This window comes from Camelus ferus, chromosome 6 (genome assembly GCF_009834535.1).
Source record: "Camelus ferus isolate YT-003-E chromosome 6, BCGSAC_Cfer_1.0, whole genome shotgun sequence".
Classification (NCBI taxonomy): Eukaryota; Metazoa; Chordata; class Mammalia; order Artiodactyla; family Camelidae; genus Camelus; species Camelus ferus.
The window spans coordinates 67,018,229-67,090,317 of record NC_045701.1 but is presented as its reverse complement, the minus strand read 5'-3'; the positions used below and the strand labels follow the sequence as shown (position 1 = coordinate 67,090,317).

The following is a 72,089-nucleotide window of genomic DNA, read 5'->3' as shown; positions in this document are numbered from 1 at the left end:
CTTAAGTAGCTTAGATAGAAATGAGCATTAGGCAAAGGGAGAGAAAGGGGAAAGGAAAAATCCAGAACACAAGAAACCTGAGCTCTCAACTATTTACAATAGCCAAGACATGGAAACAGCCTAAATGTCCATCAACAGGTGACTGGATAAAGAAGATGTGGTATATTTATACAATGGAATACTACTCAGCCATAAAAACTGACAACATAACGCCATTTGCAGCAACATGGATGCTCCTGGAGAATGTCATTCTAAGTGAAGTGAGCCAGAAAGAGAAAGAAAAATACCATATGAGATCGCTCATATGTGGAATCTAAAAAAAAAAAAAAACCAAAAACAACAAAAACAAAGCATACAAAGAGAAAAAAATGTGACAATGAATAAATATATGTTCATGTATAACTGAAAAATTGTGCTCTACACTGGAATTTGACACAACATTGTAAAATGATTATAAATCAATAAAAAAAAAAAAAGAAACCTGAGCCCTCAATCACCCAGTGCTCAGGAAAACTGAGTTGTAAATCAAACAATCGATCAGTCAACCAACCAATCAATCAATCACAAGGCCTAGGGGTGGAGGCGCACCCCATGTCATGTCTCTGAGATGGGATGCCCCTCCACCCCTAGGCCTGGGGGTGGAGGCCCAGTGCACTTCTGTCATGTGTCTATGTAGCTGGATGCCTTTCCAACCCCAGGCCTAGGTGTGGCGGCCCCATGTACCTTTATCATGTGTCCATGAGCCGAGATGCCTCTCCACACACATGCCTGGAGGTGAAATTCACCCGTATCATGTGTATTAAACTGGTGTACATCCATACACAGGCCTGGGAATGGATGTGCCCTTGTTTCACATGTCTGTTATACAAGGGTATACCATTACACAGGTCTGTGTATGAATACATATATATATAATATGTGCAGTATGCGTTATATATATACATATAGACTATAATACATATACATATGTAATATGTATATATGTGTATATCCATACACATCAGTATATGAATATATATAGTATATTTATTATATATACTTGTGTCTGTGTATGGACATGTATATATAATATGTATATTGTATCTGTATATATTCACATATAATATATACATATATAGTGGTGTATATCCATACGCATGTCATTGTATGATATATATAACATATATATTATATATACACGTATCTGTACATGATTTGTATATATTTAATATGTGTATCATATAATATATATGTGTATATACATTTAACCTACATAGATATATAATATGTATATTATATATTTGTATTTCCATACACATGTCAGTGTATGGATATATATAAAATATACATATTATATATACACATGTCTGTGTATGGTTATGTATGTATATAATATGTACATCATATACTATATGCATGTATATATAGTATAAAATATATGCACACATAATACATACATATATAATATGATATATATCCATATAAAGTATGGATATTGTATTGGTGTACATCCACCCCCAGGTCTGACTCACTGAGACCTCAGCTTATATAATCATCTTTTTTGTTTGTTTGTTTCAGTATAGGTAGAGTTACTTAGAGATCCATCAAGAGGCAAGAGAAAGGCCTCGAGGTGTGGGGGTTAGGTGCTCAGAGTTGAGTAAAAGTAGGTACACAATCCATAGACAGTGCGGGCCGTGTCCGAAGAGGGAGAGAGAGGAGGCTGCGGCCTTTGGAACGGTCTTGGCGCCTGTGGGCATGTTGTTCACCATGCTAATATGTTATAATGGTTGTATAATGGAGGTCAAGGTCTACTAGAAGTCAAATCTCCCACCATCTTGAGCCTCAAGGTCTCCTGGGGGTTGACTCTCTCGCCATTCTGGTGTTAATTGCTGTGTTATGCCTTGAGTGGCTGTGCCCTGCCCCCTGCCTCTCTCATTCCCCTCTCAGAGATTTTACTTCCATAGTCTTCTTACAGGGATGTAGAGGGATGATGGTCCTGTCTTCTGAAACCACTTCCAGGCTGAGGAGGGGCATTGACCCTGCCTGTCAGGGAGTAAAAAACCTCTGAATGCTTAATCTAGGGGCCCCAGGAGCAGGACAGCCTTTTGTTTTTGTGTCCAGAGTGCTGAGGGCAGGGGCCATCATTTGATGTGGGACTATTATAATCCACTGTTTCCACTGACTTCTGATGAATTTTTTTAAAGATGAAGCACTTTTGTAACAACTTGACAATCTGTAACAACAAAAAGGCTTAAAAGGCATGATTAAACATCTGTAATTGATAAGAGATTTGTTTTTAATTACTAGAATTATGATTGATTATATTTAACTTAACATATTAAATAATCCTAGTTAACTTAATATCTGAGATGTCTCAGGTTTTCTTGAAAGCATCTTAAAGTTAGCTTGGGCTACAAAGAACTTTGTTAGATATTTAAAATCTTGATTATGTATGAAACCTTTTTTTTTCCCCATAGTTTTTTTTTATGAAACTCTTACTGAAAACATACATCTTACTTTCCCACTGTATACTGAAATACTACTTTAGGAGCTTTAATTGCATATATTGTCATTTTAACCCTCAAAAACCTTACATCTCTGGCAAAAACCAAGAAGCAAGCAACTGTGAATTGGCTGTCATATCACCGTTTCCTGACTGGAAACTTACGTTTTAGGGTTTTTTGTTTTTGTTTTTTTTTTTCCTCCCTATGGCAAAGGTAGATAAACTTAGATCTGCCCAGCAATTAATGTTTAAGATTTTATAAATGACACAGATAGTCAGTGAACTTTTTAACTTAGGTTTAAGTAGCAAAATTTGGAGAGACAATTTTAGGTAGATACTTTCAAAAGAAAACTATAGAGTTTACCCCAAATCTCTTATTTTATTTACTTTTTGAAAGTTTTTTTACATTGAGTTACTTTTTTTGTTGACAAATTTGTAACATATAATAAAGTTTTGCTTGCCCTCTAGTAAGCCTGGGCACAACCAAAGTATTATACTTAACACTGATGTCTCTAAAGACATGTTTCTATTAATTAAACCAACAAGCTTAAGCTAGCTTCAATACCAATACCAGTGGTGAATCCTTTTTAGATAACGTGAACCTGAAATTTATTTTGGCCAGTTTTCTCTATGTTTGAGTATTTATATAAATACTTAACTTCCTTTCAGCCGATTAAAGAGCTCCTTTACCATTTAATCATGCCAATACCATACATCTATGACATACAAACCAGACACCTTACAGTTTTCATTTTAAAATTTTAGTCATGAATCAGATATAACAAAGTAAAACCAAAAGAGGTTGGATTTAAGCTGGGGTTTTTGGCAGATAGAGCAAATCAAAGTTGCCCATCTAGATGGCTAAGCCTTTTTATTAATATTTACGAAAAAGAGATAAAAATTTTTACCTGTCCTTCGCAAATTAAGTTCCAAATTATTTATAACCCCCCCCCCCCCTTTTTTTTTTTAATTTGCATTTTTCAAAGATGGTGAGATCAGAGTTCCTGGAGAAGACAAGGTAGAATATTTGTATCTCCAAGGCATAGGAAAGCAAGTTTCTTCTAGAAAGACTGTTCTTTAAAGGCCAGAAAAAACTCTCTTTAAATACTTGTCTCATAAGATAAATACATAGGGGAGGTTTGGGAAGTGGTAGAAGGATTGCTGGGCTTTGCCTCCTTTTTGGAGCCACACCTCTGGTCCTGTAAAGGCTAGATTTGTAAAACAAAGACAGCTTAGTTTTGGTTTTCCTCATTTAGCTTGGGGAAGACTTTTCCAAAAAATTTTTATTAGGCTCCGAATATTAGCTACGGTCAGTTTAGTCCAACCGATGGCCTCCCATTTGGCCATCTATTTATGAACACTTTTGAGGAGTCTTCCTGGGTTTGAGAAGTTTTTTGATTAAGGCTCTTGGTTTGGCCTTTGATCTGAAGAGCCTTGCCTGTAGCCTCACGTGGTCCCATTTCTAATGATAAGCTGACAATAGTAGCTCTGTCAGGGACCCCAGTTTCCCAGGCAGCCTGGTTTACTTGAGAATCAATATGGGGTGGAAGGGAGAGCTCTTCTGGCTTGGGACTGAGGCAGGCTCCCAAAGTCAAGAGTAGACATTTTTGGGGGTGCGTGTCTTTCCTATAAGGGTCTTTGAATTGGATTACTTCTTGGGATTTACTGAGCAAGTAGGTCCCTTCCCAATGAGGGGACGGGGCACTCAGCCACCAGCAAAAACTCCTATGTAAAAGTAAATTTTTAGTAAGCACCTTGTTTGGGGCCTTCTATTGATCCCCGTTGTTACACAGGATTGGGAGGACAAGGGTCCAGGGAAATCAGTCAGCACAGAGTAGGTGGCTGCCTTACCTAATAAGAAGACAACTTTTCTACCTACCACGTCAAGGGTTACCCAAGGCTCTGCTGAAGAAATGACCCGGTGTCCTGTGGGAGCCAGGGAGGGTCCCAGGCCCCGTCAGTCTTTAGTCATCTCAGCCGTCATTGGTTTGGGAGCCCCAAGCCCCCTTCAGGACTGGGGGCAGTCCTGCTTCCAGTGGCCTTTTGTTTGCATATGGGGCAGGGTCCTGGTGGACTTTTCCCGTACATGGGGCATTTTTTTTCCAGTGGCCCTCCTGGCTGTACTTAAAACAGGTTCCTTTTTGGCGTGACAGTGGCTCTGATGCAGGCATCCTGGATCCTGTCCTCGTCATGGGTCTTGGTGGAGGATAACTCTGAGGTGGTGCGGAGATGTAGGCTGTCGCTAAGAATTGTGACTTTTGCTGTTGTCCCTGAAGCCTTTTTGCCTCTTTAGCCCTGTCTCTATTGTCCAATACTTTAAACATCAGATCCATGAGCTGATTCATGGGGATCTGGGGTCCCCAGCTGCCCAGAAGGGGCCTTCGGGGTAGATGATTGGGAAGACCTTTCCAGTGGGGTCCTTCCCAACAGGAAGCAATGGAAGAATGAAAAACTCCTAGTAAGATCCCCAGGCTTGGGGCTACCAGATCCCACAAGGTCCTTCCAGTTATATGGTATATGTTCATGAGAGAGGAGGAATAGCCTTGGGGGTCCTCACCCAGTGGCTGGGTCCTACCCAACAGCCTATGGGATACCTCTCCAAGCGGCTAGATCCCACTGCTCAAGGCTGGCCTTCCTGCCTAAGAGTGTTGGGAGCCCTCTCCACTCTCCTGCTTGTATATGCTAACCATCAAGTTTCTGACCTTTTAAAAGGCAAGGGACATTTCTGGCTCTCAGATGCTTGGCTTCTTAAATGGCAGGCATTATTACTGGAAAACCCAGATGTCACTGTCTCCGTTTGTGGGGCACTCTATCCTGCTACACTATGACCATCACCAGACGAGTCTCTTCCCTTTCGCCTATGTCATGAGACCCTATCCATTTCTCTAGGAGCTAGAACAGATCTCACCGACCAACCCCTAGAAAACCCTGATGAGATCTGGTTCACCAATGGGAGCCACATATTCTCGCGAACCTCTTAGCAATTTGCGACTGCTTTCCCAGCAACACTCTGGTGAGACTCTTCCCTCGCCCTAGGGGAACTATGGATCCCTGTTCGACAAACCCCTTTCTTAAATGTCTCCTGGGTCAAATCTTTTCTCTTTTAGAGCTCCCCGCAAACTGTTTTAAGACTAATTTAAAATGTCTCTGACATTAGGGTCCCTCTTTTGACTCCTCCTTTAGTGCACTGGACTAACACTCCAACATGTGCTTTCTAAAACCTAAACCAACAAAAAGCACAGAAATCAGTTATTTTTTAAGACCTTTGTCTGCCCCTTTCATCCTTTGGCTAGGATTAGCTCTATATATTTGACCTCTATCTTTTCAACCTTCTTATGAAAAGTGTTTCTTCTCGTCTAGAGATAAACTTCAAATGATTGTATAACAAGGTAATCAACCAATCAGCCCAGACCACTTCTATACAAGCCCCTCGATAAACACCGACCCTTCACTCACATCCTGCCCAAGGACAGCCAGCTAGTCTGGGACCCCAACGAGCTCCATCATCACCCCAGATCAGCAGGAAGTAGCTAGAGGGGTCCACACTCTCTACATCCCCAAGATTTGGGGTCTCATGACTAAAGGGGGGGAATCTTAGGTAGTTTAGAAAGAAATGAGCATTGGGCAAAGAGAGAGGAAGTGGAAAGGAAGAATTCAGAACACAAGAAACCTGAGCTCTCAATCAACCAGAGCTCAGGGAAACCGAGTTGTCAATCAATCAGTCAGCCAATCAATCAATCAATCAGTCACAAGACCTGAGGGTGGTGGTGCACCCCGTGTCATGTCTCTATGAGACGGGGCGCCCCTCCACACCCAGGCCTGGGGATGGAGGCACACCCCGTGTCTTGCCTGGTCAGAATTATAGCTCACTTAGGATTTTTTGCTTTGAGGTGCAAAAGCTGTAATGCTTAGGAAACAATGAGGTGGGTGAAATGCAAAGTGAGAGCAGTGGGGGCTGAGGGAAGGCTGCATTTCCATCAGGGCACCTTGAGGCCGTAAGGCTTCCCTTGTCCTAAGCTTTGTGCAGAAGTAGCTGATGCATAAGTAGCTCTGGCTATTGAGCTTCTTTTCCCTGCCCTTGATCTTTACGGTGAACTCTTTCTGCCCGTTGTTAATTGCCGAAAGGCCAGTGGATTACCCACGCTATTATATGTCCATCATCAGGGATGCAAGGACACATGGTCTCTGCCCTTGAAGAACTTGTGTCTAATGGGGGACAGAAACATGGAGAGTGATGACCAGATGGTCAACTTCACTGAATAGCTAGAGATGACTTTAAAACAACTCAACCTGGCTGGTCCTAGAATAAGCTAGTTCCTTTCCAGGTCACTGCCCGAACATTCTGTGGATGAGAACCGTTCTTTTGTTTTTCTATGAAGATGCTCTGCTGGTTAAAAGACTTGGGTCAAACACTTACCATACTCATGTCCCACACTTGATGATATAAAAGCTGAGAATTTTCCTTTGAAATATCTGTGCTAGTGCATTCATCTTGCTCTTTGTTCTTTTAAGTAGGCCCTCGCCAGTCAAGTGTCTCTGGTTCTCAACCCAAGAGACAATGGGGAAATGTTTCAGCAGATGAGGAGAAACTATTGGTCTGGACCTTTATTCCTTGGCCCATACATCCTCAGGTTCCCATTCCTCACACTTCTATCTTTCATTCTAGTCGTCTAATGCACTTCTATTCAGAGGTGAAAAGGCATCAACCAATTGTAGAGCTCTCCAGTTACCTGAAATTTACCCTAAAGCTGATTTTTCTGCTGTCTTCTTGCTTGCACTTTTCTGAGAGGAGCAGACACAGGTCCCCATAACTCACAGAAACCAAGGTGTCAGAGAATGAGGGCAAGAAAAATGAGCCACACAAAGAGAGTGGGTGAGAACTGCCAGATCATGGGCTGGGTTGATGTGTGGCCTCCCCAGCAAAGCTCTAGGTTCTGGTTCATTCCTGACAAAGCTCCAGAGGTCAGATGCCAGACTCCAAATGATTACATCACAATTCTAGTAAGAGAAACTGTGCAGAGGCCTGGATAACCAAATGAGCTAGTGGGAGGGTAAAAGAGGCAACTTCAGCTCATCCTGTCATAACAAGTGCCTTGTGGTTGAATGTCAGAGATTTCCCCTTGTTTAAGTGGTACCTGGTGGGATTATTGTTTTTACTTCTAGAAGACTCCATTAAAGGAAAAATCAACCCATGTGGCCAAGAGAGGAGGGAAGATTCTACATATTAAGCATGTTTTTTGGTCCAAGTCTCTTCTCTTAGAGTTGGATAAAAGGCTCAGGAGAGGAGGCCAGGGTTTTTTGCAGGGAGATCTCTCTCTGGTCCCAGTGGATGTAAATGTACCCTTTTCCTCTTCAGTGTTTTGTCAACAAATATTTACTGAGTGACTGCCATATGCAAGAATCGGTCCTCCTGCCTGGAATGCCCTTCCTTCTCCCCCCTCCCTTTCCAGCCTGGACCTAATCAACAGCCATTCATCTTTCAGACCTGAGCTCCTCCAGAATTTTCTCCCTTGATTAAGTGATAAGACAAAGTGCAAACTGCCTTAAAAAACTCATGCATGTGGAGACACATACATGTTTTCAGATCCTTCTCTAAAATCCACCTTTGATGTAGAAAGAAAGGAGGGTAGAAAACAAAGGAAGATAAAGGCTTCTGAAGTGAAAGGGAGGAGGGGGCTGTAAGGTGGTTGGTCCCGTGGAAGGTCAGGAAGGGGAGGCTAGGGAGCTCAGACATCAGTCTGGCCAACTTCTCAAGTGCTGAAGATGCTCAAAGGTTAAGCCAGACTTTTATCCTGGACATTCAGGACCTAATGCAATTTTTTCCACAGGCTCTGGAGAGATGAAAGCAGCCAGAGTGGGTTAGAACCAGATACAATTAGACTGAGAGGAGGAGGTAAGAGCCCTTGATATCCTGGGGAGAACAGATTGCTTACCTTCCCAGGACAGCTTCCCATTTACAGTGGCCAAGAACTTGGACTTTGGAGTCAGATGGTTCACATTTTGATACTTCCACTTATTAGTTGTATGATCTTGGGCAATTTATTTAACCCCTCTGGTTCTCAAGTTCCTCATCAGTAAAAGGGTTGTTATTATAGTTACTATCTCATAAAGTGACATTTACAAACCTGATAGGTCCATAAAACACAATTCTGGCGCACAGAAGTCAACAGATGTTTCCTATTATAGAAGCGAATTATTTCAGAGGGAGGGAAATAGAGAAATAAAGTAGGTTTGGGAGTCTGGATTATAAGGTATGGATCGGGGTGACTGTGCAAAGAAGGACTTAGAGGTTAGCTGAAGTGGTTGGAGGTAGAGATGACGCATGGAGTTCAGATCCTGATTCCCCAGGTGTTTGGAGTGGTGGAAGGCCTGAAAGTCTTAGTGATGCTCTAGAATACAGTTGTTTATTTATAAACAATATGTGGCCAAATAAAGATATGGTTAGAGGAGGATCTGGATATAGGATGGGGAACTAGCTGACTCTGCAGGCTGTCTGCCACTGCTCAGGAGTCAGGCCACTCTCTTCTTTCTCTGCTCAGAGTGTGGCCCATACACCAGCTGCATAGCATCTCCTGGGATCTTGTTAGAAAGGCAGAATCTTGGGCCCCACTCCAGACCTACTGAATCCGAATGTGCATTTAAAAAAAAAAAAATGAGGTATAAGGGGGAGGGTATAGCTTGGTGCTGGAGTGAACACAGCATGCATAAGGTCCTGGGTTCAATCCTCAGTACCTCTATTAAAAATAAATAGATAAATAAACAAGTAAACAAGTCTAATTACCCCCCAAAATAAAAAAATAATAAAAATTGAGGTATAGTTGATTTACAATATTATATAAGTTTCAGGTGTACAACATAGTGATTCAATATTTTTATAAATAATACTCCATTTAAAGTTATTACAAAATAATGGCTTTATTTCCTTGTGCTGTACAATATATCCTTATTTCTTATTTATTTTATACATAGTAGTTTGTGTCTCTTAATTCCATACCCCTATCCTGCCCTTCTCTCCTATATTCTTTCTACTGGTAACCACTAGTTTGTTTTCTATATCTGTCAGTCTGTTTCTGTTTTGTTGTATTCATTTATTTGCTTTATTTTTTAGATTCCACATATAAGTGATAACATGCAGTGTTTGTCTTTCTCTGTCTGACTTATTTTCTAAGCATAATTCTCTTTAGGTCTATCCACATCGTTGCAAATGGCAGAATTTCGTTCTTTTTAATGACTGACTAAGATTTCATTGTGTGTGTATATGTGTGTGTGTGTTGTATACACCAATTTACAATACTACCAACAATGTACTAGGATTCTCTTTTCTCTACATCCTCACCAACATTGTTATTTGTAGACTTTTTGATGATAGCCATTTTGACAAGTATGAGTTGCTATCTTCTTGTGGTTTTGATTTGCATTCCTCTGATGATTAGCAATGTTGAACATTTTTTTCATGTGCCAGTTGGAAAAACGTCTTTGGAAAAACGTCTATTCAGGTCTTCTGGCCATTTTTAAAGTTGGGTTCTTTGGTTTTTTTTGATACTGAGTTGTATAAGCTGTTTATAAACTTTGGATATTAACCCCTTATCAGTCATATCATTTGCAAATATTTTTCTCCCATTCGGTAGGTTGTCTGCATTTTAACAAGATGTTCAGGTGATTCTTGGGCACATTAAAGCTTGAGAAGCACCGCTATTCAAAATTACCCATATAGGTCCCAGGCTTTCCATGGTGCAGATGTATGAGCTGCTAGGATTTTTTAACTCTTTATAGCAGGACATAATGCCATCAGGTGATGCTAAGTACTGGATTACATTCTAAACTGAAATTAACTTTAATGGGCTCATCTTTGAATAAAGTCTTTGTATACAGACCAGTAGTGAGGGGGAAGCACATCACCAGTATGCCTTTCCCATATCAAACATCCCTGGCCTTGGCATATATATGTATATGTGTATAAATATATGTATGTGTGTGTGTGTGTGTATGTGTGTATATTTTAACATCAGCAATATTCAGTACGAGGTTTTTTTTTTTAAATCACCAGACATAATTCCTCTATTAGTGGATTCACTAGACATTTCCTAATGCATAACTTCTATTAATAGTCTTATTCAAAATTCCCCTATTGCCACCTGCCAGGGTGTGCAGGAAAACAATTCAAGCAACCTCCACCAGTCCTGAAGAGAGACTCTGAGGCCTCTGTGCAATGAATCCCCAAAGGACTGAAGACCAGGCTAGCAATGCTCTTGCTGGCACGGTGCTCTGTGCCTCAGTTTCTCAACTGCAAAGGGAGCACCATGATTGACAAAGGGAGTTTTAGCTTATCAAACAGATTCTCTGCTCCCATTCCTCTTCTGTTTTATTCTTCCTTTTTCTGGATCTCAGAACATGCTTCAGCTAAGGTTCTTCAACTTGGGTTCTTTTAACTAGAAGTGGCTGGACAGGTGTTTAGATTAGATGAGGTTAGGACAGCTGATGACTCAAAATGTAGCTGTGGTTGCAAGGAGTAGGAGGATGGAAGAAGGAAAAAAATTTAGCCCTTCTGCAAGTTCAGTGATGGCTCTGCTGGTGCCTAAAAGCCCTAAGTTACCTCATGCTCAAAGGTTTCACATTTCGATTCACTGGGGATGAGGTGTCAGTACTTTGCTTACGCTAAATTATGTGCCCAATGGGGCACGGGCCTGCCTTTTTAATCTCTTCATTTCCTTATCATAGAAGTTTCCATCAAATGTCAGTCTACATTAACTTGTAACCCTACCTGACAGTCAGATAGTCTGTCCCCACTGTCTTTGTCTATCCCTCCATCTTCTCTAAAGCTCTGGGGGAAAAAATACCTTTCCCTACCTTTGACCAATATACATGTTGGTTCATGCCAATAAATGAAATAAATACATGGACCAGAAAGGACCAATTCTGTTTGGTGTCAGCTAGGATATTCTATCACATAGTTTATAAACTATTTATATTTATATATGTTTATATAAATTTATAATATATAATTATACAATATAATATATTACATATTAATGTAATATATAATATGTATAATTATATATTTTATCATATATTATAAGTGATATATAATATATTATATATATTTATAGACTACTATGTAGACTGTAAGAGACTTCACAATAATCTGTAAAGTCCCAAATATATGGGAACAAGTATTAGAATTTTAGCTTCTAAAAAATGCAGTTCCCAGCACCCCACCATCTGTAGCTTCTAAAAAGCAGGATTCTGACTCACCTTCACCCAGGTGTAGAGAAGGGTGGGGTAAATGAGGCCTCCCACAGGCTCAGCGTCCCAAAGCCCATGCCTGCTGATGGAGGTTTGGATTTCCTCCGTCAGTGGTCTTATGCTTGTCCACATTTCTAAGCTCATATGTGTGTCAAAGAAACAGAAGTAGAAATTTAAGGAACATTTTGATAAAAGTGAGCTTTACTTTATCAGAAAGATTAAAAGAACCAACAAGTCCCAAACAAACATCCTTTCCCCCGGCCCCACCTGTCAGCCTGTGCTCAGCCTGTGCTCAGCCTGCACCCAGAGCTTCACTGATTTGAAGCTGGGGATGTGAGTGGAGAGCCCTCCAGGGTTTTAACAATTTTAGTCGATTCTATGTCTAGGAAAATAATTTTCCTTATAAGCTGCCAGGCTCCATGGAGGACTTATAAAAACAAAGAAAACATAAAACCAGACCAAACAATAACCTTCATTCAGGACTCCTGAGATGATCTTGGAAACGTTCACGGCCCTTGTACTATGGGTGATTAATGGGCCCTCGGTTCTCCCCTATTTTCCTCCCTCTAGCTCAGCACTCATTTCTACGCATGTGCCTCTCAGACCCTGCTCTGCAGCCCTGCCCTCTCCCCAGCACGCAGTGCCACCAGGCTGTCCTGTCACCACCTCCCTCTTCAGTGAGTTCCAGGCAGAACTCGGTCCTCCCCATCAACATGGAGCATCTCCCGGGGCCATGTATGGCCAGCACTCCTACAAGGCTTCCCATCTCCTAAGCCTCCAAATTGAGGGGAGGTTTCTAGCTATGTACTGCTGGACTCCAGCTTTGTTCCTGTTTTATGTTGGATGATGGACAGAAAGAATTTTTGTCAAATCTGTAGATGGCACAAAGTTGGAGAAATTCACAGATAGGGGTGATGTGATCAAGATGAAAATGCTCACAAGCTGTAAGGAAAGGCTGAAATCAATATGATTCAATCTTATAGAATAAAATTCTGTATTCAGATAAAAGTACAACGTGACAATAGTATATTATTCCATTTACATGAACTTCAAAAACAATTTTTGTTTTGGCAGAATTAATCTATGGGGCTAGAACTCAGAATAGTGGTTACTTCTGGGTTTCAGGGAGGAGATTGACTGGAAAGGGGCATGAGGGAACTTTCTAGGGTGAGAGCAATGCTCTATATTATGATTGTTGTGTTGGTTGCAGGAGAGTACTTGCTATTAAGACTTATCAGTTTGCCTACTTGGTAAGATTCGAGATTTGTGTATTTTATAGGTTCTTGCCCAACATAAGAAGGTGGATTCTAACAAGTAGAACTACCTAAAAGTGGAATGGGGGGTATTTGATATGGGACTTCCTGGTAGCAGTCAGGCAGAGACTAGAGAAACTAGCTGGGGATCTTATAAGCTTCCAGGGTAGAAAGCTTATGCTTTCCTGAGTATCTATTACGCGCCAGGCACTCTGCTAAAACTTGCAGACAAAATTAAGAATGATAATGTTCCTCTGCTCCTCCTTCTTCCTCCTCATCTTATTACTATTATTACTATTACTATTATTATTATTATTATTATTATTATTATTATATAATTAGCTGGTGCTGAAGAATGCTTTCTTTGTACCAGACACCATCCAAAGCAGTTTACACGCATTACTGCATTTAAACTTCACAAAAACTATAAGAATAGTACTATTATTATCTTTAGTTTCGGAAATGAGACATGTAACTAATAGTGTTAAAGTCGGAAGTTGAACTCTGACTTGGCCCACATTACAAAAGGTGTGTGAGCCAGAGTGGGGCCAGAGGGAGAGGCCCAGGGAGCAGAAGGCTGAGCCCTCTTCTCCCCTGCTGCTCCCTCTCCTAGTGCGCTGCAACCCTTGCCCCTCCGTGTCGGCTCCCTGGCAGCAGCCAGGGAAGGGTCTGGGGTTGGGGACACGGAAACTTCATGAATCAGCAGGATTAAAATAACCAGGAAAGCTGCGCCAATCTGGTGACGGCTTAGTACTCACAGGATGGTCCTTGAAACTCTAGAACGTCACTGTCCAGCAGAGTAGCCACTAGCCACGTGGGACTGTTGAGCAACTGACATGTGACTACTTCACATGGAGATGTGCTGTCAGTGTAAATCACACACCGGATTATGAGAAGTTGACTCCTCTCTCAGCACACCTGCTCCTCGATCTGGTACTCCTTCGGGAGAATCTTCCCTGATCCTCCAGGATTGCCGTAGATGCCCCTTCTCCGTGCGCCCTTGGTGTTTCTGTAACATCTGTTACACACATTGGAGGTCGCCTGTTTACTTTTCCTTCCTCCCCATAGATTGGAAGTTTCTCAAGCAGAGACAATACCTTGTTAATCGCCTCTGCTGAAGCGACTGGAATGATACATACTGAGTGAGGGAACGAATGATATGCAAGTACTAGTTCCTTCTTTCTTTAGAAGAGAGTAATTTTACAGCATTACGTTAAAAGAAAGAAAGAAAGGAAGAAAGAAAGATGCTTTGGAAATGTATTTTGGCTCACTGGACAGAATATTAAGTGTGTTGTTAGAAAACTGACGTTGAGTGCTAGTTCTGTCTTTGTTACTTACTAGCTGTGTGACCTTGAATAAGTCACTTACCTTCTCTGCGCTTGATCCCTCATCTGTCAGATGAGAGATTGAACTATTGAGCTTTAAGACTCTTTCCAGCCCTAATATTCTGTGAGATGTTGAAGACAGGGCAAATCTGGCTTTCAGTTGTGGGCTTGCTTCCAGAAAAGCAATTCAACAGAACAGCTGAGATTCCCAACCTTTTGCAGGGGCCTCTGCCTTCTCCCTCTCCTCCATGTCTTAGCAAATATTAATAGCCAAGGGCCTCGCTGAGTGTGGTTTTTAATAGAATCCAATTTCAGTCCATTTATAATGGGACTTTTCATGCTGACTTGGTAATTTGAACTCTGTCATGCCTGATGGACTGAATGCATTTTCCCTGTCTGTGCTGCCTGCGCTGGGCTGGTGGGGAGAGAGGGGGCAGGCACTGGGAGTGGGATGCAGGGGCATCTTAATCAAAGCAGCTACGATCAGCTATTTTGGCCTCCCAGCCAGTGTTGTCTTTCCTGCTCTGAGGCATGTGATGAGGATTCCAGGGCACTGGAAGGAGAGAGGGCCACGGCTCCGCTCTTTCCTGACGATGCCTTCTCCTTGCAGCCCAGAAGCCGCTGGCCTCTGCGTGGAACTGTGGCAAGAAAACCGTCCTGATCTTTGCTCGTGACTAGAAGACACTCAGTTCTAAAAACCATAAAATTTATTCCAGTCGGTTGCTGTGGAGTCTCTGACATGCTTGGAGAAGGCACGTGATGCAGTATGAGGGTTCCTCGGCTCTCCTGACCCCCAAGTACTTGTCCTATTTGATCAGAGAGTAGTCAGGGGCCTGCTGGGAGCTCCCTTTCTTCTAGCGCAGTGCGGAAACGTGGAAGATAAACAAACAGGTATCAGTAGCCACGCTATAAATGAGGAAACTGAGGCTGAGGAGGGTGGGGGAAGGGAAGGAATATTTATTCCATGCTTACTCTGGGCCAGGGACTGAGCTAGCAGTCAGGTATTTCTTAATCCTCCCAACACCCTTTTAAGGGATCTAGCATTATCCCATGTACAGGTGAGGAAAAATGAGGATCAGAAAAGTCAAGCAACTGCCCCAAGGTCACACAGCTGGTAGATGTCAAAGCTGGTGTTCAGACACAGCGCCATTGATCCACGCAAAAGATCACATGGTTTGACAAAACAGTGGGCTGGGTGTTCTGATTGTCTGCTGGTCTCCCTCCGAAGGGGCTCCTTAACCTGGCTGCTCAGCAGAACCACTTCAGGACGATAAGAAACGAATAGTATCTTGAGCATTATCCTCATAAGTCTGATTCAGTGGGTTTAAGGCAGAGCCAGAGACTATGTATTTTTAAAAAGCTGCTTCAAGCGATTCTGCTGTTTTGGAAAGCACAGCACTGAAGCACATAGCTTCTCTCCTAACCCAAGTCTCCTAGGATTTCCTCAGTTCTCAGAAGCACAGATCCAGTTCGGCCCTGCACTTACGTCAAGTAACATTTGCCACCAAATCCATCCTTCATTTCAGGTTCAATGTCAACATTTATTGAGCACTTACCATGTGCCAGGCCTCATGCTGGGCATTCTAGCTGCGAAGATGAATAAACCACAGTACCTTCCTTGAGGAACAGCCAGGTAGTGGGCCAGACCAACACAGATTGGAAGCTCCAATTCCCATTTGTAGCAAATGCTAGGCAGAGGTAGGCTCATGTGGTCTTAAGAGTGCAGACTAAGGGATCAAGGAAAACTTTCAAGCAGTGATGCCTTGGTCAAGTCCTATAGGAGTTAGCAAGGCAAAGAGTGAGTTGGTGGGAGGAGGCACAGCCAGCGAGGCAGAGGGAACAGCATGGAAAGGCCCAGACACCTAGAAGAATGGGGTCAGGGCATCACAAGAAATGGTACCACAGTGGAATGCAGGGTGCCTTGGGGAGAAGACTGGGAGGTGAGCCTTGAAGAGTCAGTGGGAGAAGTCACATTAAAGACCTTGCGTGTTATGCTGAATTTGGCCTTTCTCCTAAAAGTGGTGAGGAGCCACTAAAGATTCTTAGGCTGTGGAGATACAAAGTCAGATGGTGTGTTAGAAGGGTCACGCTGATAAAAATGAGAGGGTGAACCATAGGCAGAAGGAGCTGGCAACAGAGGAACAAATTAATTGCAGAATTAAGAATTTATGTATGTCAAAAAGCACCGTGAACAAAATTTGAAAGCAAAGCACTTGGAAAGCATATTTGCAATGTTTCTTGACAAAAATAACATTCTTAACAAAATTACATACTGATAATAAACATATCAATATCAAATAAATAGAAAAATCACAGAGAAGTACAAATGGTCAATAAGCATATGAAGATGTTATTCACAAATAAAGAAGTGTGAGTCCATATAACATTGATATACTATAATTTTCTTATCAAATTGGTAAAGATTTGATAAGAGGTAATACCCATGATTAGTAAGGGGCAGGGAACAGGGCACTCTCAGGCCTGCAAATAGGAGAGTGCTCTGGTACAAACTTTCTGGAGGGCAGTTGACACCACATTACGAAAATTCTTTAAGATAGCCAAACAATTTCCTTCTTGGATTTTATCCTAAGGAAATAGTCATAGATATGTGCAAAATTGAGCTACAAGAACATCTGTTGCAACATTATTGACAATAAAGATTGGGAACAAATGAAATAATCACTATTAGGAGGCTGATTAGCAAAGGAGGGTCCATGATGCTGTTGAAAAAATTTGGGAGACACACACAAAAATATTACGTTCATGATACAGTAAGTGAAGCAGCACAAGGTGCAAAAAAAGTGTGTCCAATATGTTACCATTTGTGACAAAATACATACATACACTTGAAAATGCATCACTGTCTCTGGAAGGGTATACAAGTGATTGGAAGGAAACTAGATGCTGGCAGACAGGGTGGGAAGGAGATTGACTTCTCACTACAGAGCTTTTTGTACTTCTGGAGCTTTGTACCTGTGTCTGCATTACATATTCTACCACATAAACACACAGTTTGAAAAGTAAGTTATTAAAGAGTATGTACAATGTGATCCAGTTTTTGTAAAAAAAGAAAAAAGGCATGTGCATGTGGACATTTATACCAAAAAGAACCAAAAGATACATCCCAAAGGATAACAATATTTGTCTTGAGTAGTAGGACTACGGATTGGAATTTGTCTTTTTTTTCCCCCTAGTATTTCTATAATATACATGTGAGGCTTTCAAAATAATTACAAGAAAAGTCTAATTCCACCCCCCCCCCCAAAGAGTCTAAGACCAAAGTCCAAGCAGGAGATGACAAACGAGTTCAGATTCAGGATGGGTGTTCCAGGTATAGCTCCACAGTGACATCTGCAAACCAAACGTGTAATTAAATGACAGTCCCTGTTTGAGGGAGAGAGGAGGAGAAGCGAGCCGAAGGTTTGGGAAGGTGAACAGTTCTGATTTTGCTACCAACTCTCGGAAGTCTCTGGATAAATGCACGAAAAATTCAGTCCCACCACCTCAAACATCAACCAAACCTCTAGGCAGCTTTATTCTTTGGGATCATTTAACTTTGGGTCACAGTGACTAGAGTTCCAACACACACATCACCAGGCAAGCAGACCGCCTGGTCACTTGTTCTACAAGGTCCCATAAGGTTGTCCTCACCTAGTTCTGGTTTTCAACCTTTCTCTTGGAAGAATGGCAACAATCTTACTGTCCTCACCTGTCCAGCCCTGCCTCAACTCGCTCGGTGAGGCAAGACCCCTCTCCTGCTCTGTGTTGGGAACAGTCACTCTGAGTCCTTCCTCACGGCACGAAGACCAAAAGAAGACCCTGTCAGTTTGAACTGACTCTGCAGGCCACCTCTCACCTCATCTCCATCCTTCAGATGGCAGTTTGCCATCTCACAAACTGTCTGGGCTGGAGGCCTGAGAGTAGGAGAGTTTTGCACGTTTGCTTCTGCTATGTGGGCTGCAGGGTTGTTTTGAGTTGAGGTCATGTGAAGCCATTTTGGAGGAAGAGGGCAGAAAGGATACGGCAGGGGTTGGGGAGAATGTGGCAGCCGTAACAGCTTTTTCCTTTTTCCCTTTTCCAGTGGGTGAGCTATAGGCAACCACCTGGGTGCCCCTGGATATTTCTAGCACCTTCTTACAGTCCCTGTTGGAAGCCTTTGAGGAGCTATGTGAATATAACCTGTGTTGCTGGCTTCTGGGTCCCTCAGCAGTGATTGGATCCTGCAGTGTTGGAGCCTCTGATTAAATAAATAACCCATCATTAACTTCGTGTTTCCTGTCGATCTCTACCTATAATTGTGACTCTTCCCCAGTTCGGGGGACGGGATGAGGAATGCCAGGTGGGTAGTTTGGATACATGCTGGCCCATCAGCAAGGAGAATGAATAACTGCTGGTCTCAGCTGTCTTTTCTGCCACTAGGGAGTCTAGTGTTAGGGACCGTTTTTTGCCTTGGGCTAAATACAAAAGGCGGCCCATGTACCACCATTTACATAGTCAAGGCTTGTCAACTTAATATACACTGTCCTGCTCCTGATGGTTGTAACTACTCAATATAACACTTTGTAGAGCAGCAACTAACTACAGGGTAGTTAATAGCTGGAGCTCTGGAGTCGGACACGCTTGGTTCAAATCCTAGCTATGCCACACTTAAGGCCATGCAACCTTGGGAGAGTTTCCTGTGTTTCATTCAGTTTTCTTATCCATCCAATGGGAATAGTAGCATAATTGCGTGAAAGAAATGAGATTATACATGTAAAGATCTGAGGATAGTGCATTTAATCAATGGTCACTATTAACATTATTGCATCTGTATATAGTTTAATTTGTACAATATTGTCTCTTTCACTAACCACACGAAAAATACATGAAAGTGCTTTGAAAATTTTAAAGCATCATATAAATTAAAGGTGTCATTGGTAATAATCTCATATGAGTATTTCTCAACTCTTCCATCTCCTAGAAGACCGGGACTACATTCTCTGTCCCACAGCATATTGAACAATGATAAGCAAACAACAAGCCCTCAGTAAATGTTTCTTATTGGACTGAAGCAACATGGCATCGCATAAAGAGCGCAGGTATCAGGAGACTAGGCTGGGATAAAATTAGCTTAAGGCAGGAGAGCCAGTCTACAGTCATCACTTAGTCATTCAGCATATCTTTGTTGAACAGAATCTATGCACTAGATATTGAGTCCAGATAATTTCATCAAAAGGAGGCTTACAAATTCCCACACAGCCAAGTCCCAGGGCAGTCTCCATAATCCCAGCCTACTCTAATAGCACAAAGGCGCAGCCAGCGTTGTATACCACTGGACAAACGGCCCATTGCTTCGGGGAAGGTCCCATCCTGCCTGGCTGTAAGTAGCTCTGATTAGGGGGGTGGGGGAGGGAGGAAAAGGGAGGGAGTGGGCTGCTTCCAACAGAAATGACAGGAGCTGCTGCCTGTTAAGTTATCTTTATTTACACTTAGTGAGTCCACAGTTCAATCTCTCAGTCTACAAATGCTCCTTCCCCTAGGTGTCATCTCCCTCCAACCCTCACCTACGGGGCCAGCCCTTAGCCCACTTTGCCCTGCCCTTCTGCTGTCACAGCTGACTGCTGGGTGGGAGTCCGGGAGAATGGTATGTGTGGTCACCGGAGGGCACTGAGAGTGGGCTTCAATGGCATGTGAATCCTGGCAGAGCCTCCGATCCCCGAGGGGGAGAGAAGAAAGCGCAGGCCAAGACAACAAGGGAGGGAGGGAGGCAGGGGCTGAGGTTCCTGGGGTGGGGAGTGGTGGCGGCAGGGGGGTGTGGTTAGAAATCCAGTGTACAAATTCCCTCTGTTGGCTTCACCAATGCCTCTGGTGTCTGTCTCATCCCTGGATTCGACCCAGTTGCCTTGAGATGCTCCAGTTGTCAGGAAGGTGTGGAGGGGTCCAGCCCGTGGGCTCCGTGCCTTATGCCTTTGGGATGGTACACCTGCCAGGCTCTGTCTCTGTCAGGAGCTCTGGCCCAAAGTCAAAACTGCAATGGCATTCCCAGCCCATGAGAGTCCTCTCCAGCCGTTTCCATAGAAGTAAGGTCCCCCTCAGTGGTTGCCCTACTGAAAAGAGAATGTCCCCAGTGTTCAGGGCAACCCTTCCAAATCTGCATGGCTCCTTCTTTTCACACTGGGAGGAGACAAGGAGTTGAGGGGCAACAGGAGGAGGAAGTGGGGAGAAAGGAACGGAAGCCAGGGAGGGGCTCTCCACCAGGGGATGCCTGCATGTCCTGGGTCAGGCTCAGCTCTAGGAGGTGTTTGAGTTACATGGCTTCCTTCTCTCTCTGGGAGCATCTGCTGAGCTTCATCTCCGTCAGCTGAATATATCGAATCACGTTGGTGTCTGTGAGGAGAGAAACACATCGCGGGGAACACCTGGTGAGGGGTGGTCACGCAGAACCAGAGCAAAGCTGTATCTGCAGATCCCGGACAGGCCAGACTCACTCCGCCCAGGTGCGGGGTGGCTGAGAATGCAGCCAGGATGTGGGCCCTCTCCCTCACTGCCTCCGTGTGGACAGTTCGCCGTGATGCAGAGGACAGATGGGAAGCAGAGGAGACGAGCGGAACTTTCTCCTCTCATTTCTATGGAGCAGCATCTCCCAGTGGTCCTGCGTCAGCACAGTTAGTTGAGACTCTACTAAGAATTTAACCTCAGGCAAGTGACTGACTTCTCTAAGCCATCCATCTCCTCTACAAGAAATGACCTCCATTTTTGAACGCCTGACTTTGAAGTCACGTTTTTAACGTTCATTGTCTCATTTAATCCTCATCTTAATCCTGTCAGGTATGTCTCATTGTCCTCACTGTGACAAAAGTGAACACTGGGTCCTGGAGAGATTAAGTCAGACGCCCAAGGAGACACACAGTTGGTGCCTCTGACTCCAAAGGCTGCCTCTGCTGGGGATCTAACACCTTCCTCATAAAATCACTACGAGGACCAAAATAGATACATCTAAAAGTGCTTAATCCAATGGTCAATAAATATTAGTTGAATGCAATTTTTTTTCATTGGTGAGTTTGAAAGGATTTTGCTTCCTTGCCTTATTTTTGCTTTTATAAGTAGGGTCAGGGCAACCACCTCACCACAAACTGGGGAATTTTCCCCCAATACCAGCCCTTAAATTAGTGAGTGGCGTAGGACACAGAACAGTGGCTTAGCTCTGCACACACTGCCATATACAAGTTTCAGGGCTGCCTAAGATGTTTACTTCTGGAAGTAGAAATGAATGCTGTAAATATTCCAAAATACAAAGCAGGGCATCCAGAACAGTCCCGGCATACAGCAGGTGCTCCAGAAAATTCTATTAAATGAGTCCAGTTCTTAGTCCTCAAGTTGCTTCTGGGATAGCTGGGGGAACATAAACTTTATATACAGAAAACAACTACACATAAAAAACAAAACTGGTGCTCTTTGAAAAAAGGAAGAAAAAAGTATACCTTTGGATATTTGCAAATTCATCCTAACAAGAGTCCTTGGAAGGAGAATTGCATTAAAAAAAAAAAAATCTGTCACTTGAACAACCATGGCAACAGCAAGTCAAAGTCGTGGTTTCAATGATATATCCTCAGAGAGAGTGTCCCTGACCACCTCGTCTAAAACAGCGTTCCCTTTCGTCTTGATCCTTTGCCTCGGCTATATTTCCTTCGTAGCACTTAGCACCACTAAATAGTACATTATCTATCCGTCTGCTTGGTTACTGTCCATCTTCTTCCATTACAGCATAAACCCCTTGAAGGTAGCAACTTGCTTTTGTTCCCCGCTATCTACCCCACACTTAGAAGAGTTCCTGGCTCGTTGTACCCGCCCCAATGTACATCTGTGTGGCCTGAATGAATGGCGGGGCTAGTGGATACGGTTTAAGTCAGTGGGGCATATAGTGTAAGCTAGAGCAATCCTTAGAAGGAATTCCTTAGAAGGAATGGGATCTGACTGGAGGAGTCGGAGAGCACTTCCTGGAAGATGTTGGACTTAGCCCCCAAATTATCCGACATGAGCTCCTCGCCAGTTGGGACCACGTCTTTTCATCTACATCCCTGGCACCCGACACAGATCTTGGTACATAGCAAGACTTTGATATGTATTTATTCAGTAAGCAAAGAGGGCTGGATTCCAGGTTTGAAAGGATGAAGAATTCCACATTCTATTTGAAGAGAAGAGGTGCCCACGCTTCTTGGAACCCCGACCCCAGGTAGAGGCCGGGGCTGTGTGCTCGGCTTGTCCCAGGTGCCAGCACACACCTGGGCCCTAATTTGCCATTTCCACCCCTGCCTGGCCCCCGCCAGCCATGAAAGCTGTCCACGGCAATGAGGAGCTGGCCCGGGGGACTGGTGGAAAGAAAACAGCAGCTGCTGCCTTACCTGTTGGCTGTCGGGTCCTCGCTTCTTTCAGGTAGTAGAGTGCTTTGTCGTAGTCGCCAAGGTGGTAGAAGGCCACACCAGACCGATAAAGGGCCTTGAAGTTCTCCCCTTCCTTCTTGAGGACTTTGAGGCAGTACTCCTTGACTCGCTCGTAGTTCACCAGCTCAGCCTGCAGCAGGCAGGCTACGGAGGGAGGGAGAGAGAAGGGAGGGCGCCCTCAGCGGGACAGCAGCAGCCTGTGAACGTCTCTGGCTCTTCCTCTCTGGCCAGAGAAGGTTTACAAGTGCTGGACCTTTACACTGGGGTGCTGCCGGCAGATGATCCTGGGTTCGAGAATCCAGTCTCATCATCACCCAGCTGTGCGACCTGGGGCAAGGTACTTGGCTTTGTATCATGGGCTGAGCTGTGTTCTCCAACACCTCCGCCGCCCCACCAAGAAAGATACGCTGGAGTCCTAACCCTCAGTGCTTCAGAATGAGACCGTATTTGAAATGAGGGTCTTTACAAAGGTAACCAAGTTAAAAAGAGGTCCTTAGAGTATGTTCTAATCCAATATTACTGGTATCCTTATAAAAAGGGTGCTACAGACTGAATGTTTGTGTCCTCCCAACCCTGAATTCTCATGCGGAAAACTCATCCTGAGTGATGGTGTTTGCGGGTGAGGCCTCTGGGAGGTGACTGGGTGTTAAGGGTGGGGCCATCGTGATTGGGATTCTTGGTCTTGTAAAAGAGACCCCAGAGAGCTCCTTCACCCCCTCTGCTACGTGAGGACATGTGGGACGACAGCCATCTAAGAACCAGGAAGTGGGCCCTCATCAGACCCTGAACCTGCCACTGTCTTGACCTTGGCCTTCCCAGAACTCTGAGAAACAAGTGGTGGTTGTTTGAGCCACCCTGGTCTGTGGCATTTTTGTTACAGCAGCCCAAACAGACGAAGACAAACGAGAAGTCTGGACACCAAGATGGACACACACAGGAAAGATGATGTGAAGAGACGCAGGGAGATGGCCGCCTACGAGCCAAGGAATACCTGAAGCGACCAGAAGCTGGGAGAGAGGCATGGAACAGATTCTCCCACAGCTCTCAGAAGGAACCACCCCTACCAACACCTTGATCTTGGACTCCTAGCCTCTAGAACCCTAAGACAGTAAATTTCCATTGTTTAAGCCACAGTTTGTGCCACTTTTGTTGTGGCAGCTCTCGGAAGCTACAAGAGGGGCAATGACCATACTAACTATGGCTAATATTTGTCAAGTGCTTACCTTGTGCTGGATGCTTGCCTCACTGCTTTACTTGTATTACCTGAAATGATCCTTGGAATACTATAATGAAGGTCCTACTATTATTCCCATTTTACAGATGAGGAAGCTGAGGCCCAGAGAGGTTCAGTAATTTCCCAAGGTCACACAGCATGAAAGAGGCAAGGCTAAGATGGCAATCAAAACTGGCTGGCTCCAGAACCCAAGTTCCCTACTGAGTTGTTGAGGGGATTATATCAAATAATGGCCATAAAGTATTTAACCCAGGGTTTGGCACATGGTAAGCTCCCGAGGTGTTATTTCATATTATTATAATTCTTTTCAGCCCCTGCCACCCTGCAGTGACAACTGCCTGTGACTTTCCTCAAGTTCTCATCCATACGTGTTTGTCTCTGTAGTTCCCGGGAGCAGGGCCGTCTGCTGGGCTAGTGACCAGCCTCATACAGAGCACACCTCTGGACGTGAGAGGCCTGGGAGTCCCCAGCAAGAGGAAGTGAAGGCTGGCAGGTACCCACGTGGGGCCCCTTCCTATTCCAGAGTCAGCCATCCCTGAGCAAATCGTCTCCCCTGGAAGCTTCCCCTCACCAGCAATCAGCCACAGGGCTAGGGCCATGGTAAGGGAGCTTGTACCCTGGACAGTGAGCACCTCCTTAAATTTTGTGCCCTGGGGGGCCTCACGGGCCTTTCCCTAATCCTAGCCCTGCTGAGCTGCCTGGGCTTCCATTCCATCACTCAAACAGTAGGCATTGACTAAAGGCAGAGGTGTGTTATACACACTGAAGGAAATTTTTTAAAGGTGGGGGATTCGGGAGAAAAGCACCTGTCTGCTTCTTCAAAGGGAATAAAAGCAGAGACTGAGGAGGCCAAACTGCTGCTTCCTACCAAGACCTGGCCGGGTGGGGTAGGGGAGGATGCTGACACCCTGCTTCTGTGTGCTCACATTGGCAGAACTGTCCTGAGGATGGAGGCAAGTCACTGATTTTAGTCTTCAGGGGTCTAACTTTAGCTGTTTTGATTCCTTAAATAGCTTCCCAGGGATCTGAGTGGCTGATTAAGAGACCAGACCTTTCACTGGGCATTTTGGACCAAAAAAGAAAAGAAGAAGAAGAAGAAGAAAAAACACCCAGAAAATGAACCAAAAAACCCATCCTTTTGCAGAGGGAGTTAGAATTATGAGAACAAGGAAGTGGAAGAGAATCAACCCAGAGCTAGAAACTGACCCATCAGGTTTCACTGGGCCACAGGGCAGAAAGCCAAACAAACTGACAGAAGCTGCAGGCTGCTGACCCCGTGGGCCTGGGCGTAGGCAGCTGTGGTCACAGATGAACTGGGGTCCATCCTGCCAAGCTGATGCCACCATCAGCTCCCTCCCCTCTCCTCCCTCAGCACTGGGGTCTAAGACCACTCCGCCTCTGCCCCACCCCGATGTGGCTGGAGTCTGTCTGGGTGCTCACACAGCTCTGCAGACAGGGAGGGGTTCTGTCCAGAGGTTTCTGGCTGTGAACCCCACTGGCTGCTCCCTGTGTGGGACTTGGCTCCAACAGCTACCCCCAGAGCTGCCCTTCCTGTCTGAAGATTCCATGTGCCCCATCTCATGTCCTCTCTGCTCTCTGCCAAGAGCCCTCGCTCTTCCTGTCCAGCCCTCCATCTTCAAACAGACACTTCTGTTTGCTGACCCAAGCAATCTAGGGAACAGACTTTTGTTTCTTTTAAAAACAGTTTTTGAATGTCTAAAATTGGAGGGTGGGGAAGGGGAAGCAAAAAGGCCTGGAAATGGGTATGTCCTCCCCTGGTGGCCCCACCTCAATTTCTGGGACTCACTCCATAAAAATAACTGGAACTCCCCTGCAGATCTGGTGTGAACTGTGGTACTTGGCGGTGGACCAGGCTTCCGACCCCGTGGGAGAGGTTGGGCCAGGCAGGTTACAGGGTGTGGAGGCCCTACTGGCACCAGAGGCAGAGCCGAGGAAGATGGAGAAATCTGGAGTTAGCTCTGGTCCAAATGGGCTGCCATCCCAAAAGGCTGGGCCAAGAGGGAGAATCCAGGTAAGAAACCAGCGGTGGCAGGTCAGAGCTCTTAAGAAGGCCCAGGGTGGAAGAGTGAGAGACAGTCTAGAAAGTTGCGCTCAGCCCCAGCTCCAGGGGACTTTCAGGTACCCTCTAGTTTGGGTGGAGGGTTACTTGGGGTACGTACGACAAGCCCATGGCATAAGTAAGATGGGATGTTTGCAGGCACATTTTAGAGCTGAGGACGTGAAGAAGGAGAGGTTGACCAGAAGTCTCTTGGAACAGATTCTATTTTATGTTTCTTTTACTGATGATGAAATCGAGTTTCAAAGAAATTAAGTAACTTGCTGAAGGTCACTCAACTTTGGGCGGTTAGGGTGTGATTTTATGAAAAAAGCTTGGCCAGTTTTCTTAGCTCCACAAAGGAGTCTGCAGTAGGAGAATCAGCAACTAGAGAGCCCCACTGTGTACTCACTCACTCACACAGAGGAAATTGTAAGTCTGACGTTCCCCAAGGCAACCACACTGAGACCTCAGGCTAAAACATGTCAGGTTCTCTTGGCTCTGGCACCCGTTTTGTTTTTGTTTTTCCTGGTGCATGCAGGGCTTGGTGACAGCCTGGGCAAACTGCCCCTTGTTGGCCTGAGATGAAGGGAAACTGGCTGAGAGGAGGAAGAACAAGTTCATGGAGCCACTGGGTTTCTTCTGACGGCTGATTTGCCAGCATTCGCCCTTGCCTGCTGAACCGAAGGCAAGCATGGCCTGGAGGGGAGGGAAGACCCATCTGGGGCCAGGAGTAAGGAGGAGGAACGTACTGGACCCACTGGAGGAACTCACTGTTAGGAGTTGAACTATGTCCTCCCCAAAAGGTGTGCTGGAGTCCTAATCCTCAATACCCCAGAATGTGATCCCATAGGGAGAGAGGGTCTCTAAAGAGGTAATCAAGCCAAAATGAGGTCATTAGGATAGACCTTAATTCAATATGACTGGTGTCATTATAAAAAGGAGACATTTGGACACAGAGACAGACACATACAGGAAAGACAACAGGAGGAGACACAGGGCGAAGACGGCCACCTACGAGCCAAGGAATGCCCGAGGCGGCCAGAAGCTAGGAGAGAGGCAGGGAACAGATTCCCCCTCACGGCTCTCGCCAGGAGCCAACCCTACCAACACCTTGATCTCGGACTCCCAACCTCCAGGATGGTGAGGCAACGCATCTCTGTTCTTTTAAGCTGTACAGTTTGTGGCGCCCAGGAAACGAACACACCTTGCTGGTCACTCCTTTGGGAAGTGGACCCAGGAAGTGGCTTTTACCTCCGAAACGTCCCCAGATGAAAGTATTTGATCCGTTTTCGGGTTTATTTCAAGGGGTGATGAAAGAGCTTGGATCTGGAGAGAGGGGATGTTTGACAGGATGTTTAACAACTGGCAGAGGCTGTAACCACACTGAATAGGCACACAGTACTGTGCCAGTCCTGGGCTGTTCTGGCTGTGCGTCAGGGCTGGATCCCGAGCGACAGTCCTAGGCTGGCATCCAAGCTCCGCCGGGGACTAGCCCAGGCCCTCGGGCAGGTTCCTTAATCTCCCTACGCCTCCTCTTCTCCTGGGTTAAATGAAGATAATAATGCCTATTTTGTAGGAACTCTTGTGATGATAAAAAAGAGATCGTGAACACATATTCTATGCCTCACCCAGTGCTGGGCACAAAAACCGATTCTCATAAATGCTAGTTCTTTAGGAAGTCACTGGTCAAATGTGGCTTCCCCAGAAACATGTCTGTCCATCAGAGGAAATTTCCATCTTGAATCTTACACATGGTGCAGGAAATAAAAGCTTAATTTAAAGCAAAATTTTAAGAATAGGTCAGATATATTTTGGAGGGTAATTTAGGGGGTCTTTCTTTTTTAGCATCTTGATTCTTTTTTTTTTTTTTAGCATAACATTATATTCGTTTCGGGTGTACAACATGAAGATGTGATCTTTCTATTTGTTGCAAAATGATGTGGGTCTTTCTGTGCAGACCAGTGGGAACGTAGTGTGTGCCGCAAAACAATGGGCATTTTTACTTATTAGGCTTCACGTCCAGGGCTGTGGTGACCCACCCAATTTCACTTTTCCACAAAGGTGCCGGTTTTCCTCTCTGGGTACACTAATGCTTGCATTCTGAGTTCTGAAAACAACTTTCTTCTCTTGCTTTCCCTCTTTTTCTTTTTCTTTTTGGACATTTATGTTGCCTAGAAATTTTAGATGCTGAAGTGACTTTACGATAAATATACTCACAGAGGTTTTGTTTATGTTAAATATAACCTTAGCAGAATCCCCGGGGTACAATTAGTAGGTCAGGGGGTGTGACTGTCTGCGTGGCCTTTGCCACAGAGCACAGAGAGCTTTCCCTCTGACAGAGGCTGTTTACTTAAAGCCCTGGGCCCTCCCGGATGCCTAGGAATCTTCATTTCAGAAATCATCTATCTTTGGCTTGTTTTTATTTTACTGGGTTGCAAGGGGTGGGGCAAAGAAGACAGCTGTAGGGGAGATGGGCAAACCCCAGTTGGCACAAAGCGATGTCTATTTTCTAAAGAGCATGAAGAATTTAGGAGTAAGGAAGACCTGAAATTCTAAACCTGACTGCCGGTTATGTCTCTCTAAGACTCAGTTTCCCTGTCTTTAAAATTAAGATAGCAACTCTACTGACCTCATGGGTCTGTTCAGAGGATGAAGTGAGAAAATGGACCACAGTGTACTGGATGGGGTGCTTAGCCGACAGCAAGTGCTCCGTGGACACGGGCTGATTCAGAGATCAGCAAGAATGCTCCGCCCATAAACCTGAGCAGCAAGGGCAGAGCCCAGCCCCGATTTCTCATCTTTATTTCATGGTCTCCAATGTACGGAAACTCACACTTGCCCCAAATGTTTCCCACACCGAGCTTTGATGTTGGGTTTAACTTCCAGTTTTCCTTTCAAAAGTGTGTTTTCCTATTGAAGGGTGGGGGTGGGGGTTGGTGTACCGGAGAACATTATAAAAGTAGCTTTGCAGCCAGAAGAGGAACTTAGGGAAAGAATGGGGTGCGGTCCAGGAACTATTTTCCTCTTACTTATAGGTTAGACAGCCTCTGAGTCAACAGTTGGGTCCACCCCGTGCCGTCTACATCCACAAACTGCAGGCATGAGTGCTGCCTCCTGCCTGCTCCCACCCCCTCTCACCACGAGTGGATGTTTCACTGACAGCTTTATGGATGGGGTGGTGGACAGACCCAACGTTGCTGGGCTCCCCCGGGGTCCTAATATTTTGGGAGCGCTAGGAGCTCTAAAAGCCAGCTGTGGCAGGAAAATGAATAAGCCTGTTTTCTGACTCGATGGGGCATGAGAGAGACTATGAGGGAAAAGGGAAATATTTTTAGCAGAGAAGTTGCTGGCCATTTTCAGTGCCTCTGAGTTAGCTGATCAGAGACAACGTCCCCAGCACCAGTATTCACCTGGGCTCCTTGGGTGAAAACAGCTCACCTCTCAGAGTCTGGGTTTTGCAGTGGGTGAAAATGGAGGTCATTATGGCTGCAAACCTTGAAGGCTTGCTGACAGGATGAGAAAAGTCAGTGTTTCCCAAGCTCCAGACACTGACATCTGATGAGAACCACCCCCAGAGTTTCTTATTAAATCATCTGTGCAAACTTAGTGAACATGGAGATTCTCAGACCCCATGTCCAGCTCTGCAGCTTCTAAAGGCCTCGGGTGGAGTCCAGTAATCCACAGTTTTAATAAGTCCCCAGTGGGTTCTGGCAGGTGGACGGCCTCACCTGACCTAGTACTTTACCTCTGAGCATTTTGGAGGTATGTTCCTCAAGGAACACCCAGTTGGTTAAACCATGAGAGCCTAGAACAGCCATGGGGAGCTCCAGGATTACCCTCAAGGGCAAACAGGTCCCAGAAGGCCACATCCTAGAGCCAAGAAACCTTCACATGTAGGCAAACAATTGTTTTCATACAGTCAACATGGGACATTCTGGGTCATTTTCTTCCTAGTGATTAGAGACTTCTCACTGAAGAATAAGAGCCCAGGCCAAGGAAGTGAAGAAACAGGGTCAAAGGCTGAGATGCTTCATGAAGAGCTCGGACATTCTTGCCCTGCTCTGGTAGGCAGTGTTCATCCATCCTCCCAGAACGGTAGTCAGGGTCCGAGCAGTTGGCTTTGACTAAGCATGCATGGGCCCCGCAGTGTTCTAAGCATTAACTCATTTAATCTTGACAATAACCTGTAAGGTAGGTTCTAGTATTTTGCCCATTTTTCTGATGGCCCAAGGAAGTTCAGTTACTTGCCAAAGCTAGGAAGTGTCAGGGGAGGATTTGAAATGTGAGCCCTCTGTCACCTGAGACCATGCTCTTAAGCATTACCCACATGCCCTCCTAGGACGTTCAACTGCCTACAGTGAATTTTAGCTCAGCTCCTTCATTAGACAGCTTTGAGCATGCGTTCTGCTTCTTGGGAAGTGTAACTGTGGGACCTGGATGGTGCCAAACTGTGCTCACTATCTGTAAACTTTATCTGTGTCCTTCTCATCTGGAAGCTTCCTATCTAACTCTCCGGGACGCTCTACCCCTCTTGTTTCTCTGCCTTCAAAGAGAAAAACAAACAAACAAAACCAAGTGCAGCGTTTCCACCAAGGCTTCTTTTTTTTAGAGTTCTAAAACCACCTGCATCTCCAATTCCATTGAGAGTCGACTGTCACCCTAATAGAGCTTACACGACACCTCTCTGGTTTCTTCCTGAAACAACATCTACCTTCGCTGGTGCTTGCAAGACTAACCCCAACAATATTGTTTTTTAACTGAAATGTTTATTGAGATAATTTTAGATTCACAGACAGTTGTAAGAAGAAACACAGAGAGATCCCTTGTACCCTTTACCCAGTTTCCCCCAATGTTAACATTTTATAAAACTACAGTGCAATAAATATATTGACTATAATATTGACACCAATACAATGCACAGCTCTTGTTCAGATTTTCCTAGCTTTATTTGTACTCATTTATGTGTGTACATTTGCGTGTGTTACATACCATTTATCACACAGGTAGCTGCTTCTATCTACTGCCAAAGGTAAGTTAAAGAAGAGTTCCATCAAAGGATTCCTCCTCTTGGCTTTTTATAACTACATCCACGTCTTCCTATATGCTCACCTCATCTTTCAACCCTGACAACTACTAATCTGTTCTCCATTTCTCAAATGTTGTCATTTCAAAGTATTATATAAATGGAATCGTGCAGTATGAAGTCTTTGGGAATTAGCTTTTTTTTTTTTTTTCACTCAGCATAACCTCGTTGAGATGCATCCACGTTGTTGCATATATCAACAGTTCATTCCCTTTTATCACTGGGTAGTATTCCACAGTGTGGATAGACCACAGTTTGTTTAACCGCTCCTCTGTTGAAGGACATCTGGGCTATTTTCAGTGCTTGGTTATTATGAATAATGCCGTCATGAATAGTCACGGACAGCACTCAGTCTCTCTCACTGTTTAGTATGATGCCAGCTGTAAGCTTTTTTGTAGATGTTCTTTATCAAGATCAGGTAATTTCTTTCTATCTCTAACTTGCTGAGAAATTACTATTTTTCTAATACTTGTGAAGTAGAGCGCACCCCTGCCTAATGGTAATGCTTTCACAGAACACGAATGGTGGCCTTTTTCTAAGGTACTATCATCGAGTGGACCCTTTTGTTTTCCAAAGAATAAAACTACTCAGCTCATGCCCATCACTGCAGCTATGTATGACACACGTCTTCTCTGCCTCCCAGAAAAGCATCCATAGGGCATCTTTAAACCCCTTACCCAGCAGAACCACATCATACTGGTTTGCACATATTGTCTGCTCAGTAAGTAGCCATACCAAACACTTGTATCGTGTTTTATGACTCACTTGACCTTCACAGTAACTCTGGGAAAATCGGTCTTATTAGTCCTGCTTCTAGATGCTGAGCCTTAAAGAAGTTAAGCGATTTGCTAAGGCCATTCAACTTTTAGGGAAAGAGCCAGGATGGTCTACGCCCAAGTTCATGTTGGCTCCACTCCGGCAGAGCTGGCAGCAAAGAGACCTGGACTTATGGATCTCAAAGGGTCTTTTCCAAGTCTAAGGTGCTGAGGAGCTACAACAGCAGGCGTCTGGCTGACTCAGGGAGCCAGCACCCTTCAACCTTTTGTTCACACTAAGAGGGATTTAATGACACTGGAAAAATGTGTTTAGTGGAAAGTACGGGTGGAAAAAGAGAAAGTTCTGAAAAGTTTGCACAGTACAACCTGAATCTTGTGAAAAAGAACTCCGTGTCTGTGTGTGTGTGTGTGTGTGTGTGTGTGTGTGTATCAAGGTGAAGAATTTGTAACAGCAGACATCAGAGTCCCTCTTAGGGAAGAAATCAACTTTTTTAAGAAATACATTCATCACCTGTGATTTTTTTTTTTAAATCACCTCTGCCTATGATGTCTTCAAAGAGAGCTGGGATGGAACTCGGGAGGAGAGGTGCAGAAAAACCTTCTGAAGGGTTTCCTGAGCAGAAAGCACCACCTGTTCATGGAGCACCGACTTGGAGAGACCCAGGGTCATGAGAGGACCCTGGGGTGTTACAGTGGACGAGTGCCTGTAACAGGGGATTAAAAGGAGGATCCAAGGGATGTGACTGCTGGTGCTTTTACTCCCAGGACACCTGATCAATCAAGGGTCTTTCCTCATCCGACACCAAGAAGGAAGCTCAGTAAGTTGGCAGCAGCATAAGGCACAAGAGAACAGGCAGAGCAGACCCGAGGCTGCCAGCCTGTCAGCCTCTCCCTCAATGTCTCCTCTCCCAGAGGCCTTGCCTTCCTCCATGTCCTCCTTTCCCGTCCCACCAGTAAGCTTGCTTGCTTGCAAAGCTCCCCAGGGAACCCAATTGATCACAGCATGTGTCTTATCTTCCTGGCAAATCCCTGTTCTCTGCTCTCAGGTTCTAAACTGGTCTCACCCGTAAGAGAGTCTAAGGTCTTTCCCTGCTAGTTCAGTTCAAAGAACAGGTCAGAGAATCCTGGGGCAGAGGCTGGAACGTGGCAGAGAACAGACACTGTCTAACTGAGGCTTTATTCGCTTGCACAATCTCTGGCCAGAGACAGGTTTACCCAGAACCCAGCAGTTTCTAAATGTTCCCTGGACCAACTTGTATCCTGAGAAGCTGGAAGTAGGCACAGACCCCGGGTCCCAGAGGCCCTTGGTTCTGCTGGAGCTCAGATGCCCTTCAGAGGAAGCCTGAGGGGTTGCTTGTTGGTCCAGCCTGTGGCAGGTCCACATAGGAGACACCCACACCAAAAGTGGTTGATTCATGCTTTGCTCACCTCCCCTGCACTGTAGCCACTTAGGAAGCTGAAACTTGCCCTGACCCCTCTTTTGCTTACTTGCTTCTCGTATTCCCCCATAGCTTCCTTTGCTGAGTCCTTTTTCCTCCCTTCTTGCACACTTTCCTGCATAGTACCTGCCGTAGTAGGAGCTAGATTTACAAATAGGCATCATCTATTAAGCATCTGTTACGTGCCAGGCACTGGACTAGGCTCATGTGCGTGTATCCTTTAATTTCAATCACCATCACAATCCTGTGTGGTGCGTTATCAATACTCCCACGCTATAATGGAAACAGAAACTTGTCAAGATTGGGACCTTCCCAAGGTTAACAGAGGAGTCGATGGGAAGTCAAGTTTCAAACCCAGACTCTCTTATACTAAGTAAAGTTCTTTCCCCGTTAGGCCACGTTGCCCTACAGGTTTTCTGGGGTCTAGGTCTGCTGCCCGTCTGTTCCTCTGTGTTCTCTCTCTTCCCTCCCATCTTCATTGGCACACACATAGATATAGCCCCCCCCCCCCCCAGGGATCAAGGGATCCCTAGAGTTGCAGTTTCCCAGTGGCGTCTACAACCTGTGGTTCAGGTCCATTGGAGAAAGGAGCTCAGCTCTGACTCTGCATGAGCAAAATGCCCAGAATCACATCCCCAAATGCTCTGATCTGGTCCAGACTCCTCAGGGCTCTCCAGTCTTGGACTAAGGGTGGTGACCCTCTGAGATGCTGTCGCTTAGCCAGCAACTGTTCCCCGAAACCCTTGGCCTTGCCAGTTCATTTCTTAAAAGCTTTTTTGTTTTTTGTTATTTTTCCCTCCACCAGCATTCCTGGCCTAATGTAGCTAGTTTTTCCAGATTTCTTATGGCGAATGACTGCCTGCTTAGAATCAAAGTCTGAATTTTGGAATAATCAGAGAAGACAGAGCAGCAGCAGGTCATATCTGGGGTCATCAGTTTAGACTGCAGGGCCCAGATAATACTTTATATAGACTTCCACCCTCTACTATGGTTTCTCTTAGAGACCCTCTGTCTGACTCTATCATCCCGGGAGGCTGCAGGTTCCTTTATTTTGGTTCGCCCCCAATTTTGCAAAGTTACCTTGGAAATCTTGGTTGAGATCTTTTATGATTATTTGTCAGCACATGTCAGTGAACTGGAACAAAAGAGAGCTTGTTTCCTGTTTCCTTCCTAAATTTGGCTGTTTCCAAGAAAGAGGCCGGTGGGGGAGGGGAGCTAGCAGGGCTTCAGAATCCCAGATAGTTCAACACTTCTGAAAGGGACTTGGAGGGCATCTGGCCCAGGGCCCACTGTTTACAGACAGGGAAACTGAGGCTCAGAGTGATGGGACTTTTCCAAAGTCACAGGGCAAGTTAGCTGGACTAGAACCCTGATTCCCCCCGCCCCAGGACGTGGTTTGAGGAGAACACAGCGGATTTCAGATTTGGTCTGTGAAGAGCTGTGGCCAGCATCCAATAAAGATTTGATGAGTGACACCACCAAGCACGTGTGTTGTACACATCATACACTAAAACTGTTTTAACCTATTAGGTGAATATCTTAAGTGCTCCAAAATAGCTTATTTTTTATGGCATTGTAACATATCTACCAAAGGTATATTCCAAATAAACTTAGTAGTAACCTGGCTACAACTGACACAAAGATGCTTAAGTAAAAATTATGTGTAGGAGGTAGGTTTCCTTTAGAAATTGGCAGGAGAAAGATTACATTATTGCTTTAGATTAAAGCTTTCTTTGTATATCATATATTCAGGGAGCTATTTTGCTAAACAGTTTTGACAATATAGAAATAAAATTCTGAATTACTGAAAAATTTCCTGGGAGGAAGGTACATCGTGTACATAATTATAAGAGTATATCAGTATGAAATCTGGGAATATATTTGTAATCCATTTATGAGATTACAAATAGAATATATTAAATATTGCATGTATTTAAATAAATTCATGCTGAACTAAAAAAAAAATTTGATGAGTGAGTGAGCTTCCTTCTGGATGCTGGGGCTTCTGTGTCTGAGCTACTGATGGACAGGATTTCCTAGACTCTGGGGCCGACAAGAATCTTGGACATAGGGCACCCACACAGTACCCTCCTCAACACCAGAGGCACATCACTAATGCTCTGGATCAGTCTGTATCGCTAGCTCTGATCCAACTTTCTTCCTTGCCTCACCAGCAGATTCAAACTGTCACTCACATGCTAACAAGTCCACATGGGTGGCCCCCTGCTGGGGGTCCCATGCAGCCAGGGTCTAACCCTGTGTGTGGACTGGGGTGGTGGGCACTGCTGAAACGACGTCATATTATGGGATATTAACAGAAAGTTTGGGACTTGGGATAATTTTGCTTGACATCTTTGGTGCTACTTTCTGACGAGATGAGCCAAGACACAGGTCGTATCTAGGATGGTGTTAAAAATCATGTGTAGGAGGTAGGTTTCCTTTAGGAAAATAAAAGACGAAAGCAAAACTACCTGTAATTTTTCTACACAGATAATCTTGTCATTGTTTTCCCTAAAATATAAAAGTAATAATGCAGGCTATTAGAAAAAAATCAAACACTACAGAAAGATTTAGGATAAGAAGTTAAAGAAAGACATGGAGGAAACTTAAATGCATATGACTAAGTAAAAGAAGCCAGTTTGAAAAGGCTACATGCTGTATGATTCCAACTGTATGACATTCTGGAAAAGTCAAACTATAGAGACAGTAAAAACATCAGTGGTTGCCAGGCGTGGGGGGTTAGAGATGAAGAGGCAGAGGACAGAGGACTTTTAGGGCCGTGAAAGCACTCTGTATGGTACCAGAGTGATGGACACATGTCATTATACATCTGACTAAACCCATCGAATCTACAGCACAAGAGGGAACCCTAACGTAAATGATGGCCATTCAGTGATCATGATGTGTCAGTATAGGTTCACCAACTGTAACATATGTACCACTCTGGTGGGGGATTTGATAATGAGGGAGGCTGTGCACGTGTGGGAGCAGGAAGTAGATGAGAAATCTCTGTACCTTTCCCACGAATTGCTATGAACCTGAAATTGCTCTAAAAACAATGAAGTCTTAATAATTAAAAAAAAAAAGTTAAAGTCTCTCCCCAAACCAGTCCCTTATTCAAGTGACGTTAGCTTCACTTGCATCATTTCAGATAATCTTGAAAGCATGTATGTTTATGCTACTTTATATCCTCTTTTTTTCTTTACACAAAGCAAATAAACACTGTTCTGCATTTTGCCTTTTCATGTAATAGCAGATTTTAGAGGCTGGTTTATATTAGTGCACACAGAACTATCCCATTCTGGGTAACAGTCACCAAGTTCAGAAAGAATGGCGTGGAGAATTGTTCTTTTTAGAGCTTAGAAGGACATTAGAGATCCTGGAATCCATCCCTCGGTTTTTATCAACCAGAAAAGCACAGCCCATGAGGTAAAATTTCTGGACCCGAAGCAGCTGGTGACTTAGAGACAGAATTTACATCACTCCTCACCAAGTACGGTTCCTGCTGTGTTCTTGATGGGCAGGTCCAAAGACAAGTGGAGAAATCTCGCCTTCAAAGAACATCCCTCACATTCTCATCAGAAGTACTTTTTTTTTTTTTTTAATTAGCAAGTGAGTTTTTTTTGGACTATGAAACAACCTGCATTCGGGGGACCGTTTTAGTGTGTGTTTGAAACGCAATGGGAGATTCAGGGTGGATAGATATTTAATACAGAAACCATGCTTCAGGAGAGTTTTTTCTAGGAAGTAGATACTACCCAAGTATCCCTTTTATCTTAAAATTGTTAGAATTAGAGGTGAGAATTTCCTTCGCTGGGCAGTTCCCACTTCTTATTTCCATTCTTTTTTTTTTTCCCTCCTAAACATCCGTGTCCACTTCAAAGGATAATTTACACTTCTGATAGTTTGTAGTTTACAAAGTACATTCATACATCATCTTCCTGTTCCTCACCGTTACCCTGTGACTCAGGCTACCCATTTAATAAGTGAGGAAACTCAAGATCAGAGGTCTCGTGACCAGATTAAATCCACATATGTGGAGAATGTGCCACCAGCTGACATGCGAGTTTCCCTCAGTTCCGGTCCCACTAGACACAGGGCCAGCTGGTCTGCTTAGTGCTGGGCTTGGGGGGGTCAGGGGGAGGTTTGTTTTTATTTCTTGAGAGATGAGGTTTTGGCCCACAAAGTAAAAACTTATCGCCCAGCCATAAAAACACAAACTGAAAAATAAATATTACTTTACAGGATGTTAGGAGCGCCAATGCTCTGTGCCACATGGAATAATACTGTGTCCAATCTCATTTAGCATTTCAACTGAAACATCTTTTAAAATGATGGTATCATCACTCTTGTGACATTAAAACTGACCAGGTCTGGAGAAATGCATTCCAAGTCCAGACATTATTCTTCCAGTGGGTCATTTCCCCTCATTGTGTCCACAAAGTGGTCACTGAATCAGCAGTGGCTGGAATGAATTCCTACTCTTAACACTTTCATTTAAATTTCTAAAGACCTCTTAACTGGAATTCACACTCTCGGGAGCAAGGGGGATACAAAAGAGGAGGAGGTATGGGTGGGGCTTCTGCAGGCCTCTGGCTTATTAAAAATTATGACTCACCAGCTCCTCACTCCTCTGTCCATACAAATTCAGGTCACCTCCCCAGTGACAGAGAACGTGGTTACAGAACACAGGACACTTTCCCCTTGATCTCCCAGGATGGTCATGGAATGGGAATTCTAATCACATGAGGCACCATCATGGTAAAAGGAATGTTTAATTCACAGAAGACAAGACTGGAGGATGGGCAAGCGAGCTGCTCTAAAAGTGTCAAGGCTTGTCCGTGTTGCAGTGATGAGATGTATTCTCTGTTGCTTCAAAGGGTAGATAGAATATGGGTGGATCAATAGAAGTTTCATGGAGGCAAATTTTTGCACCTAAAGAAGAAACTCCTGGAGATGGAGGGTGCAGGGTGAATGGTTAGGACTACAGGCTTTGGAATTACAGACCTGGCAGATGAGAAATCCCAGTTTGCCACATCCAACTATGTGACCATGGACAAGTGACTTAACTGTTACAAGTCTGGGTTTTCTGTTTCACAGAGTTATAAAGATACATATGTAATTTCATGAAAAGCAGTGACCTTGTCCTTTATGTTTACTCCTGTGTTTTACTCAGCCACCAAGTCCAGCGTCTAACACATATTAGTTGCTCAATCAGTATTTGTGGAATGATTGAATTTATTAGATCCTTAATATGAGACAAATGCCAGAATAAGCATTTTCATTCATTTCAGACACATTCATGGAACATCTACTGGGAACCAGGAACTGAGCTCATCATGGTAGCCTTTACTGCCACTGTTGTTACTGTTATTATTATTGTCGTTGTTGTTTTGTGGTGGTGGTTGTTAAATGAGTCACTAAGGTAGAGGTGAGTATCCCTGTTGTTGGAAGTGCCTAAGCTCATGTTGAATGACAGGCTGGTAATGATGACAAGGAAATTCATGCACCTTTGTAATGTTTGGGGTCATGTTCAAATCTGGAATCATAATTCTGATTTTGCATAACTCTCGAGCTAGCTCGTTAGCACCACTTCTTTAGCACTTTTGCTCTTTATACACAGACACACTGTGGAAGGGAAACCTTTGTCCCTCTGGCTTCCTGTGTGTAAACCTGGTCTGTAATTTGAGTGTGCTTTTGAAGTCCTTTTGGCAGAAAGAGAAGAGAAGGTCCACTTGGATACATTTCAACCTGAAATTCTTCTACTTCAAGTCAACCCTCCTTGGCACTACACATCCTGCTTCCTTTTAAAAAATATTTGGGAACTGTTGGTATTGAGTCCTACCAGACGTGGCGTCATTTCACTGCTGATCTGAAAATGTGTATGTATGTGTAAAAGGAAGATAATGAGCTTTACATTGCTAATGAAATTTCAAGGCCATATGCATACCACAGAGAAGACTCATCTCCTTTAATCGTCTGTACTATTATCTTTGGCTTTTTTTCATGTCTGGTACTGTTGTCGATGCTAGAGCTTGTGGTTGCTGCTATGTAATTGGGAATGAACCACACCAATCACCTTGGTGAAAATGGCAAACTCTGTTCCCAGCATGGGCATCTGCTCTCCCAAAGCCAAATACCTGGGAATTGGGAAATTGCTGGTTGGTTGGTTGAAATATTTTGGTTTTCATCCTAGCTGTCTGGAGGAGACATAATCTGGTGGTGAAAGAGAACAGCTGGAAGGAGAGAAGGTCCCACCTGGAGGTCACTCACAGCCCAGGAAGCTCTGGGAACAGCTTTTGGCTGTTCTGCATCTTGGCCTTCCTGTCCATACTACAGCCAAGTCCCCTTGCCTTGGATGGGGCGTTCCCACGTATTTTGGCTGTAGGGGCTCTCACTTCAAGATGTCCTAAAGAGTTTCTGGCTACAAGCCACCCAACTCATTACTTTTATAGGTAAACTAAGGAACTTCAGAATCCACTTTAGAAACAGCCCAAAGTCTACATCCGGAATGTTCTTTCCTTGAAAGCATTCTACAAATTTCAACTCTCACATCCTTTCTTGGAAGATGATCTTAAAAGCCACATTTACAGGCTTAAGATTTATTGGCCAAGGTGTTGCCTGAGGAACAGCCTCAGATCCACAATGACTGGGCCAGTCAAGCTTTCCCATTCAGATGGCAGGATCTTGGCTGAGCATCTTAGCATGAAGCCCCTCTTCTTTCCTTTGCTAATTCCTGTCCCAACAACTCATCTTCTGGCTACCAGTTTACTATTTGTCTCTAGCTCCTGATCTCCCTTTACTACTGAGTTCTTGCATTTGTAACTTATCCATCTTCATGCTTCGTTCTTTGGTTCCACACCAACTTCTCTGGGGTATCTTTTGTCTTAGAATCTGCCTCAGAGTCTATATCTAATATATAAACCCAGTCATCTTCTGGTGTCCCATTGAGGGGGCAGCTTCAAGGGTGGGTGACTTGTGTAGTCACATAGGACCCATGCTTAGAAGGGCCTTGTATTTGGTTTAATGCTCTGCTGTTGACTTCTTGAAATTCTTAATAGTTTTATCTTCGAAACTGTGTTTTGTAAGTGAAGACTAATGGGATGACAGAGCGCAAACATGAGCAGAAGAGAGGCACGGCCATGCTTTGCAGCCCCATATAGCATACAGCACTCATGATGGCCCACGAGCACAGAATTCCAGTGGGTCCACAACGCAGGAGAGTTCAGCAAGACCCAACTCAAGTACAAGGTAGGAATGTCAGGTCTGTAACTAAGTAAGCGCACATGCTGACAGCCCCCAAAAGGCCAGGCTTTCCCTTCAACCCAGAAATTGCTTCAAAAGCAGAAAGCAAGCAGTAGTGTTCTACGAAACACAAAAACCCTAAAATTCCATCATATTCTTTCTTACTTAAGTTACTTCCCCGTACTAGCCAACCACTTATGCTGAGAACAATGACAGAGAAGGAAGAGCAGGGTAACACTAAGGAAAAGCCCATCTTCCTCTCCTTAATCATCAGAAAGCCAAGACTGGGAGAAAGCACATATTAAACTACACATGTAAAAAGTGAAGTAAAAGCCGTTGCATTCGTATCGTCAGCATTTTCCCTGTTCTAGTAAGAATAAACAACGTATGCGCGTATAAGCTACAAAACGTGAATTGCACGATTTGTACATCATTTCATATACAAGTTAAGTGCTCTTATATTTCCATTTAAAACTGGCACTGCACACTATAAAGAGGAAGAGTAAAATTCATGGCAATAATTAAAAATTTTAATTTTCTTGTCATGACATTAAGTAGCAAATACAAACACCATGTCAGGTCAAGAGAGAGAGAAGCCATGAAAGAAAAGGAAAAAACTTTCTCTCTTAAGACCTTTAAATGACAATTTCCCTCTGCTTTTTGAACAAGGAGACTCACATTTTCATTTTGCACTGGGTCCCCAAATTATGCAGCTGGCCCTGGTCCTATGGCTTCGAGACACGTCCACAAGCACTGATAAAGCTGGCTCCCATCCCAGGCCTTTTTCTGGTGTGACTTCTCTAGGCATTGTCACTCTCCTGTCCTGGGACTTCATTTGGGATTAGTGGATATTATCCACCCCTTTGGTAAAATAAACCAAAAGCCTCCCAAATATAGCTCTAAATGGATGGGAAAGTGGGGGTAAAATGATGTAGGGGCTGACACAAAGTCCCAGGTATGCCAGGAGTGGGGTTGTAAGCTGACTCTCATCTGGCTTTCAGATCCAACGCCGTGTCCTGTCGGCACTCATCTTCACTGTGGGCATTTGAGTCTTGAACATCATTTGAAAATACCAACAGAGTCATTATGCATTGCAACCTTTTGATCACACCCCAGCTGGGGACCCTGCGGCCCCGCAGGAACAGATGTAAAGCAAAAGACTCTGCCCTTCAAGAGGTTTTGCAAAGAACATCCCAAAGCCCCGGGGAGTCCTGTGTCTTGTTCAAGGTCACTAGGAGTTGATCAATAGGCCAGTAAATGCAATTTTGCAGCCCTGGTAAGAATTACATTTCTACATCTCTCCATACAGGTCAGGATAGCTTTTCGAATCATTGTATCAAAGTCATCAGAGATTCTGCAGGAAGAGGATGCTTCCCATCTCCCTCCTTGAATTTCTTAGAGAAGACATGTAAAATCAAATCTAGGGGTCTTGCGCCACTGGCCAGATCCCTACTAATCAGAAGGAACTCCAAGCCAGAACTCTGCAAATTGCCTGCACACCCTTTAAGTGGTCACCTCAAGTCATCCAAGTGGATTTTTAGGCTAACATCTCTTAGCTCACTCCAGCTGCCCCCTTGCTATTCTCTGGGAGCCTTCCATGCAGGGTACAAGGGTCCACCGGACCTACGTTTCCTCCAGAAGCCTCACAACAGTCTTTTGTTTGGTGCTGAGATGCCTTAGCAACACAGCCTAATCCTCCAGGTATTTCTAGGCTAGTCTATGTTCCTTCTAAATCCCCGAACTCTCCCTCTATGCACAGCTGGGTAGAAGACAGATCCTTGAGAGACCGAACATCTTCAGACCGCTCCCACCTGGAGCCCCCTGGGTTTCTCAGACAGCACTGCAGCCCCGATGGAAGGGCCAGTTGCCTTTTTGCAGTTGCTGTCTCTCCTTCCTTTTATCAGGCACAGGGGGAAAGGATATCTTATGGGCCCCGCTGCACTGTTCTGGTTCTAACAGCAATGACGGTGACCATCTTTCCTTCCCTTTCCACCAAACGATAATTGTAAACACATATTTAAAATTTTGAGATTACCATTTAAAATAATCTTCACAAAAATATTTTAGTGAACTGTAAAAATGCTTCTGACATCACGACAAGTGGGAATAAAAGCAGGATGCAGGTGGCTTCGCTTTGTAAACAGTTTTCTTTTATGTATGGAAAAAAGTATAGGAAGGAAATATATGACAACGGACTTCTTTAGGTTGGTGGGATTACAGGTAATCTTGTATTTTCTAAAAGATAATACATTTTATAGGTATGCACTGCTTTTACAACTGTAAATTAGTAATATTAATAAGTGGCAAGCACTGGAGAAGGCAGCAGAGCTATCGCTACTTTCCATTCTCTCATCACGGAAGTTTTCCAAAGTGGGTGTGTGTGGGGTGGGGATGGTGGCCATGGAAGTGGGGGAGATGTCCAGATCTGAGCCCCATCTTGACTGGGCTGGCCTGACCAAGGATACATCTTTGTTTTCACCACGGAAATGTAACCACTTCTGAGGTGGAAGATAGGCAGGGCTAGCCCTAGGCTGGCAGCCAAGGCATGGGGTGAGGGACAAGCCTAGAATGCCCATGGAAAATACTAAATATAAAACTCTATCATCACTCCAAAATCACTGCACTAGTGACCGGAGTGCCTCTGCCTCCAGCCCCGGCCACTCTGCCCTTTATATCCATCAGGCAGTAGCGAATGTGCCAGAGGCTTACCGTAAATAAAGGGAATCCAGGTGTATCTTGGGATGGATTGAAACAATGCACCTATGCTGTATTACTACTACTTTATCTGCTGTGGTTCTTACTAATACTGCTATCAGCACCACCATTTCTGCAGCTCCTCCTCCTATTATTATTAATCCTTTAAGTCTGTAAATTACTTAACAATTTACAAAGTGCCTGGGCTGGACCTGGCACTATGAGAAGGCAGAGGTAGGCTGGCACTAGAAATCTCAAAGGGAACAGAGCAGAATTATTAATATGTGTATTTTTTTCATCCCCCAACTGCCTGGGCCCCAGACAAATCCACCATCCCCGGCCACACCCATTCTCCCAACCCCACTCTGCTCCAAATGTCCAGAGCTAGTTCAGGCCACTTTAAGGGTTAGGGACCAGGAGCGATGGCCTTTCATTTGGTCAGAGGAGCTGGACCATGCCCAAATCCCACCAGATGAGGTGAGAAAAGAGGAGAGAGTGCCTTTCAAATATAAGGCCATTGCTTCTGCCAACATACTCTATCTTCTCACAGGAAGGCCCTGGAATGACCCAGACTCCTCCCTTTTTAGGGACTTTAAATTTTCCTGTGCCAAAGTTAATTTTGTTAAAAATTGCCAGACTTTGACCTTAGTCCCCAAAGTGTACTCTAATGTCTACCTAACCTTTTATCCCAGTAGAAGGGCTCTCTTTTCCTTAAGCCTGGAGTGAGGACCAATGCAACACGGAGTGAGAATGAGGCAGGGAGGAGAGCGAGAATGTAGCACCGCTCAAGCCCAACCTTGAACTAGCTTCCCTCTGAGATCGCTCTCTTCACCTGGCAACCGGGCCCCCCCGCGGAGCTCAGAGAGAAGAAAGTGGCATTTTGGAATCCATTTTGCTTGAGATGCTGAAGGCATCGTAGCACACTGCCCTTTGCTACCGGGGCCAAAGGAACTTAGGGAAGGACTTTACTCATAGGGATGCGGTCAGCTGAGGGGAAGGTGAGGGCCAGCTCTGGTGCCAACCAACACTGAGGAGAGCAGCCACGGGGCATGCGGTGGGTGCGGGTGGCCCACCCTGGGTGCTGCTTCCCACATTTGGACCCAGCTCCGCTGGTGAGCAGTAGTAGCAGCGGTCGCCGGCTGGGTCCCCATCTGTCCAGTTATTCGTAGGTGAGATTTACGAGGATGCGGGAGAGGAATGCGGGATGACAACGAGTTTTGGAAGGTATAATCCTAAAAGTCACACTTTTCCCAAAGCGCCTCCCTCCCGGGTTCTCCTTCCCAGAGCCGCACGGTCCCAGCGGGGGAGCATGCGTCGCGGACGCGCCGCGGTGGTCGGCTGTGACCCGGGGGGCGGGGACGGGGGGCCGGGGAACTGGGACCCGCGCGGGGCGGGAGACGGAGAGGGCGGGGGGAGGAGGGGTCGGGGCGCGGCGCGGCGCGGCGCAGCTCACCTGCCAGGCTGTTGTAGCAGTCGATCTCTATGGCTTCCACCGTCTTGCTCTGCTCCTCCGACAGGCGACCGGGGTTGGGGGCCCCGGCCGGGGAGGCCCCGCGCGAGTCCCGCTCCCGATCCCCGGCAGCTGGCAGCAGCCCCTTCAGCTCCAGCAATGCCCGGTGGTATTTGCCGATGGCTTCGCGGAATTTCTTGTCCTTATAGCACTGCGCCCCTTGGCTCTTGAACTCGTGCGCGCGCCGGATGAACTCGGCGGGCTCGGCCGCCGCCCCAGCCTGGCCCCGCGCCGGGGTCCCTCCGCCGCCACCCGGGACGCTCAGCGGCGGCTGCGGCCGCTGCGCCTCGCCGGCCGCGGGCGGGCTCGGGTTCCCCTTGGCCCCGGCCGCCGAGCCCTTCCTCTCCATTCGTCCGCCGCCCGGCGCCCCGCGTGCGCCGCGATCCGCCTGCCCGCCGCCGCCGCGCCCTCCTGGGTTTAAAAGCGGCGGGCGCCGGCCCCGCGCCTGGCAAGCTCGGCCGCGGCCGTGACACCCCGCGGCGGTCTGTCGTCCCGCACTCCCATTCTCCTCGCCAGCTGCGGGAGGCTGCTCTCTCCTCCTCCTCCTTCTCCTCCTCCTCCTCGGATTGCCTTCCCCTCCTTCCCTCCCTCCCTCCCTCCCTCCCCCACTCCCGCGCCGCCCGCCCTCCTCCTCGCCCTCGTCTCCTCCCGCAACCCGCGGGCGGTGGCGACCTGGCCTTCGCGCGCTCCGGGGCTAGCGATATGGGAGCCCGAGGGCCCGATGGGGATGGCAGTGATTGTCGCTGACCCGGAAGAAGCTTGGCTCGCCTGAAGGAGGGGAGGATTAATGACAAAGACGGGCCCGGTCTTTCCCATTCAATCCAGCCCTCGGAGACGTGCCTAGTCTGAAAGAGACGAATGGGGGAGGGTTCTTTCTCTCTCTCTCTCCCTCTCCCTCTCCCTCTCCCTCTCCCTCTCTCTCTCTCTCTCTGTGTGTGTGTGTGTGTGTGTGTGTGTGTGTGTGTGTGTGTGTGTGTGTGTGTGTGTGTGTTAGGGAAGGGGGATGCCAGCGACGAAACGCATGCAGACTCACCCTCAATAGATTTCTTGAAAACTAAAAGAAAGGTGCAGCGGGGAGCAAGGGGCGTAGGCACAAGCCATATCGCTTCTTGTTCTTTGCAGTAAAGCGTTAGTATTTTTAAGGTGGCAGGGCCTCCTTTTTTGTGGATGCAAGTTGTCGCTGAGGTGTGTCTCAGTGTGTGACCGCCCAGGCGCTCAGAATACACCATGTGCACCTCAGCATTTGGGGCGTTGTATTCTCGGAGCCAATGTGTGCTGACGCCTGGGTGTGCAAACAGTTGTGCAGAATGAATCACAGACATCAGAGATGGAAAACACCTGTTACTGTTGGTCATCAAGGCTTGGCGTGTGTTCTAGTTTCCACTTACAGGACAGTTCTGTAGTAAGGGTTCCAGCCCTTCAGTCAGCCCTGAGTGGCAGCTGTCTGCTGGGGATTTGCTGAGGTCAAGGTGCAGACACGGATAGGCAAGGAAGGGACTGCCCTGCTCTCAGTTAACTAACTCCCAGTTACTGGGGGAGGTACACCACCCACCGGTAGAGTCTCTATGCCAGGCAGAGATTGGGAAGTGTCACCCACCAGAGAGGAACAGAAAGTTCAATGGAGCCCCAAGGAAAGGAGGTTTTGCGCAGGAAATGGCATTTGGGGGCCTTGAAGTGTGCGTAAGATCCAGGCACCAGGAACTAGAAGGAAATGACATGTCTCAAGAAACAGCAGAGGTCATGATGTTCTGAATTTTGGGTGTGTTTAGGGCATAGTGGTTTGATTTTTGTGGTCTAAACAGAAGTAACTGGAAATGATGGGTTTAGATTATGGAGACATGTGAATGAAGGGTTTGCGCTTGATTTTGTAAACAATAGAGAAGGCTGGTCTGTTTTTTAGTGCTCTCCTCTCCATTACGATGCTGAGGGGAAATATAGATAGATAGATAGATAGATAGATAGATAGATAGATAGATAGATAGATAGATATAGAATATATATATATATTCTATAGCAGTGATTTTCAAAGCCAGATTTCCAGACCCACAGCATCAACGTCACCTGAAAAACTGTTAGCAGTGCAATTTCTAGAGTCCCACACCAGACCTACTAAAATCAGAAACTCTAGGCATGGGATCCAGCAACCTGTACTTTACCAACCCCTCTGATTGGTTCAGATGCACGCTCGAGTTTGAGGACCCCTACTCCAAAACCTTGCTGCTCAAAGTGGAAGCCTTGGGCCAGCAGCATTGGCATTGCCCAGGAGCCTGTCAGAGATGGAGAAGTCTACAAAATCCCAGACCTACTGACACAGAATCTGCATTTTTAACAAGCTCGCCAGGTGATTCACATGCCTGTTAACAGTGTGAAATGCACTGCTCTAGAGGATTTGCAAAGCACAGAAACGTATGCATAAGAACCCTTCAACCCTACACCGTCACCCAGATACATTCTTTGTTAATATTTTGATGTAATTCCTACTGGTTATTTTCTACACATCTATATTTATACAAAGTGCTCTTTTAACAAACATGAGTGGTTTGGGATGATGTATGCCGTTTCCTGCTCTTTTTACTTTACACTATGTGTGATTAAATAGTCTTTTAAAGCCTTATATTTATTGGCTTCATAATATTCATAATAGTGTCTGTAACGTAGTGTACTTAACTATTTTCCTATGGTCAGATACATTGATTCCAATTGTTTGCTGTTATAAAGAACACTGAAAAGTAGAAATAGTAGATACCATTTCTATCATAACAATCAAGTGAAATAGGTGCTATTATGTCCCCATTCTGGACACCAGGTCACAGAGACCCGCCCAAGGTCACACTGCTAATAAGTAGTAGAGATGGGATTTAAATCCAAGCAATCTGGCTTTAGCATCTATGCTCTTAACCAACTATATTTATACTTAAATTTTTGTCCTAATTTGTTTTTCCTTATAAGAAATTATGTTAATTTTTAAAAATGTCTTGAAATGTATTGTCAACTTGCTTTTTAAAATCGTTGGACTAACTTGTCCTCCCACCAGCAACATACTAGTTTCCCAACATATTTGCCAACATGGAGTATTAAACTTTAAAAAATATTTTCTAAATTGATAAATAAGAACTGTGTACTCAATGTACTGGAATATCTTTCCTTTCAAAGGTGAACAGTTTTCACACGCGTAGTTGCCATTTGCATAGTACTGAGGGTTTTTATTTGGACACAGCCTTCACGTATTAATTTATACCTTATATGTTACAGCACCTTACTTTTCTAAGTGCTTGAACATCATTAATCTCACTTCTCACTTTAGCCCCAGAGAAGGAAAATGATTCTCTACTCACACAGTGAGTCTGCAGTAGTTTCTACTCAGTGAGACATCATACTAGTTCAGTGGTTAAAAGGATTTGGACTTAGACAGATATAAGCTGGAATTCTATTTTTGCTGCTTTGGAGGCAAGTTACTCAACTTCTGAAAACCTCAAATTTCCTCACTCTTTAAATGGGGATACCACTTACTTCAGAGGGGTGTTGTGAAGTACATTGTAAGTGCTCAACAGATGGTGGGTGACTTTAGTTATGACTTATTAAATCCTGTCATCACTGGATCCCATAATGTTCTGGCAGACTGTACTTAATCTGTGTTTGCCAGCTCCTGGCCCTTTCCACCTTAAGGTATTGTGTCAGGTGGAGTAAAGAGAAGAGATTGGGAGCTGTGCTTGGAGTTTTTACTGTCAACTTTGTACTTGGGTAGAAAGAGCTACTGAAGGCAAATACTAGATGAAGTTCCTGGTCTGGGGTTTGGCAACTGTCAGAAATAAGACGTGAATTGAGTCATGATGGTCACAATATTTGAATATGAGGAATAGTGATATGGCAGATTGCTTTTTGTTTTCCTGCTGCATCCAGGCTTAATGGTCCAGTGTCTCATTCTTCAGTGTTAGGTTTGAGGACAGAGCTTCAAGAGACATGTATTCCACATGGTACTATCCAGTGTGTGAAACAGAGCCCAGCATGAGAGCTTCATACTAGCTTGAATGAAAGAGAGCATGAGTGAGGAAAAGAGGGAATGTTATGGGCGGGGGGATGGAGTGAGAGGAGACTTACTCTGCCCATCTGTCCCCCTCTGCAGAGCCGCGTGCGTATGTCTAGAACTGTTTTGTTTGCTTGTTTTTAGTATGCTTCTGTCTCCGTCTAGGCCAATCATTGGTATGTGCGCTGGTTTCTCAGAAATGGTCTCCTCCCTTCAAATGGAATGAACAAGAATTTCTCAAACATCCTTTTCATTAACTATTGACCATGCGCAGAGCACTATTTTAGAAAGATCCAAATGGCAGACATTTGAGCATGGATTTAGGATTCACAAACTCAGTGCTTGTCAAACTTTAATGTGCACAGGAACCCACAGGAGACCTTGTTAAGATGCAATTCCCTGATTCTGTTCATCTAGAGTCGGGCTCAAGGTTGTGCACTTCTAACAACGTACCAGGAGATGATGCTACTGCTAGTCTATGGCCCACATTTTGAGGAGCAAGTATTCAAAGGAAAGGGACGTTCCATCTCACTCCCTCTCTCCTGGTCTCTGCTTTCTCCCAGAGAAGACCTGTTCATTAGATCGGGCAGATTCCAGGAAATTAATTGGTCCACTTTTAGCAAGGGCAGTGTTCTGAACCTCCATGCAGTTTTCTCTTCTATTTCATGCAGCAGGAATAGGTAAGCAGAGCCTGGGCCTCCTCTTGGGATCTGGCCATTTTGTTTTCTCTTCCTCAAATGCATAGCCAGGCATTTAGTGCTTCTATTTCTGGCCCAATGTAGCAGGACAGAGAGTGAGTAGATTTGGGTGTGTAATGGGGAGGGAAAGGCTCATGCAGGCCTTTACTATAGGCTGCTTACTCCAGTCTTGTTTTTACAAGGGAACTCTGCACTAAGAAATTGGGCCCCTATTCAGGTGAAAATAAAGTGACATTTTGATTTCTCATCTGTTGATGGCCCTTGAATGTATTGCTTGCTCATGACCCTCACAGGGATGAATGACGAGCCACGGGAGGTTTCTACTGCACAGTAGGTTTCATTTGTCCTCTGGTCCAGTGTCATGAAAACCTCTCCCTCCATTCCTAGTAGGCAGGCACGGAGCACAGGCCAATGAACCCCATGGATAATCATCCCACACTCATGTAATAGCTTATTACTGCTGAGATACGTTGGGAGATTTCTTAGAGAAGATGTACTTGGAATTATTTTGATGGAAGGAATTTGGCGCGGTACATAGCAGCAGGCACAGAGCTCCTGCTGGCTTTATGGGTCTCAGGCTCTGTATCTGCCCTTGGTCCTGACCTTGTTTCTATTTCTTTCTCACTGCCTACTGGTCGTAGAAGACTCAAGCCTCCCTTTCTTTCCAAACTCTCTCTGGAGCCTTCAGACCTCCTAAACAGATGGCGTGTGCTGCTTTTTCTCCTTCTTCAGCTCAGTTTCTTAAGCATATGCGAAAGACATATATTTGAATCTCTTTTATACTAATCTAAGCTGTTCAGGGTTTGGTCACAGGCCAAGAAAACCAAAGCTATTTTGGGGATGTTTTTCTAATTGCATTCAACTTCACAATTTACCTGAGAAAATTCCAACACTTCCATCACCAGTTTTTAATCCATATTTACTCTTCAAAAATCCCTCTATGGAAAAGTAGGCGATTTTTAACTGTTTCATGCCCAGATGTAGCTTTAACTGTATGAGGCTAATGTGAGTTTCATATTTTCATTCATCCACCATCTGTCCCCCAACCCCAACCCCAACAACAAATTTCTCTGTAATTCCACAGCCTGATTGGGTCTGGCCTTATTTAGAAAAATAAGCCCTCTCTGCCTGTCCCACACTCTCCTTCTTCTCAGTCCATTCTGTACCTGTCGATCTTCCCATCTCCAATATCAGTTGTAGTCCTCCATGGGGCTTTGATGTCGGTTATATGGATCTGGTAGCATGTCTTCTTTGGGGATTCTTCCTTCCCCTATTCCACGTGGTCCTGGTAGAGCTGTCAGTCAGGGGGTCTGTGATATTGTGATTTATAATAAGAAATATACACTTAGTCTTTATCCCTCTTTCTGGCACAGAGCTCCTAAAGTCCTTGGAATTTCGTAAGTGAAAAAGAGAGCAATAAAGGTGTCTTTTTCTATGTTAATGAGATGACTTTTGGAACTCACCTAGGATGGAGAGTAGTTGCCAGTGGAGCCAACCATGTGATTAAAGGGTTGGAATTTTCAGTCCTCAGACTTGCAACCTCTGGGTATGGAGGGGACGGGAGTAAGGTGCTGGAGCTGGAGTCCAATCACCAGTGGTCAATTATTTAATCAATCATGCCTATGTAATGAAGCCTCCATAAAAACCCCAAAGGACAGGGTTCAGAGAGTTTCAGGGTTGCTGAACACATGGAGATTTGGAGAAAATGGGATGCCTGGAGAGAGTATGAAAGCTTGGTGCCACTTCCCACAAACACTGCCCTATGCATCTATACCATCTGGCTGTTCCTGAGTTGTATTTTTTTTATGATAGATCGGTACTCTAATGAGTAAATGGATTTCCTGAGTTCTGTGAGCCTTTCACAAATTAATCAAACATGGGGCCAGGGGTGAGGGGGTTGGGGGTGGAATCATGGAAACCTGTGATTTATAGCCAGTTAGTCAGGAGGACAGAAAAGAACCTGGACTTGTGACTCGAGTCTGATGTACCAGGAGAGGATCACAGGAACCCCCAATCTGTAGCCAGTTGGTCAGAAGTACAGGTAACAGCCTGGATTTGCAACTGGCATCTAAAGTAGGGGAGGAGTGACAGTCTCGTAGGGCCTGTGGAATCTGAAGCTATCTCTGAATAGACAGCGTCAGAATTGAGTTTAATTATAGGACACCCAGCTGGTGTCCCAAGAATCGCTTATCTGTGTGAGAGAAACTCCCCCTCCCCTGCACTGGGATTGGGTGCTCAGAACACCAAGAGCGTCTGAGCCTCCATCTTCTTCTGCTAGTGCCTATCCCAGGCTTGGCCAATCGTATTATCCCATCTCCCTGCCCCAGAGTGATTGGTTAGGGAGGAGCCCAAGTAGAGAATCAGAATCTTCCCTGAGAGTTATATATAGACATTGGGAGAGAGTGGTTCCTTCGGTTGGGAGAATTTGAGGAGAAGGCTATCAAAGGCCATCATGGCTACCACCTAGAGAAGGCCTATCTGAAAACTGAAGTTGAACAGAGGCAAAAAAGATATGAACGAGAGACAAAGCTCTAGCGGTATCCATTAAGTGCTTTGATCAGCAGTTTTTAATGCCCGGGGACCTCCTTGGACATCCTGGTATGTAAACCAATGAATTCCGTTTTACACTTGGGTTTGTTTGAGTTGTCACTTACACTTGAAAAACTATGGACTTATAAGTTCCTTCTCAGGTATTTACCCTTTTCACCTACCACCTATTGCCACCCTAGTTTGGCTGCTGTTACATGGGGCTGGTAACCATAGCCACGTTCCCCTGCCTAGAGAACTTTTTTTTTAAATTCTATTACACTCTTCAGAAGTGGTTTACTTATTCATTTATTCTTAACTGCGTATTATGGGACAGTTTCAACATACATCAAAGAAAGAGTCACATAACAAATCTTCAAGAACCCATAACCCCACCAACAGAAACAATTAACAGCAACCCATATCTATTGCCACATGTTCAGTGTTCCATACATGCCATTCTCTCATATTTCTATGGCTTTGGTCTCCCAGTTCCCTGTGTGCTTCAGTCTTTCTGTATTTCTCATTGTCTTGTTCTTAGAAGATTAGGCCTTTCAGCCAAAGTCACCCAGATTTGCTTCAAGACTTAGCACAAATGTCACTTCCACAGTGAAGCCTTACCAACCTCCCTATACACGTTTGGTGTTTCATCTACTATGTTCTTTTTCATACTTTTATATTACATAATACCTATTCATTCAACATTAACTCAACAAACATCTATAACAAAATTTCACCATTTCAACGAACAAGATAGACAAAAATTTTCACCTTCGTGGAATGGAGAGAGACTGACAAGAAATATAAATAAGTAAATTATATAGGATGTTAGAATGTGATAAATGCAACAAAAAAAGGGAGTTTCTGGGGGAATTGGGGTGTGTGTGTGTGTGTGTGTGTCTTCAAATTTTAAATAAGGAAGATCAGATGGGCCACTCGTGTTACACTGCATGATGATCATCTGCTTGATTTTTTGTCAACTAGATTATAGCCACTTGAAAGTGGGGATTGTGTCTTACATTTTTTGTAGCCCCAGCACCTAGTATAGTTGTGTGCATTTTGTATTGGTTGTGAAATAAATGAAAGAACATAAGACATCAACTCAAAAGAATTTTAGTATCAAGATTATGTAATAAAAATTGAAATTTCCTTCTACCCCTGGACCTAGTCTTCTCAAATTCTTCCCAAAGGCATCCACTGTTACTTGTTCCTTGTGCATCACTCTAGAAATTCTCTCTCCCTCTCTCTCATCTTAAAGTAAAAGTTTTATCTCAGAAGTTATTTTATTTCAATATACACAGAACTACCACATTTTGAAATGCAGCTCTACAGTATTTGTCTGTAGGGATGTATCAGGATGGTTTTCAGCAGACGTCATTTGGTGGGTATTTCAGCAGCAACGGAGAGGTTTTGATGAACCACTCAACTACTTGGGAAGTCAGGTGAATCTAATGATCGAGTCCTGCGTGCGTAGCTAGGTCAACAGCTCCCCGTCGGGGAGAAAGCCAGTCTCTTCATCTCTGAGTATATTATTTTAATTTCACCACAACCCCGTGAGGTTGTTATTACGATGCTCGCTTTACAAAGAAGAAACCTGAGGTTTTCAGAGGTCAGGAAATTTGCCCAAGGCCACACAGCTTGGAAGTGGGGAGCAGGCCTGTCTGACTCCAAAGGTAAGGCTTTTTGCCACCACTTAAGGTTTTGGTACATCTGCTAGGGGTGAAATAAAGAGGATTTACATAACCTGCCTGGTGGACTGTCTTAGATGACCTTCAAGATTCTTTAAGAATCTAGAAATTCTCTAATGCTGTGCCACTCCCCACCATCCTTTCTCTCCTTTTCTGTCTGGCTTTGCCCTAGGAGATTGCCCCCTGCACTTACTGGGCTCCTTTGCCCTCTTGCTGCCGGTCAGCTTTGCCCAAAGGAAAGCCCCAGCATGAGACTGGAGGATGGGCGGACAGGGAGATGAAGGTATTTCTTTTCCACTTCCTTCCTTCCTGAGTCACCGTGGTTTGGGGGGTGACTCTGTCCTGACATTATGATAGTTATGATTGCGTGTCCCCTCCTCCTTGGACCCACCAGTCAATGGATTCTGATAACACAATTTCTGCCTTTTGCCCAGTATCTTCCATCTCTTGATAGTCCCTGGATGCTTCAACATTCTTTCTTTGTTCCAATAACCATGCCCACACTTTTGTAAGTGGAAGTAGTCTCAGTATTAAAAGTCTTCTCAGATGACTTTTCAGGGCCATCAGAGTAAGATTTTTTTTCAGTCGTGACCCAATAATAAATATTATTTTAAGGTGTTATGCCTACAAGGAGACCCTTAAAAACCTGATACTACAAGACCCAGTGAAATTTATCTTTAATGGTAAAATTTCAGGTTAGCAGGGCAAGCTATTTGGAGCCACCTGCAACCCTTTTACTCTCAGATTCTATCTGCTTGGCAGCAGCTCATTCAGCCAGCTGCTGGTACTTGCTCTGCTGTCGGTATGTGAGGTTGTGAGTGTGCGGATCTTTCTTTGTCATTGTTCTGTTCCTCAAATATTATGTATGCATAGGGAGTCATTTAGCATTTTAACGGCCTTCTCTGAAACATGTACCCACAGCTTTTTTCCCTACAGAATTGCTGGAGAGATGCATCAGTGATCCATAGCTGCATAACAAGTTATCCTAAAATTTAGCAGCTTAAAATATCATTTCCTTTTTTTAAACAATCCCACAGTCTCTGTGGGAGCATCTTAGTTAGGTAATTCTGGCTCATGGTCTTTCCAGAAGTCCCAGTCAAGCTGATGGCTGGCACTGAAGTTTTCTGAAGGCTCTGGAGGAGAGTCCAGTCCCAAGCTACTCACATCATTGTTGGGAGGCCCACGTCCATTGCTGGTTGTTGGCTGGACATCTTAGTTCTTCTCTAGGCTGGTCTCTCCATAGGTTTCTTGAATGTCCTCATGACATGCTACCTGGCTTCCTCCTAAGTGAGAGATCTAGGAGATTCAAAGTCTTTTATAACCTAATCTTGAAAGTGACATTATCGCTTCTGCCAAATTCTATTGGTCACACAGACTAACCCTGGTACAAAGTGGGAACTACACAGGATGTAAGTATTAGGAGGTAGGGAATATTGGGGGGAGATTTTGGAGGCTGGTCACCTGAAGAGAGAAGTAGATATTTGTTTTTGTTTTTTATAGTACCTAGCTACCTGCTAGAGCTTAAGAGGGCGTTTGTGTAATATCAAAAGAAAAATAAAATGAGGTAAGCTGACCATTGCTCATGCTATGTATAAAAGCATGCATTTTTATTACAAAGGTCAGATGAAATTCAGGATATTGAAAGGAATTCAGAACTCAAAGCTCTTTTTTTTCCTGTAAATTTAACTTCCTAATTTTAAAACTGAAAAGTATTATCAAGTATTTTTACAATGTTAAAATATCATTCGTCCCTGGAACATTGCTTTGAAGCTATTCTGCTGATGGGAAGTTTCCATAAGATTATTCTGTCAGTAGCTACCTTATGGGCCATTGGTTCTTAACCTTCTGTGGGGAAGAGTCACGGATTGCTCTGACAAAGTGTTGCCAGTGACAGAAGCTGGTGGTAGTGGTGCGGGCTGCAGCATCCTGTGCCTGGTACTGGTAGCGCGCTGAACACAGTGCAGATTTATTAAGTAGCATGATTTGGAGGCACTGTTCTTGCCTATGTAGCCCTGAGTCTAGCCCTGGTAATTCCGTGAGCTACTCCATAGCTTTTTTTTTTTTTTTTTTTTCAGTATTTTGCTTGTTTCTATTGGCAAATTTTAGGGAATATTTACATAATGAATGTGAAGGTGCTATGCCAGAGAAAGTGGAACACAATTTAGATTGAAGTGAATTCATTGATAGGATCACTTACTGGTTATTTTGGATTCAGCACTTTAAAAAAAATCGGGGTAAAATGCATATAACATAAAATTTACCATCTTATCCATTTTTAAGTGCACAGTTCAATGGCATTGAGTACATGCATACTGTTATACAATCATCAACACCATCCATCTCACAAATTCTTTTCATCATGCAAAGCTGATACTCTATACCATTAAACACCAGCTTTCCCTTCACCCCCATACTTTTTCTTCTATTTTGTTAAAAAACATAAAATTTACCATCTTAATAATTTTTTAGTGTAGTGTTCAGTTGTGTTGAGTATATTCACATGGTTGTGAAACAGATCTCCAGAACTTGCTCATCTTGCAAATCTGAAGCTCTGTACCCATTAGACAATTTACCTCCCCCTTCTCCCAGCTTCTGGTAACCACCATTCCATTTTTGGTTTTTATGAATTTGACTCATGTAACATTTTCTAGGTGCTTGTCATTGCAATTACATAAAACATCTTAAAGTGACAGCACTCTATTTTAAATTGATAATGACTTAACTTCAATTGTACACAAAAATTCCACTCCTTTACAGCTCCACCACTTCACTTTATATTATTGATATCACAAATCATATTTTTATATATTATATACCTTCTAATATAGATTTATGGTTGCTTTTTAAATGCTTCTGTCATTTAAACTCTATGTACCAAAATTACAATAGAACAGGTTACTCTATTTGTCCATGTATTTACCTTTACTGGAGAATCTTGTATTTTCATACATCTTTGTGTTGCTGTCTACTCTCCTTTTTTCAACTTGAAGAACTCTTCCAATAATTCTTGTAGAACAGATCTAGTGGTCATAAACTCCCTCAGCTCTAGTTTATTTGGAAAAGTCTTAATTTCTCCTTAATTTTTGAAGGACAGTTTTAATGAATATGGTATTCTTGGTTCTAGCCTGCAAAGTGTCTGCTGAGAAATCCACTGATAATCTTATGGAAGTTCTCTTATATGTTACAAATTGCTTTTCTGTTGCTGCTTTCAAGTCTCTCTTTAAGTATGAATATAGAGAGTTTGATTGTAATGTGTCTCAGTGCAGTTTTCTTTGGATTTATCCTAGCTGGATTCTTTAAGCTTTTTGAATCTGTATGTCCATTTCTTTCCTCAGATTTGGGAAGTTTGAGCCATTATTTCTTCAAGTAAGCTTTCATCCCATTTCTCACTTATTCTGGGAATCTCTAATATGTATATTAGTCTTCCAGATAAGTACCTTATGCTCTCTTTGCTTTTCTTCATTCTTTTTTCTTTTTAATCCTCTGACTTAATGATTTCAAATGATTTATCTTCAAGTTCACTGATTCTGTCTTCTGCCATATCAAGTCTCATGTTGAACCCATCTAGTGACTTTTTCATTACTTTTGTATTTTTGAGATCCAGAATTTCTGTTTGGTTCTTCTTTATAGTTTCTATCTCTTCGTTGATATTCTCACATTGTTTATGCGTCATTTTCCTGATTTCATTTAGTTTCTATTTGTGTTCTCTTTTGCCTCATTGAGCATCTTTATGACAGTTATTTTAAATTCCTTGTCAGCTCATAGTTCTGTGTTTCTTTAGAGTCATTTTTTGGTCCCTTGTTTGGCCTATGTTTCCAGTGTTCTTTGTAAGCCTTGTGATATTTTGCTAGGATTTGGGCATTTGAAAAACAAAACAAAACAGAACACTTCTTCCAGTCTTTGTGCAAGGAAAGACCTACACCAATCAGCTCAACTGCAGTTTCCATGACATCTCAAACCTTTTCTGATCTTTTGCTCCCCCTGGTGTGTACCCGTGGTTCTGCAGCTCTAACATGCTGCTTGCCTCCATTTTTAGCAGTTTCTAAACTATGGCACTAGTTCCTTCAGTGGTCCAAGGTGGGCAAGATAGAGACCAGTCCCTCAGGTAAACCTCAGACAAGCTAGAATGCTGGACACGTGGTACACTCTTTAAGTGGCTCTGAGAGCTGGTCTGAGAGATTCACACTATGCTGCATAGGGGAAGGGCAGTGATGAGTACTAAATGCTGCAAATTTACCTACTCCCTTTTGTTGGAAGTTCTTCATGGTTTTACAGTGACCTGGCTGCTGCAGCTTCTTGACTGGTCTCTAGGGTTCTCATAGAGGTATTCTGGTCCATGTATTATTAATTTATTGTTTCTGTGGGGAAGGAGGGTCTGGAGCTTCTTGGTCTACCATCTTGCTGAATCACTCTTTCCCCCATAGCCTTTTAATCAATCCATTTTTTTTACTCAAATTACTCAAATTTGAGTACCTGACTGTTAAATATGTTCTCCTAGTATTGTGATGTTGGAACTGGGAAACCAACAAGGTTTATTGAATGAATGGAGCATTTCAGGATCAGTAAGAGAGAGCTTTTCCTGAGCAGATAGCTGTCCTCATGCAACTCAAATCACACTTTTGACCACCACAAGTGTTTGCAGTCTTTGGGACTACTCCATTGCCTTGTGACAACCACATGTGAAGCGTGGACTAATAAGGAGCTGCTGAAGAAGGTCGATTTTTCTTTCTCTTATACTCAAGACCTCTTCGGATCTGCAGAATTGCATCTAAACTCCTGCAGATTCTGCTGCTGTTGTAACAATCTGTCATCAGCCAAGCTTATCATCTATTATTTATTTCCTTTCTTTATACTCTGCCTCAACCCTCCCACTCACAGGCTGTAAAGGCTTTGTCAGTAAATTCAGGGCTGGTCATGTGGGCCTGGGAGGGATGTATTTGGACATAAAGGTGGGTAGGGCAGAGGGAAAGAATTAGTTTGAACATAAAGCTTTATTTACACTATTTCCCTTATGTGTACCAGATAATCTTACACTGTGTTTTTAAAATATATGACCTATTAAGACCAGAAAATCAGGGCTCTGTGAACTTTCTCAATAAGTCAAAGTTCAGACTCACTGATGGGGTTTAATGAAGCTACTTAAGGCTCATATTAAGAGAAAAATGTGAAAGCACATATTATACCACATAGAGAAAACCTATTAACAATTTCCCTTTTTTCTTTACCTCTTTCCTTTCTCTCTCTTTCTGATCTTTCTTTATTTCTATTTTCCAGCAACCAAGTTGTACTATAGTTGATAGATTTGTTCTATATTCATCAAATACCTTTCTGTGCTGAGAAGGTTAAGGTACCATATTGTTTTGAGTTGACTATTATTTAATTCGCAAAATACTAGCATTATCAGGGTCATCTTGGCATGTGGGAGAAGGAGGGTGGGCTAGAGAAGAGTTCAGAATCAGAATGGATAGACCCAAATGAAAGGCTGGAAGGGCAGTACAAAGGGATTATGGGAGTTGAAGACTATCAGATAGCTAAGGGACAAGCACAAAAAAGCTAGTCAAGTGTTCATTTCCAAGTCTTGTACATTAGCTTGAAGACTTTGGGTACCACCATGCTCAAGATTTTTTTTAATCTTTAGAAACATTATACTTCCTATGTTAACAATCGTCTTTCAGTTATGAAAAAAAAAAAAAACACCAAAACTGAGAAAGATAAATTGTTTTATTTCATTGTCCCGGTAAATCACCCTGAGCACTGAGAAGCTAATCTAGCCAGTCTTATGTTTCTGGAGCCAAAAGAAGAGCCAAGTAGAATATTACTTTGTGAAGCAGAGGCTCCTGCTGGCAAAGACGGCTTCTTCCATATAGGGAGGAACTAGGCTCTCCCAAACTATGGAGTGGGAAGCCAAGACTCAGCCCTTTCCCTGTACCCTAAGGGTTAAAAAATGAATCTCTTGGCCTAAACTTGGTCTTGGAGTAACCTGTGACTGGCGCTACCTTTTTCTTCTTTCTTAGCTACTTCTAATGCTTAAGCTAGAGAAAAACTGTGCTTTTTATCTTCCTATTGGCCATCTGCATTTCCTCTTTTGGAAAGATGTCTGTTCAGTTCTTCTGTCCTTATTTTATTTTATTTTTATTGAAGTGCTGTCAATTAAAATGTGTCAATTTCTGGTGTACAGCACAATGTCCCAGTCATTTCTGCCTATATTTTAAATAGGTTGCTTGTTTGTTTGCTTGCTTTTTAACTGAAGTACAGTTGATTTAAAATGTTGTGTTAGTTTCTGGTGTACAGCATGGATAGACTTGGAGGGCATTAGGCTAAGTGAAATGTCAGACAGAGAAAGGCAAATATCATAAGATATCACATATGGAATCTAAAAAACACAACAAACTAGTGAATATAACAGAAAAAAAAAAAAACGGACTCACAGATATAGAGAAGAAACTACTGGTTACCATGGGGAAAGGGAAAGGGGAGGGACAAGATGGAAGTGGAAGATTAAGAGGTACAAACCATCAGGTATAAAATAAGCTACAAGGATATATTGAACAAAATGGGGAATATAGCCAATATTATATAATAACTGTAAATGGAGTATAACCTTTAAAATTGTGAATCACTATATTGTACACCTGTAACATTTGATACTGTACATCAACTCTACTTCTATTTAAAAAATATATTGTAAAATAAATACATAAGCAAATAAATTAAAAAAAATTTTTGTATTCAGTTCCAGGGAGTTGACAGTCTCCCAGAAGTCCTCCTGTAAACTCTCTGGATTCTTTATACCTTCCAAATACAGGGTTCTGTACGGGAAGAGCAATGAGGAGCCAGGAAGACATAGCAGCAGCACAGCATGGAAGGCTTAGGGATGGGAGTGGCTTTTGATAAGACCAGGTTTCCCAGAACTATGTCTGACAGAACACGAGAAATCTTAATACATTCTTTAAAAAAATTTTAAGTATAGTGGCTGTACAATATAATATGTTACAGGTGTATGATATAGTGATTCACAATTTTTAAAGATTATACTCTATTTATAGTTATTATAAAATATTGGCTCTATTCCCTGTGTTGTACAATCCGTTCTTGTAGCTTATTTTATATCTAATAGTTTGTACCTCTTACTCCCTCACTCCTATATGGCCCCTCCCCCTTCCCTCTCCCCACTGGTAACCACTAGCTTGTTTTCTATGTCTATGAGTCTGCTTCCTTTTTTTTTTTCACTAGTTGGTTATATTTTTTAGATTCCACATATAAGTGATATCATACACTATTTCTTTCTCTGTCTGACTTACTCCCTTAGCATAATGCCCTCCAAGTCCATCCATGTTGCTGCAACATTCTTAAATATATATGGAAACCTGAACATATTTGTATAGTTTTTTATATCATCATGTGGCAATATATCATAAAGCAATAGTGTATCATACCTGATACGTTGCACTCCAGAGAATAACGCGTAGATGCATGGTATTAAAATGTACGTTATTGGCAACGTTTACTAAATATTCTTATGTCAATGGATGTGTCTTCTTTGATGGTGGCTGGTTCATCTGTCATAGTGTCAATAAAACTTGTGATATTAGCTCGTGTTAGTTGCATATTCATTATGATGCTATGCAAATTCATTCTCTATGGTTCTGTGACTGAAAGGATGAATTCGTCTAGGAGGTTGCTTTCTGCAGCCAACTTTAGTTATAGCAACCAAGATATTTCAATGAGCTTCTGTTGGGGTTCTTTAATACACCAGTTCTGGCCCTTGTGAAATGTTGAGTGGGATGGTTGCTATGATGCACCACCCAGACCCCCCTTCAGGGATGACGGGTTTAGGCTCAGCTGTTGTGACAACTGAAGGGCCATCTCAGTGTTAGAGCATCTCTTGAGGCTGGCTAGACCCATTGTCAGGACTGCATCCCTTCAACATTTCCCTTGGCTGACTCCTGCTTCCTTCACCTCTTTTCCACAGGAGTTGATTCCAAGACTACTCTCTAACGAAAGCCATGCTTGCTAACCACCTCAGAGTGTATCTCCCTGAGAACTTACCCTGCAATACTGTTAGACAGTTAAGTTCTCAAGGACTCTCTGGAGGTCTCAAGCAATCTGATTTTTAGGAGACAGTTTCTAATATGACTCCTGTGGGGCGGCCGTAATTCCTGATCCCCATAAGGTGTGCCTTCCCCAAACCCTTTTTTCAGCCCCACTGCTCTTAAGAGATCAGGTTCTAGCCAGTAAAGCTAATTCCAGGCTCCACCTACTGGTAGACATGAGGCCCATAGGTCACTGCCTGGCTTGGGCGGGATCAACTCAGGAACTGTTCAGTCTAAGTGGGGATGATCTGTCATCATAGGTGTTTGGACTGCATAAACAGAGATTCAAAATGAAATTTTTTTTTTTTGGTCCAAAGCAGTGTTTCTCAATTTTTTTTGTTATTGTTCTCTTAAGAAAACCTTTTCAGAGTTTTTTCCTAATCATCATCGTCCCCTGTGACTTTATTGATTTTTAATTTTTTATTGAAGTGTTAGTTGATTTACAATGTTAGTTTCAGGTGTACAGCAAAGTGATTCAGTTATACATATACATATATATATATATATATTTTCTTTTCAGATTCTTTTCCATTATATGTTATTACAAGAAATTGAATATGGTTCCCTGTGCTATACAGTAGGTCCTTGTTTATATATTTTATGTATAGTAATGCGTATCTGTTACTCCTCACCCCTAATTTATCCCTCCCTGCCCTTTCCTCTTCGGTAATCATAGTTTGTTTTCTATGTGAGTCTGCTTTTGGTTTGTAAATAGAATTTGTATTACTTTTTTTAGATTTCATATATAAATAACATCAAATTTGCCCATGATTTTATTTTTAAGGAGGGAAGTTTTTAAAAAATAATTTTATTGAGATATAGTTAACATACCATAAAATTCACCCATTTAAAGTGTTCAAGTCAATGACTTTTGTTATATTCACAGACTTGAATAATCATCACCACAACCAATTTAAGAATATTTTCATCAACCCCAAAATAAACCCTGTACCCATTAGTAATCACCCCCAGACCCCTACCTTCATTCCCCTTAGCCTTAGACAATCACTAATCTACTTTCAATTTCTATAGATCTATCTTTCTGAACATTTCATATGAAAGGAATTATATAATATGTGGTCCCTATGAAATTTCAATGGGACAGCTATACCATGTATATGTACTGCATATATATCTGTGCTTTATGCATAAAGAGGATAAGAATTTTTTACACTTCCCAAGATCCAGTGTTCATTGGCCCCATTGAAAATGCATGCATGATCCAACGTGACACATAGTTTTTCCACCGAATTTTTCTAACCAGCTGCAGATATCAAAACTATGAGTCATTTGTTGACAATACATGATTATCAAAATGAGGTCTTTGTGTAATTGGTTTTAATTACTATCACCACCCCCAGAATTTGGCTACAAGTGAACTCCTCATGAGCTTAAATAGTAGTGGGTGCACTTTTTCTGACTAAACCCAAATACGCCTTTATAGATGGAAAAATCTGATCCTTAGAAGTATCAATCTGGTCTCCATCTTTTACCTGCATCCGCCTTTGAATGGACACCTGGAGAGATTAGCAGGGTGAGCATATAAGTCAAAATCACTCAACAGGATAGGTACTTAATATATTTTTTCACTCATTGATGGATGAATCATGCAGAGTTTTCAATCCTGCTACTCACTAGCTGTGCAGGTCACTCCCCCTTCCTGTGCCCTCATTCACTTATCTGCAAAGTGAGGAAAATGGGCCTCGTGACATCTAAGGCTTTTTCTTGTTCCAGCTTTCTATGACTAACACAAATTTTTCCTATTTTAAAGCTACAAAGGGTCCTTGAAACTTGTAGGATTTCTTAGATAAATAAAATGGAATCACAGTGCCATTATTCTTCTTTGGGCAGTTAATGTTCAATGAACAATTCAAGAAAAAATGATTTATCAACTAAATCACTATGTGCTAGACATTGAACAGAACTAATATCATTGCTTGCCTCCTGGAACTGAGAGTCTGTTGGCAGGAACACAGTGGGGTAGGGGGGTAGTGAAAAAACAAACAAAAATATTTGCAAGCAGTGATAGGTGCCTTAAAATAAAACAAACACACCCATTGCAAGAGCTCCAATGAATTAAAGGAGGAGGGAGACTGCCCTTACATGGGGGTAGCATGGAGGATACAATCAAGCATAGATTTGATAGGAGGTTTTAATTTGCTCAACACATAGCAAATATCTATGGAGCCCTTCCTATGGGCCAGGCCCTACTCTTGGTGTTAGAAATAGAGCAGTGGGAAAAAACCAAAGTCCGGGCCTCAAGAAGCTTGCATTCTGGGAGTGAAAAGAGGGCAGAGATCGTCTAGGGTCTGTGAGTGTGTGGGAGTGACGGGTGTGATGAGGTTGCAACTCAGGCCAAGAAACTAGCTGATGGGAAGATCCTGCAGAAGTGAGCTGGGTATTTTGAGAACCAAAAGCAGGCCAGTGTGGTGGGAGCACAGTGAAGGTAGTGGGAGTTGCTTGGGGAGGTGGACCAGAGCTAGATCATAAGCGGTTTCATGGGCCAGGAAAGTGAGTTTAAAATGTTAAATGATGAAAAGATGTGGAGGGACCTTAAACTCATGCAATGTTTTATGTCAATTATATCTCAACAAAGCTGGAAAAAAAAGTGAATGCGTGTGTGTGTGTGTGTGTGGGTGTGTGTGGGTGTGTGTGGGTGTGTGTGAAAGAGATGTAATGTGCTTGTGTAAGACAGCATGAAGGATCCTTGTGGTGATAGAAATGTTCTATATCTTGACTGTGTCAATATCAATATCAATATATCAATTTTGATATAGTACTACAGTTTTACATAATATTATCATTGGAGAAGCTAGGTAAACAGTACATGGATGACTCTGGATTATTTATTACAACTGCATGTGAATCTATAATAATCCCCAAATAAAAGATTTTTAATTTAAACACACACACACGCAAAAGGTAAATGATTATGGCTTATGGAAAGCACCTAGCATGAATTTAAATTGAATCTGCTAAATCTAGGTTTAAAAGTATTGTGCTGGGTAGTAACTTAGCTGATAATTGAGCCCCACATCCATACCTCAGTGAGCCATATTCTTGAATCTGGAAATGCAAGAACTTCTACAATGTATGTGCTTTGTTTACTCACAGGGTGGCTATGATACCAGTTACTTGGCAGGGTCATGGCAGTGGTGAGTATGTGTGCATCCCTGGGATCAGGGGATGAGACTGTAGCCTGTCTGGACCCTTAAAGGTCAAAGATCCATGACCCATAAAAGAAGAGGTCTCAACAAAGGATTTGGGCCAATAGAGATCTACAGTAGCAACAAGAAACATGTTTGGTCATTTATTTATTTATTAACTCCACAAATGGACACTTACTGAAAACTTATGACCACAGGAATTTCCCCAAAGAAGACAGACAGACAATTTGACTATACAATATAATGTGATGCGTATTGTGACAGAGATGTGCTGTGGATGCTATGGGAGCACATAAGAGAGCTACCTAACTCATAGTGGTGATGGGGAGAGTCTGCGAAGAATTCCAACTTAACTAATTTGAGTTGCCTCAACCAAGTTTGGAAGGACTTTTAGGAGTTGGCCAGGTAAAGAAAGGGAAGGGTATCCTAGGGAGAGAGAACTCCACGGGTAGAGAGATCAAGATGAGAGAGATTAGCATGCACAGAACTAAGGACAAATGGTAGAGATGAGGCTGGAGTGGAAAATAGCCGTTGGGTCACAAAGGGCATTGTAATCCATGCCAAGGAGTTTGGACTTCATCCTGAGGGCAATGGAAAACCATTCCATAATTTTAAGCAAGGGTAAAGTTTCAAGACTGAATAATAATAGTTAACACTCATTCATTTCTTATTGTGTGCCAGAGACTCTTTTGAGGACTCTCACGTTCAGTAACTCACTTAATCTCTTCTATACTCCTTTGAGTTGAGAACTATTATTAGCACCATTTTGTAAATGAGGAAGCTGAGTCACGGGTAATGTAAGAAATTTTCCAGGGTGGTTCAACTCAAAAAGTGGCTGAACTAGAATCCAGAACCAGACTGTTGGCTCCACAGAGAAGTCCTTAACTAGTATGCTACCTCCCTAATTCCTTGTCACCCAGAGTGTGGCTCCTGGACCATCAGCAGCAGCATAACCTGGGAGCAAATCTTACCTTACCACAGACATACTAAGTCAGAGACTGAAAGTTAACAAGATTCCCCAAGTGATTTACCTGCACGTTAATGACTGAGAAGCACTGACCTAACCCCCATGAGGGAACTGGGTCAGAGGTGGTGAACTGAAAGACAAATATCCCATCTAAAGAGAAATACTGTTTTAGCTCAAGTTGACTGTTGAATGTCAAAATATAAAAAGCACTACCACACCTTCTGTAAGATTATTTTTCATGTTTTGACGGCAGAGACGGGATAAAGATTTAAAAAAAAAAAATTGTGTGAGGCCTCACCATGTTGGCTAACAAAAGACATTTGCAAGTAGAACTGGCCGTAGAAGCTGCCAGTTGTGAAATCTCTGGCTCACATTTTAGAGATTTAGAGGGCAAGGAGAAGCTTCTGTTTTCCCCCACCCCCTCCGAAAAAAGGGGAATTTTTAAGTTGCTTTTTATTGTCACTAAGATAACAAATATTTGAGGGTAGTGATTAGGGAATAGGTCTTAGGAGCAAGGGGCCAAGGGAGCCCCTCCAACTGTGTTTCTCCTGGAGTTTTGAGAATTGCCTATTCTAGGCGGCTCTTATGTGGTCTATTCAAGTTCTCCAGGGTAATACGCTGGGTTTGGAGCCAAAGCCATAGTTGCTAATAAAGAACAATTACTTTCTTGGTGTGTCTGGGACCTTATGGTGACAGTAGAAGGCAACCAGTCAAGAACACGGGGGCTCAGGATCTTGGCCATTTGTCCTTGTCTTTTCAGAGAGTAACCAACATACATATGTTTGGGAATCACTTTTCTAAGATATCCTGGGAATAATTGTAAAGTGTTAGAGCCTTACAATGTATGCTATAAAAATAAGTGCCTTTAGTGAGGCTTCTCTGTTCTCTAACTGCCAAGAAAGCCAAAACAAGAAGTATAGATTTTTCTTTTGCAGACCGGTAGGGAGCCATGAAAAGTTTTAAATGGCAGAATATATATAAATGTATTTCAGAAATGTCACTCTAATGGGAATGCGAAGAATGAACTGGAAAGGGTAGAGACTGATGATCAATAAGGAGTCTATTTTAATGGTCGAAAAGAGAGATGATGAGGTCATGAACAAAATCATAGGCAGGGCTACAGAGAGGAAAAGTGAATTCTCTTTGCTTCAAACATTGCCCATGTGCATAAGATTCTAGCCCATAGCTTTCCCCTGACCTCTAGCTTTTATTCCAATTGCCTTCTGGATCTCACTATTTCATATGTTCCATAATCATCTCAGGCTTAATGTGTTCAGAACTCCCCTTCTACTCCTTTATTCCCTATCTCAGTGAATGATGTCCGCTCCTTCACCCAAGTGAAATAACTGGGAGTCACTCTGGACTTTCTCATTCCCACATCTGTTCAGCCACTAAGTCCTTTAAATTCTACTTTCTTGATGCCCATCACATCCACTCCTTCCTCTTCATTCCATTGCTATTTCCCCTACTCAGGCCCATATTCTTTTTTTTACTTACGTTATAGGCAGTAGTCTCTCCAGTCACTTACACACTTCAACTCATCTTTCATACACCTGCCAGATTGGGCTTTCTAAAATAAAAATCTGACCTTATTATTACTCTAGGTAAAAGATTCCCCAGTGTTTCCCCAATCGCCTACAGGATAAAGCCCAAATTACTTATCACAGACTACAAGCCCTCCAGTTACTGGGCTTCAATTTACCTCTTGCTGCATCTTATACTCTTACTCATCTCACTCATTATCCACGTTATCTAGACATAGGGAAATGTTTGCAAAACTATGAATATTACAAGATGCTTCATGTCTACATATTTCTGTTTCCCTTCCTTTCTCCTCCCTATGCCTCTCTTTCCTCCCTTTTCACCCCATCTGCAAAAGAAACTTCATCTTTCATATCAGCTCAAACTTCATCTCCTATACAAAACATTTGCTGAAAATTCCACCACTGCTCCCCATTATTGCCTGGGTAGAATTTCTTAATCTTTAGAATGTAGTAACAGTATAATAATAAATATTCATAATAATTATTTATTGAATAAGTGAAAATAATAGGTGTGTGCTCTTTCTCTAGTTCATTAGTAGGAGAGTTCGGTTATTGTTGTTTTTTAAATACTACATCACTGTCTAGGAGAGCTTATTCATTCCCAGGGCTTCAGTGACCAGCTCTACACAACTAACCTCAAAAGAAGCTCTGGTTCTGTCTTTTATTGCTTATCAGATGGTCCAGTGGGAAAAATAAACCAGAGGCAGGGACAGTAATCTAAAGTCTATTATAATAACCTAAGCAAGAGGCAGTGAGAATGGAAATTAGGGAACAAATTTAAGAGACATCTGAGAAATCAGTTGCATCCAGGCCAGATGACAAGCCTCTTGCCACTGCTCTGAAATTACCCAATATGGCTGATGTCTGTTCCCACCTGGTGAAGGCTAACACAGTCAGTGCTCACAGGACTGAGAAGGTCAAATATTTTCAGAGCACCATTCCTTTTTCCTTCTCTTCTCAAAGTCTAATGTACAGATTGGTGGGAAATAAGCAAAGTTGGGAAACAGGAGGGAAAATTCCAGTTTCTCCTTTCTCTACCCAAGCCCTGGGTCTGACTTTTGGTCTTGAGCTTCCCAGATATAACATATAAAATCAAGACTGCCAACTACCCTTAGTAGTTGCATAATATTAGAACAAAAATTTTCTTTTATGCTCTGTATTCACTATTTATGGCTTTTGGCAAGTTGGTATGCTGGACACATGAATCCATTTCAACTTATCAGATCTGGATTCTCCTGGATTCACAGTGAGTAGCGTGGCTCCAGGACAAAGTCCTATGTGTGATCTGTCAGGTCTGACCACACTCAATTATAAGGCTTTGCCTGGCAGGCCTCATGGGGGAAGCTGCCCTCTCCGTGTCATACTTGGTGCACACCCAATGTATTGTTGTTTTCTGGAGGAGCTGCGGTCAAGGACTCAGGCCTCATTGGGCCAGCCATGTTCACATGTATATCTGCATTCCCAGCCTGGGCACCTCTATCTGGAAATCTCTTTGTCTGGGGCTTTGGCTGAGACCTGCTCCAAGCCCCTCCACCAAGACCTTGCTGTCAGGGACCCTTGGCTGAGGGCATTGTCCTCACTGTGACTCAATACTTTTCACACCTAGCCCTTTCCTCTCTTCCTTTCTGTAGCCACATCGGTCCATAAAAAAAGCAAGAGCTTTTTGTTCAGGGCTCCTTGGCTGTGAGATGGCGTCTCCCATCTGTGCTTCCGTTGATCCTTGCCCCGGGCCATTCCACGGGGGAAAATGGAACACTGGTGAGCCAGTGCCTTTCTCTTTTGCATCTTGCTTGCACTGTCGCAGTAAGGGAACAAGGAGGTTTGATTGTTATTTTCGTTTTGGCTTGTTATCGTAATTGACCACCTCAACATTTGGCCGCTTGGTACACATCTGCCTGGTTTCCATGTCTTTTAAATAAATATAAGAATATTCCATCCTAAACCCCCTTCTGTTAAGGGCTCTGGGCTCTTGAAACAAGAGCTTTTTCTTTCACATGAATATATTCTATTTTTTCTTTTCATTCTAGCAAGATCCAAATATTTGGAGAAAAGGAGAGTGGATAATCCAGATGCACATTAGACTACATTGGATAGGATATTGAAACCTCTTCAGATACTTTTGCTTGACCTGCAGAACAATGTGACTAATTTTGGCCAGATGGAGCATGATTATGCATTAGCTACATGTAGACTAGATGTGAGACACTAAACAATGACCCACAGCATAGCTTTAAATTATACAGATGAGGCTCTTTGCCCACAGTGGTTTAATTATTTTCTTGGAGGACATTACACTTCTTCATTCAGGAAGCCTAATGAATTTCATAATTACTTTTTCCTCTGAAGTCTACAGTGATAATTCCCCAACTGGACTGGTAAAGAGGAACCCACAGAAGGAAATTTTACTGATGTGTGAAAAACTCAGGACAGCGGTTTTTGGCTGACCATTCCCATTTTTACACATACCCAACAGCCAATTGAAGTGCTTGTATCTCTGGGACTGGGGGAGGAGGAGAGTAAGTTTATTTTACCCCTCCTAGGTCTGTAGCTCCATTTCTTTGATAGTTCCTGCCTCAGTTCAGTCCATCATCAGCTCTTGTCTGGATTGTTAGGAACTATTGCTTAGTATCCATCCAATTCAGCCTCCACACTGACATCCAAGTTCCCATGAGCAAATAACAACCTCCATTGACTAGCCAATGCCTTTAGGATCAAGCCAAAACTCCTAAGCAAATGAGATCCGAAGCAAACGGGACCAAAGGGTCTTGTCTTTCATCACCATCTTCCAGCAGGAACGCATTGTTTGCTTAAAGCACAATATACCTGCTGTCTTTTGAACAAAATCCCTTCCACTTTTGTGACTTTGCATCGGCTCTTCCCCCAATCAGAGCATCGTGCCCATTGCCTTTTGTCTTCTAGGGAAAAATTAGACTTATCTTTCCATACTAGTTCAAATTTTGGTTTTTGTGTTCAATATGTTCAAGGCAGAACAGCAAAATGGGGAAGAGTAAGGGGACTTGAGACTTGGGCTCCATCATTGATCACTGTAACCTCAAGTGACTTGTTTAACTCCCCTAAGCTACAGTTTCCTACCTAAGTTGGTGCCTTTTTCCACCGCAGTGTCTGTTCTTCCCTCTGCCTGAAATGCCTGCACCTTAGCTCTTCATGTGTCTGATTCATTCTCACCCTCCAGGTATCTGCTTAGAATGGTCACCTCCTCGGAGAGGTCTGTCCTGACCATAGCATCCAAAGTGGCTTCCCTCAGTTAATCCCTATCTCATCTCCCCACACTGCTTTTTCATCACAGTCTGCACTGTTCTTCTTTATTTATGTACTTGTTTATTGTCTGTCTTTTCCATCAGACTTGTTGGCTCCTTGAAGCCAGAGGCTTTGCTTGTTTACTGCTTTATGGTCTGCAACAAGAGCTGAGCAAAACAGAGAGTGAGTATTGAATGACTGACGGCTGACTGACCAAATGGATGAGTTTGTTGAGGATAAACTGAAGATCGTCACGATTCCCTGTTATTATTCACATTTCCCTGTTATTATTTCCATGCAGCTTCCAGGTAGTGCTCTAGCCTTCCCACTCAGCCAGGCTTCTTGAAAGCACAGTCTCCACCCAATGCCACATCCCTTCAATCCTGAACTGACTCTCCTCTGGCTTATGCCCCTGCCATTCCACAAAAACTGTTCTTCTTAGGGGCATCCTATTTACCAAATCCAATGTCCTGCTTCTTAGTCCGTATCTCATTTGTCTGCTTGACGCTGTGAGTACTCCTTTCTTCCTGAAACTCTTCTGCTTTGACTTCATACTACTCTAGATGCCTGTGTACAGCAGTGGTTAGGAACTGGGGGCAGTTTTGCCCTCCAGGGATATGTGGTAATGCCTGGAGGTATGCCTCATCTTAACTGGGAGTGGGCTGCTAATGGCATCTGGTGGGTAGAAGCCAGGGTTGCTGCTAAACATACTACATACTTCCAGACAAGAATTATCTGGCCCAAAATGTCAACAATGCAAAGACTGAGAAACCCTAGTCTACAGAATGTCCTGCAGACACTTCATGTATAAGATGGACATGTTCAAAAATAAACCATTACTCTTTTTGTCAACTACTTATTTGTTACTGGTTATTCCTAATCTGATTAATGGCACTTAGTCTTATAAATCAGTATCTTGGGAATAATGTTTATTTTCTGTCTCTCCCTCATCAGGCCCATCTACTAGTCACTAATTCCCTTTTGATTTTATCTCCTAAGTATCTGTCATCTTTTTTCTTCCCTCAGCTACCACTACCTTCGTATGAGTGTAGACATCATTTAGTTTGTGACCGTCTCCTAAATGGACTCCCTGTTTTGAGTCTTATAAATGCCTCCAACTCATTCTCTTTGAATAATCTTTCTAAAATGAAAGCCCAATCACATTTCTTCCACTGCCTATAAGATAAAGGCTGAGCTTCCAGGTCCAGCTTTCCAGCTTACCATGCTTATCATATGCTTTACTACCTACAGATCTGTGTTCTGGTGCTCTTCTTCCTAATCTTCTCTCTTAATAAAAACACAAGAAAACAAAACCAACAAAACAAAACACAAAAGCTTGACGTTTCACACTTCAGTTTATT

General features: G+C 43.5%; 1 protein-coding gene across 1 annotated transcript; it reads right to left on the bottom strand.

The window, feature by feature from the left end:
* Positions 1 to 19,060: 19,060 nt before the first annotated feature.
* Positions 19,061 to 45,362, bottom strand: TTC9 (tetratricopeptide repeat domain 9). The gene is made up of 3 exons (XM_032482296.1): positions 44,707 to 45,362; positions 22,685 to 22,867; positions 19,061 to 20,669 (listed from the first exon to the last, which is right to left on the bottom strand). Exons 1-3 carry the CDS (start codon positions 45,110 to 45,112, stop codon positions 20,590 to 20,592), a joined length of 669 nt encoding a protein of 222 aa, XP_032338187.1. The 5' UTR covers positions 45,113 to 45,362; the 3' UTR covers positions 19,061 to 20,589.
* Positions 45,363 to 72,089: the final 26,727 nt, after the last annotated feature.

Coding starts and splice junctions, on each gene's coding strand:
- TTC9 (XM_032482296.1), bottom strand. CDS start 45,112: ATGGAGAGGAAGGGCTCGGCGGCCGGGGCCAAGGGGAACCCGAGCCCG. Junction 22,868..44,706: donor CTGCTACAACAGCCTGGCAG/GTGAGCTGCGCC, acceptor CTCCCTCCGTAG/CCTGCCTGCTGCAGGCTGAG. Junction 20,670..22,684: donor GAGGACCCGACAGCCAACAG/GTAAGGCAGCAG, acceptor CTCTCCTCACAG/ACACCAACGTGATTCGATAT.